Genomic DNA, 71065 nt, shown 5'->3' with positions numbered 1-71065 from the left:
CCCATAGCTAAAATTATTTGAGAAAACCTGAATCTAAGCAAGATTGCTGGTAAAATCAGATTAAAATTGAAAACCCTGAAACAAAATTGTACATGAAAAATCAATACACAAATGTATACCAAATTTCTTCTTGTGTTTTACAGTCATACCATTCAGATTGCAACTAAAAAAAAAAACTTGGGTTTGGCTGAAATAATAGCATGTGTTATCTACCACAATCTGTACATCAACAGTGAAACGACCTCCAATTAATGCTCGGTATTAATCCCTTCAATTACAAAACTGTCAAATTTTGTCTTCCCTGATATCGCTGGCAAAATGATGCACCACCTCAGTAACTCAATCCTTTGAAATAATTAGATTAATAGATATATGTGATCTCAAAAAAAAAAAAAAAATGGTCGAAAGCTCTCAAAAGTGAATTGTACGCCCTTTTGCAACAATAAGAATGAACAAATTAGACACAAAATCGAGGTGAATATCAAGATGTGTTTGATATATCACAGAGAAAAGAGATAACAATCTAGATTTTTTTTCGAGCATATTGTTGAATCAATTTGCGTTTTCCAATTCAAATCCCTTAAATTACTATGAGGTAACATATTCATATGGTTTCAAATTTTTGTTTAATGAATTATTTAGAATTAAGATTAAATTAATAAAAATATGTAATTATTGAGTATTAAATATGTAATTATACTAATAAAAAGAACATGTAATTAGGAGAGAGTGACCGAAACAAAAATTATTTGTGAGTAATTATATAGCTTACGGGAGTAAATTTGCAAAAAATACATAAAGAGGCAAATTTGATTACGAGTGAGTTTGGATGGGCGGTACATTTAACTACGATTAGTATTAACGATTACTATAACCTGACACAAAAATAAACTAAACACACTGGATCGCAACCAATCACGAAAAACCCACGAAAAAAACATGTGGCGGGATTCATAGAAGTGCAATGAGCCATATAGCAAAGCAAAACGATGTGATGCGCTAAACGGGAACTTCTTGCTGTAGGCAATTTGAAGTTTCCCATATTCAAAAACCAAAATCCATGGGCATGGTTGCAGAGCTCGAGCGCAGGCAGTCGGCAATGGAGCTGCACGTTATAAACTCAATCCAACAGTCCCTCGACAATAACCAACCCCTCTCTTTCCAAGCTCTAGCTTCCCTCAGATCCCTCATTATCAACCCTGCCACCCCCGATTCCACACTCTCCTCTGTCCTCGACGCCCTAACTCGCTCTCTCCAACTCAATCGCGACCCCGTCTTCCTACATCACGCTCTTAAGCTCCTCAGCGACCTCGCCTCTCACCGCCCCCACCTATCCCCTTTCGCACTCGACTTGCTTCGTTCCGACTCACTCTTCTCCTCCGCTTCGCCTCGTCTTGTTGGTGAGTCACTCTCTGTACTTCTTTCTCTCGCTTCCATCGGAAACGACATGGACGCCGCTCGTTTCGTCTCTCTCTGCCTTGGCCCTTCGGTTTCTGTGCGACAATGCTTATTGAGAAATGCTGAGAAGCTTGTCTTTAGGGAATCGGTGTTGTTAGCCGTTTTTTTAGGGTTTACAAGGGATCCGTATCCTTATGTGAGGAAAGAAGCTTTGGATGGATTGGTGAAACTGTGTAAGAATGGTGATTTTGATGATCGTGATGTTATCGAGGGATGCTACTGCCGTGCTGTTGAGCTGCTCCGTGACGCAGAGAATTATGTTAGATCTGCAGCAGTTCGCGCCGTAAAATACTCTGTCTTGAAGTTTCTTTCTTAGATTGGTTTCCAGGGCAACTGTTAGTTACTTTTGAATTTGCTCTGATTACCTCTTCTCTATGGCTTTCTGAATTTAGGTATGTGAATGGGGTAGATTGCTTGTTATATGCAGTGAAGACATGAACAAGCAAGACTCATCAGATGCAGTGTTTATCCAGGTATTTTTGTTAAAAAAAAGAAGACATGCTGAGCGTATTTCTGCTTGCCTTTTTATTTTAAAGAAACATTAAATTTTGGAATTAATGTGGGTTGTACGATCATTTTGCATCGTGCATTTGTTAGCGTTTTAATTGAATTCATGTCAACCTTATATGCCACTAAGCATTTTTTCTTGTTATTTGTTTTTTTGTTACCATATGCTTGCAGCTTGGCTGTATGGTAAGAGATATGAGTGTAGATGTAAGGCTTGAAGCCTTTGAAGCTCTAGGGAAGATAGGACTTGTATCTGAAGATATCTTACTACAAACCTTGTCTAAGAAAGTCCTAGGAATCAACAAAGATAAAGCTTTCAAACCAGTAGAAGGGCTTGACATTTCAGCTTCTGCTGTTGCTGGAGCTTATATACATGGACTTGAGGATGAGTTCTCTGTGGTAAAGTTTTGCTGATTCTGTAGTTAGCTTCTGTTTATTACTTACACATTGCTTCGTCACATAGAGACTGGACTTTTAACTTTGGCCTTTCTGGATCAACTTAATCCTGTATTCCAATCCATATCAAGCACTTTGCTCACACTTTGAAGTTTCAAGGTTTTGGCTTGGCATTGTTCTTCTGGTTTTATGTACCACGGTTATATTGAATGAGAGAGGTTTCTTAGGGTATATCATTGAACTTGCTAGGACTCTAAGCTTGGTAGGGTAGACACTTAATACACATAACAGAAGAGTTATAGTGGTCATTGATAGAACACACTTTGACTTTATCTGAAGTTTAGTCATTTCTTGCAGTTCAAAGGCAATGCCCCCTTGCATTACTTTTATTTACGATGCATTGATGCTGTCTTTGCTTAATCTGAAGGTACGAATGTCTGCCTGTTACTCTTTGCGAACGCTTACTGTCTTCTCTTTGCGATTTGCTTGTGAAGCCTTAAACCTGATGATGGACATGCTGAATGATGATTCAACGGTTGTCAGGCTGCAAGCTCTTGATACAATACATCACATGGCAACCAGCAATCATCTAAAAGTTGAAAAAATACACATTCACAGGGTAATGTTTCTTATTTTCTTTTTTCCCTTAAAGAGTTGTATAAGTATAGAATGTCTGAACTTTTACGTAGTTTTAAATGATGATTGGTGAGCATGTGTCATAGGACAAGGTGCAGACAGACGTTGGAATATTTTCGTTTGATGTCTCTACCGTAATCTATCAAACCTCACCTCTTATTAGGGGCTGCAGGATGGGGTGGCAAATTTAACTTCTGTTCCTTTAAAATTTATAAATTTTTTAGTATATGGTAAAATTGCACTTTGTTCCCTCCCAAATGATAAATTTTGGTTTAGTCCTTTAAAAGATTATGATGATATAAGCCATTTTAAAATGATGAAATTGCAATTTTAGCTCTCATAAAAATATACAACTTAATTCCAGCCCCCTAAAAATTTTTTTTGGCTTCACCCCTGCCTTCTATAATGGTCCAGTCAAGATGTTAACTTAGTGAGCTAGTCAGTTTTGTCATTTGGAATTATTACTACAAACATTTTTTCTTCCTTTGTCTGAATTGTTTCTCTCTGTCTCTCTTGTGGTAAACCCATGACTTCAGAAAAGTTGTCTATGGTTGCAACTTAGTTGTTAAGTTGTGGTACTTAACTATAGAATTCTTTCTCTGCACGAACCCGGTATCTCTTGTTTAAAAGATAGACATTGTCACTTAACCATCGTTCTTGCTTGATTTGACAGTTTCTGAGCGCACTTGTTGACAGCAGTTCTGTCATAAGATCCATGACAAGGAAAATACTCAAATTAGCCAAGTTGCCACAATTCAAGTTGTTTAAATTGTGTATTGATGGCCTTCTTGGAAATTTGGAGATATATCCACAGGTTGTTCCCTTTTATCAGTTTGCATTCCAAGTGGCCTTCCAGGCTGCGTCTTTCATATTTTCAAATTGTGTGTTACTTGAGGCCCAGCAGCTATAAACATCTCAATCTGTTATTGCTTCTTGTCTCTACTTATTTGGTTAAGTTGCTTCCAGGATGAAGCTGATGTGTTTTCTGCTCTGTTTCATATTGGGAGAAATCATGGGAAGTTCACAGTTCACATTATTGAGGAAGTTTCTCCAGAGGTTAGCTGGGTTGTAATGCTATTTTATGTATTGCTTCAAATTTGATGATAGTATCTGCTCAACTATGAAAAGAACAATATCATTACAATAGCATGACCAAATTTTCTGTTTTTAGGTTTACGTATTGAGACTGCAAATGTCTTCTGAATGATGCATCAGTTGTTTTCATACATGAAGAAGATTATAGTACCATTGTGTTTTCCAGTAGTTGAGCAGAATTTACCAAGTTTTAAGTAATTTCTGACACCTAACAAACAAAACTTTTAGAGGTTAACAAATTAAGAAGTATTAAGTATATTTATGCTGATTAAACCAGTGAAGTCAACAAAGCATTGAAGCAATTTGAACAACCACTATATTGCTGTCTTATGTTGTGACTATTTGTGATGACATTGGTTATTCAAGATCTTTTCCTTTTTTTTTAACCCTAGATGGAGCCAGCTTCTGGAGGCAAATTGAGCTTTGATAGTACAAGGGTAGCGGCATTTCTTGTGCTAGCCATCTCAGCTCCACTGTCACATGAAAAGGATGTTAGTGCTATTCCACCTAGAATATTTTCTTATGCAGTTACATGGCTTGGGAGAATCTCTTATGGTTTAAGTGATCTTATGAACCAAGAAAAGCTTTTGGCTTATTTATCCGAGTGCAGTAGATCCTCAACAATTTCTCTTGCTGACTTCAAAATAAATGAGGCATTGCTGACAGTAGAAAGTGATGCCCCAATTCCTCTCTGTTCTAAGGTTGATAGTCCTGTCAGCATGCCCTTCTGGAAAGATAGTGGAGGGACCTCTGATTATCATCATCAGGAATTTTTGAGTTTAGGAAAGTCAGCTGCTCACGCAGAATATGAGTTGGGGGAGCATTCTGAATTAAGAAAGTATGTGAACCTTATCTTTAAAAAGGTCAAGGACTTTTGGTCATTGGTCGAGTTAGGCTGCACTACTGAAGCATTCAAGGGTATAAGGTAAGTAATGGAGTTTATTTTTTTTCCTTATGCATTTTATTTCCACTAGTTTATTGTACACGTGCATCTACATGAATGATATACGCCAATACTATCATTTGAAATAAAATTTTTAGTTCTTCGTTGGAAAACAATAATTAATAGTTTTTACCATAAAACATAGTGTAGGTCAATAATTATTTTATCAAATACTTAAATTTATTAATTTTAATAGAAATTGATGTTCAATTATCTCAAATGCGTCATGGTTTAATTTATTAAAGGTAACTTATACAGAATTTTCTTGTAAATTTTATAGACAATTCTGTAATAATTAAGTCAATTCTATCAGGGTTTAATAATTTAATATAAAAATTAAAATTTATTAAGAATAATTTTTATACTATAGGCTTTCAGGTTGATAAAGAAGTAAATAGATATAGTTAGTCAGTCTTCGATTTACTAAAAGAAATCAATTAATGAAAATTTAATAAAGATTTTAATGTTAATATCAATAAGGAAATAATTGAAAAGTAATCAATATTTTAATTTAACTGGACAATGTTTAATTTGATAAATTATCACGGGTATATAGGTTTACTTCTATTGACGGGAAGCTGTTCCTGGTGTTTCATAATCTTATTTTATCCAATGAAGTTTTGTTTTATTATATGAATTATTCTGAAGTGGCTCTACTTTGGTCAAGGTTAGTTTGAGCATGAATTAAGATATTGATGGGAAAGTTCTCCTGATTCTTCGTCATCTTGTTTTATGCATTGAAGTTGTTCTGTTTTGTTATATAACTTATTTTTCAGTGGTCTTTTCAAGATAATAACATTGAACCCTTGAAATTATCTATCTACTTCATGTGCATGGACAAATTACTGATTCATTTTTTTGAGAACCATGTCAGTAGCCATGTCGTCTTGGGCTATATGTACCATTAAGTTTGTTTTGCTATTTTTGCTTCTGACAGGGCCTGTAAGGAAGAAGTGGCATCATTTACCGCGGATTCCCCAGGATCTTCCGGTGCTGTAGCATTTACTCTGCAGTATCTCCAAGTTATAGGAATGCTTGCTAAAGTTTGGGGGCACCTTAGGCCAACAAAAATGCTTAATCCTTATGGAGTGGGAAAATTAGAGCTTCTATTTGCAAAATTGGACAGGAGGCTCAGGGAAATCAGTAATAGGTTCATTGGTTTGTCCAAAGGAGAAGAGTTGCAAATATTGGACCTGGTACTTGTGGCTTGTCTTTTGAGATTGTCCAAAATGGAGATTTGCTGTTGCAATGCGGCAATGAAATTATTGTTGTCTACAGTTGCCCATGTAGAATATCTCCACAAGGAGGGATCTATTGAACTGTCTAATTTTGTAACTGAAGTTAAGAAATCATTGCATGATGCTGACTCTTCAAGCAGCAGTAGTACCTGCAAGCCACTTCTCTTCAAGAGGTTACTTGACTCCTTTTCCCTTCAGCAGTTTGTGTTATATGGAACTCCCAGGTACATACATGCAGAACTGGCAGTCCCCAGTAATGATTCTGAAAACCCTCTTCCTTTTATTCCGGGAATCCCTGCTTCTATACCACTTGCAATCACTTTGCACAATGTTTTGACTGAAAGTAGGTTGTGGGTGAGGATAAGTATGAGTGAGGAGTCAACTCAGTTTGTATTTTTAGATTTGAACCTAATCAGAAATGAAAAGAGAAGCATTAATGTGGTGAGGGAATTCACATTTGTGGCTCCCTTCTACCGAACCCCAAAAGCTATTTCATTTACGGTGAGGGCTTCTTTAGGTTTAGAATGCTTTAGGGAGAATATTGATCGAGTCAAAGTCTTTGGGGGTCCAAAATGTGAACTAACATATCTTTGCCCAGAGAAAGAGATTTTTCTATGTAAGAGCACTGAATGTTAAAAGTAAATCTGCTTTTACTTAGTACGAAGATGTGAGAGCTGCTGGCTGGAATATTTCCTTAAGAAATGTCGAGAAAACTCGTGAAAAATGGTAGTAGTAGTCAAGAGACTCCATGAATCTTTTGAGCTTCTGTGCTTCTGGTTGTTCAGAATATCTGAAAATTCTTATCCTCATGCCCCAGAGGCCATAATGATGATAACTATATATGTAGACATTAAAAAATCACCTAGGCTTAAGCAAACAGTGCACTAGTGATATGATACGAACCCTCTATGAGTCAATGACTATGTTCTTCCAAAGAAACCAGTCAAAGGTCAGGTGCATGTGGGTCTAGCTAAGAACTTTTTCTTATTGTTGATTTGCACATTATGCATAATATTGTTTTCCACATCATCCAAGCTCCAATTTCTCTTTTTGTTGGACATTTGTATTGTATTAGTGGTAGTTGTATTGCTCGTTGTTTACTGTCTGCCTTCAGTTATCATAACTTCTAGTTTACATGTGACAGTTGATTAGTAGGTTGGAGAGCCAAGAACTTGTGAAAACTAGAAAAATAGACTACTAGAATAGAGATGGATTAACATATGAAGAAAGGAATGCTGCTGTATGGTATATGTGCAATCAGTCAAAAGTTTTGGGTCGAGAAGAGACTTTTGGAAAGATTGACTGAAAAATTATATGGTGTTTCTATTATAGCGTCGGCATGCCTGCCTTTTGATATTGATAATAATTTATATATATATATATATATATTATAGTAAGCTGTTTTGATAATTAGACAAGGAAAAGTGAGACATACATGATTAGAGGGTATTGAATCGAGTTCATTTTTGGCTCAGAAGTCAAAAGTTAGAAAGCTAAAATGAAAAGAACGGATTACTTGTGTTTTGAATTCAACATTGGCTTTTTCTCGATTTTCTCATGTTTAGCACGTTGGCCTAAACTATGACCGCACTTTAGGTATGGCGTTTTCTAGGGTTTAGTTAAAGCTTTTCAGGGGCCAAAAGAAAGGGGTGTATTGGATTAACATTAATCAAAACTGGATTCTTTATAAAGGTTTCATTAAAAAGGTTAGGGGAAATTCTTTTCTGAATTCCATCCAAACATTATACTTCTCGATGATCCTACATCTTCTCAATAAGGCAATCAAATTTTGTTTACTTAATAATAGACAGCATTCACTAGCTATATGTTATGAGGCCATTATGACTAATCTTTTTGATGTGAGATGTTTTTTCTTAGGACATTTTCATCCATTCTACCTATTTTATTTGTTTGTCATAGTTGATCCATCTTGCCCATCCTATATGTTTGGGTAAGAGTCGCTCTGATACTATTTATTATATAGGGTCATTTATATGTTCTCAAAAAACATATATGATAACATGTGCAACATTCTTATTTATCTGTTCAACGGCCTTCCTTTTTTGATGTGTGATTGACGCATATTGCCAACTTTATTTTAGAGTGCTTAATGTTACTCGTAATTTAATTTAAGAACAAGCTAATGATCAAGTAGAGATGGAGAAGAGTAAACCCAAATTTTGAATTTGACAAGTGCTGATAATGCATTCAACCGTGGAAAACTCATGTATGTATATTCCATGTCGCCAAGGGAAAGGCAAAATGGGATCCGATCAAAAAGGAAAACGAGTTTCTTGCCTCCGCAATAGCCTAGGCAAAAGCAGATGTTTCAACAATTCTAAGATACCAATTTCTTCTTTTTTTCCTGAAAAAAGAACATGAAATTATCATTTTTGGGGGGGGGGGGGGGTACAGCTAGTAGTTGGCCCCATTAAATTATTACTTGAATAGACTGTTGAAAATAATAAAATTAACACAAGTAGACAATAATAAGCCTGCCGTGCCCACAAAGAAGAAAAAATGAAGAAAAACCAGACAGACCGACAAGGCACTCACTTCAATTTACGTCCTCCGTCCATGTATAACGAAACAACTCATTTCATTGGTTCTTTCATGAACAAAACTTTAATTACCTTATTAACTTGGGATTTACTCTCACCCCATAATTAATATGTTACATAAAATATCTTCTTGAGTGAAACCCATGTCTCTCTCATATGCTTTTTGCAACAAAAGCATTATTACTACTCTAATTGGAGCTCCTCACTCTATCAAAACATTTCGAGGCCATTGGTTTGGATATTTTTGGAGAAAATTTTCGGTTACTTTATAATATATATATATATATATATATATATTGAAAACTTAGAACTGAAATTAAACTAACCCAAATTTTATCAATTCAGTTCATCAATTTTTGAAATTTAAAAAAATTATATTAGCAATTTTAAGTTATTTTTACTATTTAAATATATAAAATATTTATTTTTACATTATAAAATTATAATTATTATAAATTAAATAGAAAATAAGAATTCAACTCTATTTAAATAATTGCGATATGTTAACTTGTGAATTAAATTGAACTGAACTGAATTAATCAATATAAAATAATAAAAAATTACAAATCGATTTTCTTTCTTTTATGCATATATACAGATATAATAATGTAATAATATACTTGATTTATAAAAATATTATAATTTCATTATTAATAAAAGAAGATCATAAAATTCTCAATAATCAAAATTAAATTAAACTTTGAGTGCCAAATTCCGAAAATCATTGGAATAATAATTGAGATTTTTTTTTTACTATATTTTACATATTAACTTTGGGTTTGTCCACCAAAATCCGTAGTTATTTTGTCCCTACTCAAACTGCCAAGCCGAGAACGCTGCTTGATGGTGTTCCCATTTACTCTATTTACTTCTTCAAGCGCCTTTGGATCCACCACTATGTCACAATTAATCACAGTCTCCCCTTCTTCCGTTTTCTTGCCTTTCGGATCCACCTCATTGACGTGACTTGCGGTCTGCTGGCTTATATCTGACAACGTTCCCGATACCGGAGGTCGTTTCTTGAGGAACAAGCAAACAACCGCGCAGTCGTCGACCTTAGAACCCGGGTACTTGGTTCTCCATGCTTGAACTGCATAATAAACCAATACTTTTGCTGCTATAGATGGTCTCTTTACTGAGGCTACTATTTGTACCACCTCGTTGTTTGAAAGCACATCCCACACCTGCACCAATTTTAAAATGATTCTATTATGATGTGTCAAAATTGGTTCAATTATGATTTGGGTCCCTCTATGTTATAACTTACCCCATCAGTTGCCAACACTACAAATTCATCTTTGGGAGTAAGCCTTCTATAAGAAACTTGAGGTGTAGAGATAAGTCCATGATCCTTGAGGCAGAAATCCCCGAAAGCTCTCGACATAGCTAGACCGGGGCAATCTTGGTCGGGCATCCACACTCTCGGTACATTCGGTTCTTCTTCCATTGCGAATACTCTGCCACCGTTCTTCTGGATTCTTTCCGATTCACTCGGTAAACTAGGTTTCAAATCGACTGTGAGTTGGACCGGAATAATTTGGTTTCTGTTGTCCCTGGTGCCAAGAATCGCTCGAGAATCCCCCAAGTTCGAGATGATCAAGTGTTGGTCCTGAAATAACATTCATTATAATCATACACACATATATATACATATATGGTTGATGGTAAACAAATGAATATACCTGCTTAACAATGGTTACGGCCGTGGTGCCACTGCAGTAACTATCAAGGGAATCTTCCATGCTAAGATCTTCATCCAATTCTTGGAAAGTTCTAATCAAACTTGCCTCCCAATGCTTGTGACTACTATCCTTGTCGCCCTCCTTCTTAGCGCTGGGCCGAGGCTGATGCATTGTCGAAAGCTTCAACGGCAAGGCATCGCATACGTGGCGTGCAACCTTGTGACCCGATGGACCGTGACCGTCAAATACACCGCAGAAGAAGACATTCTTTTCCCCCGTAAAGTTCTGCATATTTTCACTTGTTTAGTTCCATTATTTTTGGAAGATTAAAACATCAATTCAAGCAGCGCCAAATAAATCAAACATACCTACTATCATGATATAAAGATGATTTGCATCTAAAGTTTTGGGTCCAATTACAGTTTTAGTCCCTCAACTATGTCAAAATTTGAGATTTAATCCCTCTATTTTTTGATTTGATATAAATTTGCCACTTTGCTTTTATAAATGGTATTAGTAGATCCAAATTATTAACACGGGTAGGTATTGCCGTTAAAGTAGTGATTTGAATTTTGTGCTATTATTCGAACACACATTCAAGGTCATGTGAAAATCCAATAATGAATTGGCTAACACACTCTACCATAATAAAAGGACTAAAACATAATTAGACTGCATCTTTGGATGATCAGTAGGTAAGGGCATAAATTAGACATTGAGGGATTGAAGAAACGATGATAAATGCAATTATTGCATAGAACATACGCAGCCATAGCAGATGATCACCAAATCCAACAATTAATCACATTCCATAAACAACACAATCCCATGTTGGATTAAAAATGATTCATTAAGCCATGAAGATCTGACCTCCCAAACGATCATAGCGTCCTGGTTGATCCCCTTCTTGCCCTTGCGAGTGTACATTGAGGTCAAGGAGGAGGAGCCTTGCAATCTAACAATAGCCCCGGCATGTCCAATCCTGGTCACATTGGCGCTATTGTCATCACTGTTGATGTTGTGGTCTCGATGGTGCCCCTCATCCTCTTTTTCATCCGATCCTTCTTTTTCATACCGTCTACCTTTGTACTTGAATTGCGTAGAACAGCAGGCACCCATCGTTTGGTGTGGGTGTAAATCCAAGGAAATATACCCCTTTTTCCTTAAAAAAAAAATTTCAAAAAAAAATGTGTGCAGCACCCACAAAAAACAAGGCTATGGAACCGGGGGTAAAAATCAAAGGCCCCAAATTGGAGAAGGAAAAATAGTTGGTGGTGGAGGGGACACAGAGAGATTAGAGATATTTGGTTATTTAGTAATCGTAACGATGTCCATCTATACATTGATTGATCATTGGACATCAATTTGGGAAAAAAAAAAGATTTACAATTATCATACATGATGACATCAATTAATTTGTAAAAAAAAATATTTTTACTAAATATATATCACAGTTGTTATTATTATTATTAATTTTAAGAAAAGGGTAAGCTATTTTTAATTTTATTGATTGTTATTTTCATTTTTGTGTTGCATATTTAGAGGGACGATGAGAGGAGAGTGGGTGATGCAGGTAGTAATGTCACAGTAGAGTACATGACATGCCTGTTTGTTGTTTGTTCAGGTGTTTTTTTTTTTTTTTAATTTCTATTTTTCAGGTTTAGAATGTTCCATTCAAGAGCTATTTTCGTTAAACCCTAACCACTTTTATCCTTAATTGCTTCTTTCATTTAATTACGGTTAGTAGGGAGTTCAAAAATAGTTAATCTTGATACGATTCGATTTGATACCAGATTTATATATACATATTTAAACGGGTTAACTAGTACAATAGTCACTTTTGTTTATTTTAAGTTACATTTTAGTCATTGAACCATTAATTGTCGTTAGCAGTGTAACAGTAAGTTGATGTGACACGTTAATATCATCATTTCAAACAAAAATTTTAAGTTAAATTATGCAATTGATCCCTATATTTCTTTATTTGAGCAATTTATTTTTTTCTTTTATATTCTTTTAATTTTTTTTTCCTTTATTTTTCATTCTCTTCTGCTTCTCCATCTATTTTCCTCCCTTCTCTATCTCTTTTATGCTCTTTTAACTTTCCGTTTTATCTTCCCTTCTCCCTTCTCCCTTCTCCATATTTCAATAGCAGTTTCAAGAGTTGTCTCAAATGATTTTCGTGCAACCAAACCCTTAAATCCATCATATGGTTAAATGCTACACATAACAAGTAACCTTTAGTTGATTGTTTGACATAATTTGTAGATGTCTTATGTTTGAAATCCCAATTCTTTAAATTAATTATTAGATCATTCAAGCGAAACAACTTTGCAGATGCCTCATTTTTGAAATCTCATTTCTTTGAATTAATTATGTGGAAAACGAAGAGGAAAAAGGAGAACTAGAAGAGAATGAAAAATAATGAAAAAATGTTAAAAAACATAAAAATTAAATTAAATTGCTCAAAACAAAAACAAAAAAAGGAGACCAATTATATAATTTAACATAAAATTTTTGTTTTGAAATGATAATTTAACGTGTCACGTTAGCTTATCGTTATACTATTGACAACAATTAACGGCTTAATGACTAAAATGTTACAACACGTTAACGTAAATAACTAAAATATAACATTTCCAATATAAGTGACTAAAATATAACCCGAGATAAACAAAATGACTATTTTAATGGTTTACCTTAATTCTATTCAATTTAGATTTATAAGATAAAAAACGTTATTATCTGAATAACTAATAACTTTTATGATATATACAATAAAATAAAAATATAAATGAGTAAACAAATTATAAATGAAAATAAAATACTTATATTTATTTTTAAAAAATTCAATGAATCAAAGAAATTCGATTTATTTTGGTTTCAATTCAAAATTTTAAAATAAAAATATTACGAGATGAATATATATATTTTAAAATCAATCTAAACCGTTATCACTCACATCCAAGATAAGCTTTCAACAATCGTTTATCCCAACTTTAAAAAAAATACTAAGATAATCATTTATAATTAAGAACCTGATCCACCACAGCCCGCGGCCACGGGCTGTAATAGAACCGGCAAAAATGCCAGCCAGGTACTTAATCCTATTTATTATGCCCCTGATTTTGATTATTGACACCCAATGAGACTTCAAGTTGAATGGATTGTCAAATGTCAGACCTTTGAATCGTGATATATCCGAAATTAAAATAGAAATATGCCCTCAACATTTAATGCGAGGAGCTAATCATGTGAAGCAGGTAAGATGTATGAACTCCATGATTAAATACTGTATCTGTACTTTTTGCACTTGCAGGCCTAAATGAATGCAAGGAAGAACAATGAAACAACCCGGTAAATGATAAATTTCGATTTGTACCTACATTCCCATTTAAATGAATGAACTGAACAACTGATGTAACAAGCTAAAACCCAGAATGAACGTAAGAACCTATATAGTTGACTCACAACATAGGAAGGCTAATGAAACTCACTCACCACCATTGATGGACAAGAACCCCGCTTTCACGGAGTGAAGTAAAGAGTTGCAAGCATTGGCCGTATGTCTTCTCATATTTAGCACTCCTTTGACCAGGACAACACCTCTGCCACCTATTGTAATGGCATTCGAGGAATATCTCATCGATCAAACAGATTGCCCCTGTTTTGAAAAGCCTCGGAATCAAATCGAATTCAGTTCCTTCCACATCCATCTTCATCACCACGAAATCGCTCTCTGTCACAGTGTTTTTCAACCACTCCGCGAAATCGATTCCTTGGATCTTGTCCACCTCCCCTCCGCTTGATTTCACCGGTTGGATTCTGCCCATCCCTCTGCCTTTATCTTTAAGCTCATCCACTTCTTCTTGGCCGGGATCGCGGTTAATCTCGAATCGCAGTGTCTCGTTCTTAACCCATGCTGCATACGGCAACAGCGTGACCGTCTTCTTCTTCGATTCATACTGCTGATGGAAAGTCTTGTCGGCCTCGATGGCATATACATGAAAGGTCTTGTTCTGTTTGGGGTATTGTTTCCTGAACCAGCTTCCAATACTAGAACCGTAACTCCTAGCCCCAACATCAACATACACGTATCGGTTCTTGAAACTTATATCAACCATTGATGGCAAATACTTCACGTTGTTTATATTCCTTTTCAAGGTAATCCATGGCTTCAATGGCTCTTCCTCAATAAGCGGCTCTGCTTTTTGGACCAATTCCCGTTTGTGCCCCGGAACCGAGCACTTATTACCTGAAATACCATCGGGAATCTTTCCACCCCCAAGGTTACGAATTACAGTATCTTTTCTCAACACAATCTCTCTAATATAAGGCATTAATGAATCGAAACCAGCCATGTCGATCGTTTTAACTAAATTGAAAGAACTGAACAAATCAAGTAATGAGTTGAAACTGTATGTATCATTAGCCTTGACGTGGACCACCACAAACCCTTCGGGTTTCAGGGTCCGAGCTATTTCCGACGCGAAATCCGCCGGGCGAGCAGATGCGTCGAGGCGAGCTCCGCCGGAGAATATGAAGTCAAAAGAATTATCATCGAACGGTATCTGATGCCCCTCACCTTTAACCACCAAAGGCTTGGCCGCTTTCTTGAAAATACCGATGGAGTTCTCCACGCCGATCTCTTTCAACGCGAACACTTCCTGTCCCAAGGGAGTCTCCACGCAGAGAGACTTGGAGTGAGGCGAGAGCAAACCCTCGGATATCAGATCTTGGAAAACGGAAGAGTAGAAATGGACGGCCCTGATCCACTCCTTACTGGTGTAGAGGTCACGGCGAGAATCGGTGCGAGAAACGGCGTCGTTCCCGACGATGGCGGAGACACCGGCACCGGGGACGATGAAGTTGAGATTCTGCGGCAAGGAGAAGAAGCAGAAGCTACTGAGAATGCAAGATTCGCCGGTGATGCTGACCACGTAAGCAAATCGGAAGACCATGATGAGAACACCGAAAATAAGAGCACGCGCCAGAATATTCCTGAAAAGACTCGACTTCCCTGTAGCAGGTTCCATGATAACACTAACTTCAAAACAAAATTAAAAAAAAAAAAGATGCCTTTCTTCCTCTGTTTGAGTTGTAACGGTTGCAGTGTGATTTTTGTTCAACAAAAAAAAAAGCTCGGAGAAATCGTTGAAAGATTAACGAGAGCAGAAGCGAGCGGAGGTATGGTTGGCGCCGACGAGAGATCTGGAAAAGAAAGGAGAGGAATGAACTGGGAAATAGAAATGGAAAAAAAGGTCAAAACGGGAATGCATTTTTTAGAGAAGCATGTAGGTTGTATTGGACGGATAGCCCTTGCTGTTTATGTAATGAGAGATCGGGATCAGGAGGCTATTTTAGAGTTTCTTGGTGGTGGCAGTGGTGGTGCAGCCGCCGTAGATGGTGGCAAGGAGAGAGTGGAAGAAAAGTGGGATAGTAAATGTTTGGACGAAAAGGAAAAGGAAAATACAAGGGGCGGATAAAAGGGGTTGGTTTAGGTGTCCCACCGGCCGCTAGTGGGGTAGGTTTTCAACGCGGAAAAAGCCAGCACATCAGAGAAGCCGCTTCGAAAGTCAGCAGTGAAGTTACCTGGGTTTAAATTGACAGCCCATTATATCCTTTACTCTCCATATTTGGTGCCGATAATTTTTCTCTTTCAAATTGAAATCTAAGGGGAAAATAAAGCAAAATTGATTCCTAAGGGTCTATTTCTGCTTTTAATCCCTGCAGTCTTCTACTCGTTGCATATTTAATATTTAGTCCCTCTACTTTTGATCTCAACAAGTACTTCTGTTAAATTGAATTATATTGTATTTTAAAATAAAAAAATATTGCAACGTCACTAATAAATATTACATGCGTGAAAAGTCAAATAAGCAAATAAAAATGTCGAATTTGAGTTGTAAATTTTCCATTCTAAATCTAGGGTTTAAGATTTTTTGTTTGGTATAATGATAGTGGTATTTAGGTAAAGTTCTCTGGATTAATGATAGTTTTTTTTTTTTGCGAAACTTCTTTCAAAAATTTTAGAAATGCCACATAATTCAATTGAAGTGAAGCCTTTTGGACTCTTATCAATTAGACTTCAAATATTCAATCAAAATAGTAAGAGAGACTAAATTCATGATATTAAAAATATAAATACTAAATTTTAATAATTAAAAAATAAAAATGAATAAAAGGATAAAATAAATTTTTAAAAAATTAGAGTGCCAAATAACAATGGAATCTGCATCTTTATGTAGGGGCACTAATTCTTTATCTCGAAATTTTATTTCATTAGTGGAATGTTAAAACAACCCCCTTTATGATTATTTGTGGTGTATAAATTAACTACAATTTACTTTTATATAAATTCCGCTTTGTCATCATTTTTTCTTCAATATTATATTAATAGAAAAAAGTGCTTTCGTAATGAATCACATTTTCCTTCACAAAATAATAATATCTTATTTCAATACAGATGCTTCGCTTTCCTACAGCACGGCAGTATGGATGCATTGCCGCCTGCGTAAGTAATTCATGAATAAATAAATAAATAAATTTTGATACAAAAACATTTTCTCTCAATAAAATGTTTACTTCTATGAATAAAATATGTCTGCATTTTATTATTGTGACTTGTGGGTCATCTTTGCTTCTCTTCTCTTCTCTTTTATCCATTTCTTTTTAATTTTATTTAAATTTGAGGTAAATTATATTTAAATTTAATAAATTATTCAGAATTTATATTTTGATCACTTAATTATTTAAAATTATTAAATGATTATTAAATTATTAATAAATTTTCATTTAGGTTAATGAGCATGAATTTTTTTATGTAAGTTATTGGATTCTTAATTTTATAAAATAAAAGTCCTATTAGCAAGTTTTAGCGACAATTCAAAATCAATATGATAGACTAGTACCTATCGATGAATAAAAAATACCTTAGATCCAAGTTGATATGATAGTTAGTGTCTAATATCGAGAAAAAACTGTTTGAATTTTGTTTTACTGATTTGTAATGTTTAAAGTTGTTTCATAAAAAATTAAACTCAAAAAATTAGATATAAAATAATTTTAACAACTCAATGAGTTAAATAAAACTTTCGGATAATTCAATGGTTATTTCGTAACTTTTAAAGTCGAATATAAAAATATAAACTTACTAATTTACTTTTAATTTTAAGTGCGACTCTAATTTTTCAAGAAGAAGAGGTGGAATAATAGAATATAAATCTATATTATTTAGGTGTCGAGCAGAATTACGACTTCAAATCGACAAAAGTATTTTACCATCGAAGCAAGATAACTATTGGTTCAAATTAGTTCATCTATTTAAAAATAACATAAATTTTATTAATTTTTATATATTTCATCTGCAGAACATTAAAAACATAAAAACTTCAATAATATTAACTTTTTCTTTTTATAATTGGAAAAGGGAATAGTATTGTTTAAAATCGAACTTAAGCTCTCATGCCTACAACACTATGCTCTTACCATTAAGGGTTAGTTCGGATAGACGATTGAGTGCGGTGCGGTGCGTTTAACTACTTTTTTGTTTCACGCTACAATATTTAATCTCACCACCACCGTTATTTTTACACTTATTGTAGGTAAATACACTGTCCATCTAAATCCATCTTAAATCAAAAGGTTGTTGGCCAAGGCCAATATTAACTTTGATAAACCATAAATAACATTTATTTTTAAAAAGTAAGTGTTATCTCATTATTTGAGTATTTTTATATTACACTTATTGTAGGTAAATACACTGTCCATCTAAATCCATCTTAAATCAAGAGGTTGTTGGCCAAGGCCAATATTAACTTTGATAAACCATATATAACATTTATTAAAAAAAGTAAGGGTTCCTCTATTAAAATTTTGCCTTATTTGAGTATTTTTAATAGTTGTATGATTAAATTGATTTATTTAATAGTAAAAAATAATTTATGAATTTACTAGGTACTTGCACCATGCAATAATTAACTTTTAATTAATTATTCATTATTTAAAATTATTATTTGGTATACTAATGATTATCACTTTTTATTTTATTTTTCAAGTTATAAATTAAAATACCTTTTTAGTACCAACAAATTGTGAAAAGAATTATGAGTATTCAAATATTTAGACCAAATTCAATCCTAAATCATTATTAATAAGTTTTTTATTTGATTACAACTCTTGACCTGATCATTAATTTTATTGATGGAAAACCGAATAAAGAGAGTTATGAGTAATAATAAGAGACATATAACCATGTCTTAATGTAACCATCTCTTAATACTCTAATTGATCAAGAGGTGAAGGATGTTGGTTTGTGAACAAGAAAATAGCGAGTAAGACATTTCATACAATTAATTCACACATCTTCATTATCCGTTGGGCTTGTCTTTTAGAATGAGTTGGTTGGTAAGGTAGTTACAACTCAGGCCAGCGTTAGGACAGATAGGATGGACCACATGCCGCTGGAAAGTGCCGAATGCTAACGCCAATGCCAACGCTAAGGCTAAGGCTAACCCCTTGCTTTTCTTTTATTCACGTCTATTCCCTTACACTCTCTCCCACACTTTTTCTTTTATTCTTTTTGTTATGCATTATACCCCATTTTACCTTTTAAAAAAAAATTAAACATAATTAAGGACATTTTACCAAAAAAATCCTTTTTTTAAAAAAATTTACCGAAATGAGTCAATTATTTAATTATTTACCAGAATGGTCCATTTTTCGGCAAATTGCGTCCACGTCAGCGCGATGTTAAGGGACGCGCCAGGAAATCACGTCCACGTCAGCGTGAGTTGCTAACGTGGACGCGATTTGACCCGCGCGTGAACAGTGCTCCAACGATAAAAAATTTGACCGTTGCCCCCCCCCCAACGGTAAAAAAAAAATACCCCCACCCCTTTTTTTTTCACAAACTAATCCTCTCTCAAATTTCCTCTCAATTTCTTTCAAAAATTCTCTTAAGTTACTCTTAAGTTCCTCTTAAGTTTCTCTTAACTCTCTTTTTAAAATAATTTTAAAATATTTTTAAAATTTTTAAACCGTAAAATTTGTACGATTTCAAAGAATGGCCGAGAATTGACTCGTCTTGATAAGCATCACATATCGGTGGAACAAATGAAAATGGTAAGTATTAAATTTAATTTTTAAATATTATTTAAGAATTTTTATTTATGCATTTTAGATAATTATTAATTTTTATTTGTTATAAAAGTCTCAGATCGGGTATAGGAATGCAATATCCTGAATATGCATGCTCCTCCATCACCGTTGGTAGAGAACTACCTACGGGAAGCGGGTTTTTGGCACGTGGCGACGGTAGGCCAGGGATACAAGGTGGACCCGAAACTAATCAGTGCGTTGATCGAGAGGTGGAGACTCGAGACGCACACATTCCATCTTCCATGTGGAGAGTGCACTATCACTCTAGAAGATGTCATCGCAATTGGGATTGCTTGGATGGGCAATGCCCAATCACGGTCCGCCCAATCTAGCAATTGGGGCGGTGTGCTCTGAGCTTTGGGCGCTATTCGGAGAAAATGGAGGAGGTAATATCGAGATGGGTCAAGTTACGTGACACATTCCCCGATCCGGATGAAGATTCAATTGAAATTGAAAGAATCCGATATGTCAGTATATATTCTTCAATTAATTGGAGGTTATCGATGCCGACACATCACGAGTCACAGACATCTAAGATGGTCATGAAACTTGTTGATTTTAGAGCAGCCGGTGAATTGAGTTGGGGGTCTGCCGTCTTGGCAACGTTATATCGGGAGATGTGCGGGGCAACACGACCGAGGAGAGCAAAAATCAGAGGTTGCCTGTCACTATTACAGTCGTGGGCACGGTTTCGCTTTCCATTTCTACGTCCTCGAGTGGACCACCCATATACATTCCCACTCATAACGAGGTAAATTTTATATTGGATTTTACAATTATTATGTAGATTTCTAAAAATAAAAGTATGCTAAAAATATATTTAATTCGGTGGAACCATCCGGCAAGTCATGCTCGATTACCGTCCTCTCTTGAAGATATACGGCTTCTATTGGACCAACAGTCGGAAGCACAAGTAAGTTTTAAATAAAATAGATATTTCCATACATTCGCTAGTCGATTGATATTTAGTATTTAGTATTTAGTATTATGTATATAACTAATATTTCTATCATATTCATATAGTTTCAATGGACACCATACGAGGATCCGACAATTCGGGCAGTAATCCCGGAAGAGTTCTTACAAAATCCACAAGCTTGGCACGTGAAAGTCGTGTTGATCAACTACGCAACCGTGGAGCCGCACCAGACAGACAGAATGCTACGACAGTTTGGATGTAGACAACCGATTCCCGTGGATCCTGAGGTATTTGACGATCAACACAAAGTCGACATTCGGCAATTGAATACGGGTTGGACAAGATACTGGTCTGAGTACATGGAAATGTGGGAAGATTGATATCAATATATACCTACTCGGGAACCAATCATCGTTCCGGAGTTAGTGTGCGTTCCAGAATACATGTCATGGTTTAGGATCCATGGCAAGCCGTATTTACTGACACCAGATGAGAGGCAGCGGCAAATACGTGTCGAAAGGGAAAGGCACGGGCCCTTAAATCCAAGACGACAAGACAACGAAGGTAGCCCCTCAACGAGGCCCAGACATTTACCCGGCTTATCATCAGCGGCCATGCAATCACCATGCCCAACGAGAGCACCGACACAGTCACCCGACGCAGTGGTTCAACCGATAATACCCATGCAACCGCCTTGTCAGATGATGCCAGGTGCGTTTTCTAGCCCTTATATGTATCCTAACCCTTATATCTACCATTTTCCGAGTCCTATGGCAGTTTGGAGCCAAATGCCCGGTTCAGATCCATTTCCTTTTATGTCGAGTGGACCGCTGATGTATCGGTCAGCGGCGCACGAGGGATCGCAAGATGGGCTGTCGGGGAGCTCTCCTTTTTACCAATCCCCACCAATGTATGTGTTTCAAACACCGTCGCCGTTCGTGATGCAAACACCTCCACATACACTATTCTTTGAAGGTGGATCATCGTCCCAAGTCCAACAACCAGATGCCGTATCGGAAGAACTAGAATCCCCGCCGGAGGAACAACAACTGCCACCGGAAGCTAGAGAAAGGAGGAATCCAATGCGTAACCGTCAACGGCCGCCATGTGGCACTGAATCCCCCGAGCATAGACATTGATTGCCGTATTTAAATTTATTTGTACAAATATTTTAAATATTTTAATATTATTTGATGTAATAAAATAGAAATTTATTTGATGTAATAAAATAGAAATTTTTGATATTATTTGAGAATTCTACTAACCATTAATACCCTTAAATTAAAAACCCTAACCTAATTTAATTAAAACCTTAAACCCTAAACTTAAAAACCCTAACCCCTTAACTTAAAAACCCTAACCTAATTAAATTAAAACCTAACCTAATTTAATTAAAACCCTAAACCCTAAACTTAAAAACCCTAACCTAATTTAATTAAAACTCTAAACCCTAAACTTAAAAACCCTAACCTAATTAAATTAAAAACCTAACCTAATTAAATTAAAACCATAAACTTAAAAACACTAACCCCTTAACTTAAAAACCGTAACCTAATTAACTTAAAAGCCCTAACCTAATTAAATTAAAAACCCTAACCTAATTTAATTAAAAACTCTAAACCCTAAACTTAAAAAGCCTAACCTAATTTAATTAAAAACTTAAACCCTAAACTTAAAAACTCTAACCCCTTAACTTAAAAACCCTAACCTAATTAACTTAAAACCCTAACCTAATTAAATTAAAAACCCTAACCTAATTTAATTAAAACCCTAAACCTTAAACTTAAAAACCCTAACCCAATTTAATTAAAACCCTAAACTAAATTAATAATTTTACTTTCACATAATGTTAGATTTGGAAAATGTTTTTTCCGGTACTAACAATTAATAATTTTATATAATTTGATAATTTTACTAATCATTAATACAATTTATCATTTACTAATTTTACATTCACATAATGTTAGATTTGAAAAATGTTTTGACCGGTACTAACAATTAATAATTTTATATAATTTGATAATTTTACTAACCATTAATACAATTTATCAATTAATAATTTTACATTCACATAATGTTAGATTTGGAAAATGTTTTGACCGGTACTAACAATTAATAATTTTATATAATTTGATAATTTTACTAACCATTAATACAATTTATCAATTAATAATTTCACAAACTTAATTTTTTTACAATTACATTCAACTATTGCAATTAGGGCATGATCAACTTGTATGGCCTGGATTCCTACACCATCCGCACAACTTCGTTTGACTGGCTATTTCTCGGATATCCATATTGTTACGTATTCTAGTCAAGTAAGGTCGACCATTTGGTTTGCGACGTAATTCTCTATCCGGTAACAGCTTAAAAGGAGCAAGAGATACGGGCGGCCACTTACGTTCATCTAGGACCGGTGGGAAAACGTGTCTCTAGACGTTGTACATGTTTTCTAATTTGTACACTTCGTCCACATAACTCATTGGATCCAGACGGAGATTCTGACAAGCTGCAATAACATGCACGCATGGATAACGAAGTGCATCAAACATCCCACAGTCACAAGTCCTATTTTGCAAGTGTACATGATATTGCCCGGCAATAACACATTGGTGCGGTCTGTCAAACTCCGGCACGCGAAACCATAAATTGTCTTGATCGTGACACACATGTGCATGGTATTTGCCCTCCCCTTGGCCTTGTTAATTTCTTGAACTACCTTACTGCACCATACATGTCCTCCCTGCATCTGGCCTGCATAACTTGCTGCTCGCTTTGAAAATAGCGTCGCCAAACGAAAATATGTCTCTCGCACAACCGATGTTATCGGTAGATGACGCGCTCTTTTAAGAACATAATTGATGCATTCAGCCAGGTTCGACGTCATATGGCCATATCGTAGGCCGCCGTCGTATGATTGTGCCCACTGTTCGAAATGTATGTTACAAAGGTAGTCCACCCCTTCTCTGTTAATTGAACGTAAAATTGCCAACATCTCGTGAAAACGATATTTATTTATTTCATACCCTGCCAATATAAGATCATAGCGAATAATTTATACCACTTCTACCAATAAAACTAATTCAAATTGAGAAACGAAATAACACAGATATAGACTAAATACCCATGTTGGTCACTTGTCGTTGTTCGCTCTTAGATGAATATTGCCTGTAGTAGTTCGAAGTAACGTGTCTTAGGCAATATCTATAGTGTATGCGCTGTCATAAGCTTCCCTGTCAATCAAATACAGCAGTATACCAGCGCCTCAATCTGAAATAACACAGATATCAGGTTGGGGGCACACATGCCTCCTTAACCTAGAGAGAAAGAAATCTCAGTCATCAGACAACTCCCCCAGTGTTATTGCAAATGCAATTGGAAGAATTCTCCCACGGCCATCCTGTGCCACTGTAAGCAATAGCCGATGAGTATACCTACCGAACATAAAGGTACCGTCAATTTGTACCAACGACTTGCAGTATGGAAATGCGTCTCAGCATTGCTTAAAGGTCCAAAACAGGTATTTAAACACTTAGCATCCACGTAGCAATCGGCCGTTGTAGTACGCATGTTCCGTTTTAAGGTCTGTGATGGCACTTGAAACATATCTCTCTAGCACCTGACACTACTGCCATATTTCATTATATGAGGCGTCCCACCCACTATGCATATTCTCCAACACCTTTTGCTTAGCTATCCAAGCCTTGCGGTAAGAGGGCGTGTACCCCATTTGGCTACGGATATTGGCAATTAACACCGGCACTGAAGTCCTAGGATCTGCTTTTACCGTGGGCAGTATCAAGCTAACTAACATAGCTGAATCCATCTTGGGATGATCTTGTAAAACACCTATAAACCGAGTGCATTAAATAATGCAACATTGCATAATAAAAGTATTATTCAGAAACCGTCAATACTATACCTGCAGCACATGTATGTGGACCTTTGTATTTTTTAATCTCCCACAACCCTGACATTTTCCTTAACGAGGCGTAGATTTTCCATGAACATGTGCCGTCTTGGACCGCACACTTCGCCTCAAACTTATCAGATTTAGATTTAATGACGTGGTAGTTAACGCTGTTTTTGATGCTGTGCTGTTTCAAAGCATCAATAAAACTATCCTTGTTGGTAAACTAATTACCAACTTCAAATTCACCGGAATTTACCCCTAAACTTTTATGATCACGCAACCGGTGTGGTAGATCTGGAAACTCTAACGCATCATCTGCGGACAGATCGACATTATGCATGTGGGCTGGAGGTGAGTATGCTCTGAAGCGTAGATTTTCTTCTTCATCTGAACTCTTTTCAGCATCTTCAGGTTCTGTTGGAATAGGCTCCGGTTCAGAAAATAAGCCAACTTCTGCACCATCCGGCCCGGGCTCTCGAGATGGATCCACATCGGAGTCATCTTCTAACCTACAATCATCTGCAGTGTATGAGGTACCCTCACCGGTTGACGTCATAGGGAGTACATCATCCCTTCTTCTGGGCATTTGATAACGTCCCCAATTGGATGTTGATTGCCACCCACTAGAACTTGATGCCTTTCCCCAGTACGTGTTTCCAGTATCAAACGTCGAGCTACCGACGTACATGTCCCATCCACCGATAGAGTGTCTTGCGGGGGATGTGAATTCGACACCGCTACCGAACATGGGCTGTTCCGTATTTTGTAACCCGCTAACCGAGTGTCGGCCAGGGGTCGTGTATACATCTCAAACACAGGTCGCAAGTACATCAGTTGGCGATGTAAATTGTACATATAACTCAATATAAGGTGCTCCACTAGCAAGATGAGTCTGTACCATTGCCTTCAAGCTACGAGCACCTTTTATGTCAAACGAGTCATATGTCACCGGATCAACAGAAAAATAAAATCGATACGTGATAGACAGAACTTTCATTGGTGTCGTTCTGAAAATTTTATGCCTAATTCATTTACGAAGTTCTGTCAAATCTATGTTCTGGTTAAAAACCAGTCGCACCGTATTCTCCGACAAAAAAATAACACCATTCTCGGTGTGGCAATCCTCACCATCGTAGTAAATAACAGCACTAATACGTTCACTCATATTTGAAACTCTAACCTTCTTAGCCTCTCTAAATTGTTTCTGCTGTGACTTATGCATTTTAAGAACATTTTCTGCCTAATTTATAACCTCAGCCCAAAATGCTACTGTAGCAAAAGCGCCCACACGAGGGCGCGATTTTACAAATTCTTCTCAAATAGCATCCTGCTAGAAGCGATTTTATACTATTTGCTCAGAAACGTCAAAAAAAATTATTTCTTCCATGACCGACAGTAGCAAAAGCACGTCCACGAGGGCGCGATTTTACAAATTCTTCTCAAATAGCATCCTGCTAGAAGCGATTTTATACTATTTGCTCAGAAACATCAAAAAAATTATTTCTTCCATGACCTACTGTAGCAAAAACGCGTCCATGAGGGCGCGATTTCAAAAATTCTTCTCAAATAGCATCCTGCTAGAAGCGATTTTATACTATTTGATCAGAAACGTCAACTCGAAATTATTTCTTCCAAGACCTAAAAACCCTAAAAAGCCTGAACCCTAACCCCTAAAAGCCAAAAAAACTTAACGTGGGAAAAACGGAAAAATCACGTCCCCTGGAGCGCGCTACGTGGCTCAGGAAATCGCGTCCACGTCAGCGCGAGTTGCTGACGTGGCATCAAATCGTGTCCTAAAGGGCGCAATTTGTTGCCACGTCAGCAACTCACGCTGACGTGGACGTGATTTCCTGGCGCGTCCCCTGACATCACGCTGACGTGGACGCGATTTGCCGAAAAATGGACCATTCTGGTAAATAATTAAATAATGGGCCCATTTCGGTAAAAATTTTTTTAAAAAGGGCTTTTTTGGTAAAATGCCCCATAATTAAAATATTTGTACAATTTTTTAAAAAAATTACCACTAAATTACAGGAAATAAATTGTAGATATATATAACATAATATGAATTTTGTATATACAAAAAAAATATATAATATAAAGTTTTAAAAATTTCAATTCATTGTCAAATAAATTTATTTAATAATTTTTTTAACAGTGATCAATTTTATTATTCTAGAACCTGACGAATTTTATAAACAGTAAGAAGAGCATGTAAAATGATAAAATTAATTAATAATAATAACAAAACAATTCCAATTAAAAGATTCTCTAAAGTTCTATTTAGGGATAAGTTTTGATTAGGGGTGTGCAAAATTCGAGTAAAACCGAAAAAATTCAGTTAACCGACTGAATTCGGTTAATCAGTCGGGGGACGGTTAATTATTTTTTAATTTTTCAGTTAACGGTTAATTCGGTTCGAAATCGGTCGGTTAACCGAAATTTTTCGATTTAACCAAAAAAATTAATAAATAAATTTATAATATATAAATAGGCCCACTATTCACCTAAACCCAATCCAAACCCAAGTGTTCAATCCAACCCAATTACCCAACCCAACCCAATCATAAAAATTACAAATAATTTAATAAATAAAAATAAAATTCTAAAACTAAAACTAAAACTAAAACTAAAGTCTAAAAGTCTAAAAATAATTTAATTATGTAGTGATTCAATTCGGTTAATTCGGGTAATTCGGTTAATTCGATTAATTTTTAACCAAAAATAAAAATATATAATTTTCGGTTAATTCGGTTAACCGATCGATTTAACCGAAAAAATTTCGGTTCGGTTAATTTTGAAAGGTCGGTTAATTCGGTTAATGTTATTTCGGGTTGGTTAACCGAATGAACACCCCTAGTTTTGATTCTGGAAGGTAGTAGGTAGACCTACAGTTTTTAGTTTATAATATTTTTATTGGGTGGGTAAGCTAAGGCTCAGGCCCCACCGGTTTCAAGAGTAAGCATGCATCGGGATAACGTGACAGCTGTTGGAATCGACGACACGTCATTTGTCATTTCTCTTTTTTATAATTGGTTCAATTATCATCAAGTTCAATAGAAATTAATATGTTTATAGTCACTAATAGTGATTAATTCTCTCATCGTATTCAAAAAGATAAAATATTGATTATAAAATATATTTTATTTCCACAATTAAAATTAAATTTCGATCTTATGATTAAGAGATGAGGTAAGAAATTACGAGAAAAGATTGTATAAAATATGATTTCATGTCATCTCTATCTCTTTTCATAAGAGAATGACAAATTAGATTTTTCTTCCGATTTTTAGTATATGATTTATATCATGAGGAAAAATCGATTGTCATTCTCTTGTTGAAAAGGGATAGAGATGACGTAGAATCATAATTTCATACAATCCCTTCTCGTAAATCATTATATATTCTCTTATAATTGAGAAATGATTGTATAAAACTATGACTCCATGTCATCTCTATCTCTTTCCAATAGGAGGATGACAAATAAGATTTTTTTCTCTTAATTTTAATATTTTAATTAAATTTTAAAATTTTCAAAAAATTAATTTATTAAAAGAGAAAATAACATGAAATTACAGTACAATCCCTTCACCTCAGTATCTTGAATTAACTATTTACTTGTAATTTTGAATTACAGATTTTGTCATTACAACTACTAATATCATTTCTTTTTCATATTAATAAATTTTCTTTTCCTTTAATATTTCCCGTTTTGTATTAGTAAGTATTTATTAGTCCAAAAAGAAAGCAGTTAGACAACTGCATCAATAAGAATATCAACATCAATCTCAGCCTCATTAATCTGTCTCACTTAGATGACAACTCCATCAAGTGTACCGGATTTTTATTCCCTCCAACCCACGATTTTAATTTTTATTTCATTGTAACCTATTTCATAGTTTCTTTGGTCGAATTTAATTCGATTGGAGGTCGGTTAATAATTTTTAAAATTTTAATTATTGACTAATTTAGTTTGAAATAAGATACTTAATTGAATTGATCGAATTAACCGAACTAAATCATATATATTATATATAATATATTTTTGAACTACTAAAAAAGTGAACATTAATCATGTATTTTTTTATATGTTTTATACTTATATCAACCAAAAACAAAAAGATATAAATTTCAGTTTGGTTAATGGTTAAAGATTTTTACATTTTGGGTAATTCAGTTTGGTTAATAACCGAACCGACCGCTTGAACACCCCTAATCTATACTATCTAAATTTCATCACACCCATAATATGGTTAAACGAAAATGTTTTATATTAAAATATATATTTATAAGAATATATCAATAAATGATTATAAGGGAAAAAAGAATTTTTATATGATTTGTTGGTCTTGTATTTAATTCCCAAATAATATTTTTAGTTATTTTATTTGAAAACTATATAAAAGTATGAAAAATGAAAATACTCTTATAGTAATATTAATTACCTTTTAAAGTAATGATATTTTAGTAATTTCATAACTAATTGGTATCAAGTCGATTCGTGACACTAACTCAATCAGTCACTTTATAGATAGTATAGATACATATATATATATATATATATAAATTATATATCAAATATATTTATTAAAATTTCATATAAAAACTTAAATTTGCTTTAGTTCAAATGGTAAATGAAAACGTTAACTCAACACCAATTCAATTGTGAAATTATTAAAATACCCTTATTTTAGAGAGTACTTAATATCATTAAAGGGTATTTTTATTTTTCCTTACTTTTATATAATCTTTAAATTAAAAATTGAAAAACAAATTATTTAAAAATCACACACAAAGCCAACAAATCCATATAAAAATATTTGGCATTCCACTAATAATTATTTGTTGATATATATATTTAATATAAAATATTTTTGTTCACCCAGATAAACTCTAATTTTATTTAAAATTTTAATACATAAATTTGATCATGAGAAAAAAACTTCTTTTCATCCAACCAGTTCCGTAGAATTAAATAATTTAATATATATATTTTTGAGAAACTTAATATATTACATTAAATTTTTTAAAGTGTTACAACAACAATATAAATATATGTTTGAGTGGTCACAAATATTAAACTATTACAACAAGGGCTAATAACTAGTACAATTCAAACTAAAGTCGAGAGAGTTAACTAGTTGGATTGAAATAAAATCTTCACCTGGCAACGACATACGATAGAACCTAGAGATCCACATATAAATATTATATTAATTTTTATAAAACTAAACAAAATAAATATTATTATATTATAAAATTAATAAAAAATAAAAAAGAAATACCCGCCTCTACATGGGAAGTTTATTGCCGTGTTTCACGGTTGGAGTTACAATTAAACCACAGCAAAGCGTTAAGTCGCCACATTTATTGCCGAAACTGAAATAAATCTTTCTTTATTCATTCTTTATGAAACTTTATTTTATGGGATAATATAATTTTTAGTCCCTAAATTTGATAATTAGGTCTATTTTGGTACTTATATTTTTTTGTTTGCTTTGGTTATTGAACTTGGCAACTATCTATTTTGGTCTCTGAACTTAGATTTTGTCAAGATTTGATTATGTGACCAGTGTTATTGGAACATGATTGGATTGGTTGGTTAGATCGACTAGACTGAGAACTGGTCGGTATATTGGTCAATGCAAAGGGGATAAATTGATTGAATTGAAAACTGCGCAAAACTGGTAAAATCAAAAGTTAAGACAAAAACCGGTAATTGAACATGTTGAACTAGTTTAATACTTTTTTTTTAAAAAAAATTAATGAGTTTTTAATTAATTAATTAATTATTATTGGTCTTGGAATTAAACTGATTAAATCGATTGACTTGAGAACCAATGGTTTGATCATTTCAACCATTGGTCTGATTATTAGAACATTGTACATGACACTCTAATATTGTACTACAACATCACTTGAAAACTTATATAAAATTTTCATTTTCAAGTGATGATGTGATACAATATTAGAGTGTCACATCATCAAACTTTTATATTTTTTAAGTTTAGGGACTAAAATGAGTTTAATTGCCAAATATAACTACCAAAGTAGATAAAAAAAGTATAGGTACCAAAATGGACATAATTACTAAATTCAGCGCCAAAATTATATTATACATATTTTTAAGACTTAAACATAAAAAATCTCATAAAATAATTAAAATTTCAATTAACTCATTAACAAATAATTGCAATAAATTGAGTGTTTAATTAAAAGATAGTAATTAGTCGAGCCACTAAAATGTAATTTTTTTTTGTTAAATCTCCTGAAAAGCTGTTAAGTGATGTAGGGGGAATAGGGCATTTGAAGTAGAAAGATATTGGTGTATGTCACTTAATTGATTTTTAAATTATTTTATGAGGGCTTAGTTGACTTAAAAATATAAAAAAATTATAAAAAATAAAAATGATTGAAATGATTAAAAAATTATGATAAGTTAATAAATTTATGAAAAGACTAGACCTATTCATGGGCTGGGCTATCTGACCCAATTCGAAGGTAAGTTCGAAAAATGGGAGGGTTTGTGCAAAAGTATAGAATCAAAAAATGGGTTTAAACAAAAAAAAAAGACCCGTTTAAAAAATAGACTGAGCCTCAGGTAAGACATTTTTGGCCTGAGTCTAGTTCGACCCAGCTCGAATTCACAAAAGGACAAAAAAATCTACTGTTTTTTTGTTGTTGCTATTTTAATATTATTTTCTTGTTATTTTCTCCCTATTTTGCTACCATTTCACTATTTTGTTGATATTATTTTGTTGTTATTGTTTGGATATTATATAATACTTGTTTTATTGTTAATTTTGTTATTATTTTAGAGTCATTTGCTTGTTAAGTTACATTTTTTTAGTGTTATTTAAGTATGCATATTTTTTAAAATTTATTTTTAATTTGTTGGGAAATATTTATTTTAATATTTTTAATATTTTTTATGTATCATATATATTTAAAAATTATATAAAAATAATATAAAAAAATTAATATGGGTGGTTTGGGCTGGGTCCAAATTTTAGCATTTTTATCCGGACCAAGCTTGGACAAAAACTTAAGGCCAATTTTTTGGGCCGGGCCCAGGCCTAAGATTTTAGTTGGGACTAAGATTTATTTTTAATTTTATAATATATTAATAATTTTTAATAATTTTAAAAAATAAAAAAATTACTACGATTTTTTTTCTCACAGTACTCATCCTTACATCATATATCAACCCATTTTTATTAACTTCCCTTGCACCACATTTTGTTAACAAAAATAATTACTCATCACTTGCATTAAGCCACCAAACTCTGAACTAATTGCCATTCAAACCCTCACTTATCACCCATATAAGTTTGATCGTCATCACAATTTAATCTTCCCATTTTCTTATTATCAAAACCAAAGACTCTAAACTTGCAAATATATATATATATATATAAATATTTATAACTTTTTAAATATATTTAATAAATATTTAATAAGTTTTCTAATTTGGGTAAACTACACCGCATGTCAATCTAAAATAATTATGTTCCTATTTTAGTCATTCTAATTTTTTTGTTAATTTAATCACTCTAATTAAGATGATTGTTCGAATCAATCACTGCTGTTAAAAATCTTGTTAATCCACTAAAGAATTATTGGCGTGATACATTAGCCAATTAAATGATGACATGTGGCACTTTTTATTTTTTATTTTTACTTTTAACTAAATCTTAGAGACATCTCTATAATTATTTCAAAATAATAATAAAATTAACTAAAAAAAACTTCTAAACCAATTTTTTAAGAAAACAATATTAGTACTGTATAAACCCAAATGTGCCCAGGCCCAATCTAATACCCATTTTACATTATAATACTCAGGCCCAAACCAACAAACAATACAGACCTTAGCCCAAAACTAAAAAGAAAAAAAGAAAACCCTAGCAGCACTATGCGCCCTAGCCACAGCTGCCTCCGTGCCTCCAGCAGATGTCCCAAGCGGCGCACGCCTCGGGGCCAATCCTCCCTACGTGCGCGCCGCTCCCACGCCCAACAATCCCCCTTGCACTCCGTAGATCGCGCCGCCCGCCACGAATCCCGCACACCCTCCAAGCACGCACCTGCAAACAACCCAAAAAAGCAACAAATAGAAACAAATAGCAACGGAAAAGAAGGAAAATAGCATATTTCGAATAGATAATAGTTTTTTTTCTTCTTCTTTCTATTATTTTTAGGCTATAAAAGCCCTATTCCATGTACTCAAAATGGGGGAATACTGAAAATGGAAAGAAAACACCGAATACAAAATTTTTAAAAGGTGAATCGCAAGTTTTTTTTTCTTTTTTTTTAATTTTGTTTTTCCATAATAATAAAAGGGGAAAAGGGGAACCAACCTGGCCTAGGCGTGTTCGGATCCCTTCTTCGTCTCGATCGGAGAATAAAACGTCGTCGGAGGCCGTGGATGGCTTGAGCGGCGGCATGGAGGGCTGGGGGGTTGAAAACCCTAGCAAAATTTTTTCCCCCTTCTGTTTATTGTTTTAAAACAAAAAAGAATGAAGCAGAGATATTATTTTGAAAGGAAATTTTGGGTTTTAATTCTATAAGTAAAACGGCGCCGTTTAGGTGGTATGACTCATAAAATCGGCCTAAAGGGAAATTATGCATTTGGTCCTTCCTTTTGCAACAAGACTCAATTAAACCCTTTTTTTACTTATTTTAAAATTGGACCGAATATTTGATGTCCGTTTCAATTTAGTCCCTTGCTACGCAGCGTTTTGGAAGGAGGGGATAATTTCCCATTTGGTCCTCCACTGTTATGCGCGCATTTAAGTTGGTCCTGATTTTATTTTTTTTATTTTTTTATTTTTTTTTCTAAATTTGTTTTTTTCGTTTTAATTCAGTTTGGCCCATTTTTTTTTCTCCCTTTATTATTTTTATCCTTATTTCTATATTTCAAAAGCACGCACGATTATATATACATGCATTTCAATGTAATATACGTACTTGTATATATACATTTCGTGCAGTTTTTTTACCTCTACATATATATTATTATATTTTAGTTTTTTTACTTTCATAAACATGCGTGTACCTATGATTTTCATATTATTCTTCCCATTTTGAAACACATATATATGTGTATACATACACATGTTCTTCGTATGTTACAATTCAAAACACATTTTTATAGTATACATATATACGTTTTTGAGTTATTATAAATATTTCTCTTATTCTAAATGTACACCGTTATTTGTACTCATATTATATAGGTTTTAATATACATGTGCGTATTTTCATAATTTACCAATACATACACATATACATTTTTATTCTCAGAAATATATACACATGTACATGCTTTTATGTTTATTTTATTTTCACGATTTCCAAATACATACATGCATTTTATTATATTTTGATTGATATATCCCATTTCATCTTTTATGTGTATCTTTGTACATATCGTTAAATATATGTGTACACATATTTGTAAATTTAATTATATAGTGTACTTGTACATATACTTGTGAATATTTATTCATATTTGTCTTAGACTAGAGTATTTGTTTCATGTTATGCCTTAACCCTTTTTAGCATCTCTTTTAAAACATCTATTTTGATTTTCTCAAAGTATTTAAATCGTCCTATTTTATAAATTCCAAAATATTTGGCATTCATGATTCTCGTGAAAGATCGTGTCCTAACTTACTGGATCGTGATTATTTTTCGATGAATTTAGAAAGCCGAGTATTTGTTTCGCAATAAATTCAAATTTTAAATAAAAGCTTATTCTCGAATTCAAAATGTTGGGTCCTAACTTCATCGGTCATGACATTTTCTTCTCGAAATAAGAATTTTCAAAAACAAAAGGCAATATTCGGGTATTTTGAAGATTTAAAAACATTGTGCCCTAACTCACTGGGTATGGTGTTTTATTTCTTTGAAATAGGAATTGTCTTATTATTTTAATTGCTCACGAAATAAAAGTTTCCTTTTAAAATCTTTTCAAATTTTCGACACCAAGGCATTAAAAAATCAATTTGGTACCAATTTTGGGCGTTATGAGGGTGCTAATCCTTCCTCGTATGTGAATCGACTCGAACTGTTTTCTCAAATTTCGCAGCTAAAATTATTTTTAAGGTGGGCGATCACACCTTAATAAAGGATCGGTGGCGACTCCAGTTTTGTTTTTTAAAGTCGACAACCAAAATTTTGTTTTCAAAAAAACGGTTTCGACAAGTACCATATCGAAAATTACGTAATTATACATTAACATATTAATAAAAAGCTAGTTAAATTCAATTTTATAAATTTTTATATTACAATTTAAGAAAATGAAATAGAGTATAAATTTTATTTTTTAATTTCTATAAATAAATAAATTTTATCTTTATATTTAAGATTAATGAAAATTAGAAACCTAAAAGTAAAATCATTTAGTACAAAATTCAACTTTTGCTTTGTTTATAGTTAAATAAATACATATATATATATACAAACTAAAAGACTTCTAATGAAATTATAAGCGCTTAATTATAAGTTGAACACTAAATCTTTTAAACTAGTTTCATCTCAATTAATTATAATTTATGACTTATTTAGAGTATTATTATCATACCTAAGTTGTTCCCTTATCTTTTTCATTGTGGTTTACCGTGTTTGGTTTTGGTTTTCTCGAGAGTTAGCCATAACAGATAAACCAGTCATATTTATTGTGGAAGGTAAAGTCTATCCAGATGTTGTGTTCAAGTGGTACAAGAATGGAGGTATAGGAGGACCAAGTAAGAAAAGTGGAATTACTTTGAAAGCTAAAAAAACTTCTTTCCCCCGTGGGATGGGTTTTCTGGTATGCTGAGAAGAATGGAGGATAGTAGCTCTGGTATTAGTCACTGCAATTTAGACACTGGTGGTCATTCAGAAAGAAAAAAATTGAAATAATTATAGAGAAGTTTTTAAGCTCTAGTCACTCTAAAAGTAAAAATCCATTAGTAGATTAATATAATTTTTAATGACAATGACCAATTTGAATAATTATCTTAATTAGAGTGATTAAATTGATAAAAATAATTTTAGAGTGAATAAAATAAGAACGACATTATTTTAAGATAACATGTGGTGCATTTTACCCTTATAATTTTTATCCTTTTAATAATATTTTTCATAATATTTATTAAATTTAATAAAATCAATATTTTTTTCTAAAATTTCCATATTTCTATAATATATTAATAATATTTTATAACTATTCTATCTAGCTCTTTTATTTTTATTATTCTTAGTAAAGGCCATCTTAGCAACTTGAATAATACCTTTAGCTTAGAACCATCAAGCATGCCACTATTGAATTTGCATAAGTTCCTTTAAATTTAACAATATTTCCTACCATGTCAAAATGCTCTATCCAAAACCAATCAATCTCTATATAAACCACATACTATTAACATCCTTTCGTTTTTAACACACTTTATCTAATCCAAACTTCTATATCATGTTGAAAACTTGAAAAGCCCAACACACTCATTACAAAGGACTAGGACCTACAACTAATGTTACACAAACTCTCAGAAGTCAATTAACCTTTTATTTTCTAACTTTTTAGTGCATTATAATACTTAGGCAACAGAGCTGACCATATACAAAAACCAACCTAAGTGCACTAAGTGCTTAGAAACCTAAGGCTTAACCGAGACTTACAATTACAAGAGAAGAGAACACATTTATTAATACACAATACAATTACAATATGACACACATTCACCTCACTACTATTTTCTTCTCCACCTCAATCTCTCACACTTATGGCTCTCTTTTTACATCATGGCAAGAATGAAAGCTTCTACCCTATTTATAAAGTTTAGTGGTTGTTTGATTATTGATACATGTCAACATACTTGCTAGTGGTTTAACAAATATCTAATAGCTAGAATGTTTATCTAGAATATCTAGTCTTCTAGATAATATCCTATTTCTTTATTTTATATTCTAGAATCTTTCCAAGGAAATATTTCTTAAATGATAAGTTTGGATTTGATCTAGAAGTTGCATTGGCTTTCAACACTCCCCTAAATGTAAACTTCTTTCCACAAATGATTTCCAGATCATACCAAGTTCTTCTCTAAACTTCTCAAACTTTGGTCTACTCAGACTCTTCGTGAATATATCTGTAACTCGTTCATCTGTCTTTGTTAGCACCTTCTTGATCTCTCCTTTAAGGACCTTTTTGTGAATATAATGATAGTGCACTTCTATATGTTGTCCTTGCATGAAAGATTGGATTCTCTGCTAGATGTCTACCTGATAAATTATCGTAGAAAAGCCTTACTTGATAGTCTCTCAACTGATGAAGATCTTTCATCAGTTGTTTCAGCCAAGTACTCTCTTGTGTCGCTGATGCCGCCAACCGTATTCCACTTTGGTACTTGATAATGGCATCGTTGGTTGTCTCTTGCTGCACCATGATATTGCTCCTGGTCCAAGGTTGAAGATGTACCCACTTGTCGATTGTCGCGTATCATAGTCCCCAGCATAGTCAATGTCACAATATCCAGCCACCAGACATTCTTTGTTTTCCTGTATAAAATACCAAAATTAATGGTGCCTTTAACATACCTCAAGATGCGTCGTACCGCATCAATGTGAGGCTTCTTAGGATTACTCATGTATTGACTAGCCACTCCAATTGCAGAAGTTATGTCTAGTCCGCTTAGAGTGAGATAGATAAGACTTTCGACCAGCTGTCGATACATGGTTACATCTTCTAATTTTTTTTCATCTGCTCGTAATTTTATATTAGGATCTATTGGAGTGGAGATAAGCTTGCAGTCAAGCATCCCATAGCTCTGTAGAAGATCCTTTGCATATTTTTGTTGGTCCAAAATTAATCCTTCTTTCGTGCGCTCTACTTCAAGTCCAATCAAGTGTTTGAGTTCTTGAAGTTCTTTCATATGAAACTTGATAGAAAGATTTTCCCTTGTTCACTGGATTTCTTCACAATAATCTCTCTTGATGATTAAGTCATCCATATACACTAGCATTATGGCTAGTTTTCCTTGATTTGCTTTCACAAATAAACTAGAATCTAAATGAGTAACTGTAAAACCACTTTGTATTAAGAACTCACAAATTTTCCCTTACCATGCTCTTGGAGTCTGCTTCAAGTCGTAGAGCGCCTTCTTCAATTTGTAGGCATACTCAGGATAGATATTATTCTCGAAGCCTCTTGGTTGCTCCATATAGATTTCCTTGTCAAGTTCTCCATGTAAGAAAGCATTCTTGACATTCATATGCTTTAATATCCTCAAAGCCCTTTGGTCAAAAATAATACGAGATAGATTTAGTACAATGAGATATAAAGAAAATGATAAGAGATGTTAGAGAAAATGAAATAAGCAATATGTTGTGAAATATTAATTTGAGTTAAGGACTAAATCATAAAAATATGAAAAGTTATGTAGTCTAAGTGTAAATATTTAACATGTGAGGGGTTAACATATAAATATAGAAAATTTGAAGGTCCAATAATACAAATATCTTAAGGGTGGAAGAGTTTGGAAAGTAAGGACTAAATTGAATAAATTGAGAATTATGAGGACTAAATTATAATTTTACTAAATTAAGTGATGATTCAAGGATGAAATTTTAAGGATTATAAAAGGCAAAACGATAAATTAGAATGAGAGAGAATTATAGAGTGCAATGATGACATGAAAGATATTTTAATGATATTTTAAATTAAATAATTAGATAAATGTTATAATATTAATATTTTAATTAGATTTTTATTAATATTTTATTATGAAAATGTTATTATAAAAAGGGAGAAAAGATGAAGAGAAATCACCATCCTTCCATGTTCCAACGTGAGTGAGAGAGCTAGAGAAGAAAGTTGTTTTGTGTTTCTTACAATTTGGTTATTCACCATAAAATTTCATTTTTTTTTCTCTCAAATTTCTTGAAAATTTCTATATCCACGCAAAATGAGAAGTGAAGTAAAGACATTAAAGAGTTAGAATATCATCTTGGATGAAATAAATTCGAAGTGGAAGTGGAGAAATTTGTGAAAAAAGTGAGGAGATTAAAGAGATAATGTAAGTATTTCAAGAATTTTACTTCACTTGAATATGATGTTTGCTCTTTACCTTCTTTTTTTTTCTTTTTTCTTTTGGAACCTTTTCTAAGCCATGAGAATCAGGAAGCTCAATCTTTTGAGGTGACCATCATGAAGAAACTTCATCAAACAACACATTTCTTGAAGTGTGGCATTTGTTAGTGGTTGGATCACAACATCTCAAATCTTTTCGTGCATCATCATAGCCGACGAAGACGCACTAAATTACCTTCTTGTCAAATTTTCTCATTAGGTGATCTGGCATGAAAGCATAGCTTATACGGCCAAATACCTTGTGGTAGCTAACAGTTGGCTTGATTTTTTATGGTATTTCATACGGTGAGATGAATCCTAACTTTGCTTATGGTAGCCTATTAATCACATAGACTGCCGTTCTTATACACTTGACCCAGAATCTTCCTGGTACATTATTGCCATGAAGCATGCTTCGACAAGTTTCAGTAAGGTGACGGTTCTTGCGTTCCGTCACTTTATTTTGTCGTGGAGTATTGGGGAAAGCTAATTGTCGTCTGATCTTGTACTTCTCAAGATAGATAGTGAACTTAGTAGATAAATATTCTCTCTCATTATCAGTGCGTAAGCAATGAATTCTTTTATTGAGTTTACTCTCTATCTTTTTCTTAAAATCCTTGAACTTCATAAAAGCCTTTGACTTTTCTTTCATAAGGTAAACCCACACGTACCTTGAGAAGTCGTTGATAAATGTCACCATATACTTCATACCTGTAAGTGATGATTGCTTCACTCGGCTAAAAAAATTTTAGTGTATGAGCTTCAGTGGTGTCTTGGACTGATGCTCTGACTCATTGAATGGCAATTGGTGAGCCTTACCAAATTGACATCTAGCATAGACTATATCTGTTTGGATGTCTACTGGAGGAAGTCTTATTAATATATCGTTCTTCGTCATTTCCTTTAGCTTGTTGTAGCTTACATGTCTAAGATGCTCATGCCAAAAATCAATCGTCTCATTCTTTCGGGTCTTGTCCACATATGCTGACTCTGCAGATAACACAGAAACTAACTTTGTTTCTTTTCCTTTCATAATAGGAGTTCTGATCACCTTTACTTTTCGAAATAAAGCTACATCTTCAGGCCTAAAGAGCACATAATTCTTTGTTTCTGTCAGTTGAGGTGCTGACAACAAATTCTTCTTCAAGTCAGGGACAAGATAGACTTTATCGAGTTGGAGTTGTCGAGAGCCATACCTTGGAAATGTTGTCTACCCAATATGAGAAATAGACAACTTTGAATTGTTGGTTGTCAGCACCACTCTATTTTCTCGGTACTCAACCATGTCTTGTGGCTTCTTCTTGTCACTGGTTATATGATTAGAGCACCCAGAATCAACGATCCAATCCTCATTGTAGTCTATCTTTGACTCCATGGTTATTGTAAGAGCTGGTTTCATCATGTCTTCCTCCAAATCTTTTTTATCCTTGTAGTCTATCTTTGAATTTGTGGTTGCTACAAGAGTTGATTCCTCCATGTCTTCCTTCAACTTTTCTTGATCCCTTCCAACAGAACATTCGACTTCTGCATCCCATTCTTTCTTGCTGATGGATGCCTCCAGTGCGGCCTCTTTCTTCTCCTCTCTTGTGGTGGCCATATTTCCTTGGAAAGTTTGCCTCTTGGGGAATTTGCACTATTGAGTAATATGGCCATTCTTGCTACAATTGAAACATTCACCACATTTTTTTCCTATCATTCTTCTCATGTTGTTGGCGATAGTCCTTTCTTCCACGTCAAGCTCCCCTTGAAGTGTTAATTTTCTCTTTTGAAGGAAACTTTCCTCCTTATGTACCTTTTTCTTGTTGGTGAAGAGTGCCTCTTCGGCTTTTATGGTTACTCCACACACTTGTTTGGCTAATGCCTCTTAATTAGCCAACATGTTTTCTAACTCTACTAAGGATGGTTGAGTAGGTCATCCCCTTACAATGACCATAAACCCATAGCACTCAAGTCTTAAACAATGGATGGCAATTATCTTCATCCTTGCCCTGCTCACCTTTTCATCCAGTGCAAGTTGAGATATCTCAAGAAAAATAGGTTTTACATTAGTGAAATACTGAGAAATGAATAAGTTCCCATGTGAAATACCCGCGAGCTCGTTTTTCAAGAATTAGAAGCGTGCTTCATTCTTCTTCGAAAATAATTTCACCAGTCTCTGAGGTTGCCTTTGGTGTCTTATCGTCACAAATATACTCCAAGAGGTCCTCCACGATTGTGGTCTTCAATAAAAATAAAGCCTTTCCAGCCTTGATGTTCCATTTTTCTCAAGGCTTCAACATTTTCCTTCGGTGGAAGAGTTATGTTAGTGAGAACAACTATTTCCCACAAATCCTGACCTTGTAGGTAGGAATCTATGCAAGTCTTTCAATAGCCATAGTTGTAGTTATTGAGATTCTTGATTCTGTTGCTCACGCAAGCCAAAGCCGCTATGGTGACTGGCGCCGTCGTTAAGTGATGTCCACGGAACTAATTAAAAATTTGGCTAAGGCAAGTACACTTATCAATTAATAGTATAGCTATGGTGAGCAAAGATATTGTTTCCATGAAGACTAAAAGTACTAGTAATTACTGTCTTTCTTTTATTTAATCGAATAATTTGAGTGATTGATTAAAACTAAAATTAACTAACGAACACGAAAAAGAACAAAACACGAAAATAATCGATTAACAACCAAAAAGTAAAATAATAATAAGGAAAGAATTAGCCTAGATTTCATTTGTCACTATCAATATAAATTACGCAATTTCTTTACTTAGTAACTTGATCCATAAAAATCCCTAAATTATGCAAATATCTCTTTCGAGCATAAGAGTAACTGGCTTTAGGATGATTAATTAAAATTTCTTTCTAATTAAAACCCTTATTATCGCATTAACTCATACTATGGATTCCCCTATTAGATTTGACTCTAATCTAGTATATTTATGTCGTCTTAGTTATAGGATTGCACGCAACTCCACTAAACTATATAAGATCTACTCTTAAATTGGGTCTATTCAACCACCGATTTAAGCAAATCAAACATGGATCAATAATTTAGAAATATTAAACTTAGAATTAAGCACGCATAATTTAGAATAAGAAACTAAGTATTTATTGCGTAAAATAAAAATCAAACGATATAATCCATCAAAGAGTTTATCTCTCTAGGTATTTAGAAAATTAATTCATGCTTGAAAATAAAAATATCCAAGACACATTATAACCGAAATAAATAAAGAAACTCATGATAACTTCTTAAGAAATCAACTGAGAATCTTCAATCTTAACAGAAATTTGTTTCAAAGTCAGCTTCAATGGTATTTTTCGAGTTTTTTGCTTGAATATTCTCTAACGACTCCATCCTATCTTCTTATTTTTGTCATATATATGTCTTAGAATGCCCGAAAAACCTAAAAATCATGCTTTTTCATTATTCAGTGCACAATCTCGTGAAATCGACACGATCTACCACACATCTGTATGGGTTACACGGCCGTGTGGTTTGGCCATGTAGAATGGTTTAACCCGTGTTGCTCCTGCAACTTGTTCCTACGATCCGATTTTTATTCATTTTCACTCATTTTTCCCATAAGTGCTCTATTAAATATTAAATCATGAATTTTAAGAATTATGAGTATAAAATTCACAATTAACATCGAATAATCACCTAAAATGCATTAAGAATGAGGTTAAAATATGTTAATTTTAACACTTATCATTAGGTAAACTTGGTCCCGGACCAATAAACTTCACAGCCCCTGACTGTGCACCGACAATGTCTCCCCTTAGTGCCTTTATGCGACACCAGCCAATGTAAGCGCCTAACGCTTACCGAAGCTTCCTCCACTAGTGACGACCCTAGACCGCTTGCTCTGGTACCAATTATGGCAACTTGAAAAGCCCAACACACCCACTATAGAAGACCTAGGACCTACAACTAATGTTACACCAACTCTCTAAAATCAGTTAACCTTTTATTTTCTAACTCCTTTGTGCACTATAATAATCAGGCGGTAGAGCCGACTATTTATAAAGGCCAAGCCAAGTGCACTAAGTACTTTAAAACCTAAGGCTTAACCAAAACTTACAAATACAATAGAACACTTTTATTAGTACACAATATAATTACAATATGACACACACTTACCTCACTACTCTTTTCTTCTCTACCTCTACCTCTTACACTTTCTTGCTTATGGCTCTCTTTTCACATTGTGGTAAGAATGAAAGCTCTCACCCCTATTTATAAATTTTAGTGGCTGTTGGATTGTTGACACATGTTGTCACACTCAGATATTTAAATAAACTCTAATGTAGAGAAATTTTGGGGACTTAATTGAACTTATGGAAAGTTGGTAGATTTTATTTGAAATTCTGGAAAAATTTGTAACTAACGAGTAAATAATTTAATTTGAATTTTGGTTTAGTTGAGTTGGAACTAATTGGTTTCATAGTGGGAGACAAAATAATTAAGGATGAATGATTGTATTGGTTAGTAAAAATCGCGCCAAAGGAGAATATATATAAGCGTGCATAGAGATAGAATATATATAAGCGTGCATAGAGATAGAATTTTCAATTCAATTTACCATTTTTTCTCTGTGAAACATCGTTTTCTTTGTCGTTCTAAATAAGGAGAGGATTTAGTTGAAGGAAACTCTACATGTTGCAACTAGTGTATGGATTAAAGTTTGAAAGTAGAAAAATTGGGGAAAATTTGGTAAGGTTCCTATCTCTTTGTACTCGTAGATTAAAGGAAGAAGTAGAGCAAGGACTCTTAAAGCTTTTATAGAATTAAAGATTCTAGATTTCTAAGGACTTACCACCTTTAGATTAACCGATAAATGGTTGTCATGCTTAGTTGCCAGGACGAATGAGGTTTTGGCATTTAGACACGCTAAGTTGATGAGGATAAAGGAATCTATGTGAGTTTCTGTACACTACTTTTTGGGTGATAGAATGATGTTATGTTGCTTGCATGAACAATGTTGGATATGTACTGAGTTGGCTTGAGTTCATGATGTGTGAATGCTAAATGAAAGTGTAGGTTGTGTTTATGCAGCAACTGTGTGATCTCTTACTAGTTGTGTGTTGCTTGTTTTATGGCTGTTAATTGATGATTAATTAATCAACGTAATGTATATGAAATAATAAGTTGGGTGATTGTGCTTGCATATTTATGAAATTTAGAGTATGGAGGGAGAAGTATTAATGGGTTAAATAAAGATAGGATTGGACGGATGGTAGAGTTTTCTTTACCACTATCTGAGATTATTGGGTGCAAACCATGATGTGCGAAGCTCTGAGCCTTGCAGAAAAGACTATGGTGTTCGAGCATTAAGGTTAGAAATGACAAAATGAAGGAATAGGTGTGTAATATCCCGATTTTCAATGATACTAAAAACGATAGTTTCAGAACTTTATTTTTTGATGGTTGATTCTGTAAATATTGTTTATTAATATTTACGAGATTACTGCAATATTATACTGAATTCTGGTCTAATAATTTTGGTTATGTGAAAGTTAGTCAGGGTACAAGTGGTTTGATCTTAAAGTCAGTGGTTTTAGAAATTGAGGCTTTGGGACCTCATTTTTGTAAACTCAGCCCGTAAATGTTTTTATTAAATATTTACAGATTTTTTATATATGTGAATTGAATTTTGGTCTAAATTTTTTAGTGATTTGATAGTTAATTAAGGTACAAGGACTAAATCGTAAAAATCGTAAAAGTTATTTCCTATTGATTTTTAATTATTTAAAGGGCATGAATGATAATTAACCGAGGTTTATATTGGCAATCAACCCATTTTAGCATGTGAGTGCATGGTTTGGAGGGATTTAATTGATAATGTTAACATTTTTCAAATATTAATATATGTATAAGTTATAATTAATAAAACAAATAAGTATAAGGTGGAAGGTGAGAGAAAATATTATCTCATCTTCACCCTTTCCACTGAAACCTCCATTGAAGAAAAATCTTTTAGGGCTCAAGTATTCGGCTTTGCATGGTAAGCCCACTTTTCATGAATTTTATGGTTTTAAGATCGTTGTAACTCGATTTAGCTAACTCGGGTGTTAGTTTTTGAAATTGTTAAAGATATTAAATGTTACCATTAATGAATTTTGGAGTTTTTGATGTTATTATGTTAGTGGTTAAACCTGGAGATAAAATATGAACTAAACTGTGGAGTGAAATTTGTTAATTTTGAGTTTAGGGACTAAAATATAAACATTTCAAAATTGACGTGAAATTTATGCAATCATTGAATTTAGTGGGCTATACAAGGATGAAATTGAAATTGGAATGAAAAATAGGTCTTAAATATGAAATTATGATAGTTTTGATTTTAGAGACTAAATTGAATAAAATGTAAAAATTTAGGGACATCCAAAAATAAAATTAAGTTGGTATATGCTTAATGTAGTTTGTTATAAGATATTTAGAATGGATAATTTTAATGAATTATTATAGATCGGGATTTAGATCAATCAGATAATAATTGAGAAATAGGAGATATTATATATATTTGAAGGCCTAAGTTGTTTATGGATGTACTCAGATTAGAATAGATATGTGTTAAGTTATTTAGATTGTTGTTGCATCCGATACCTAGACTTGGCAATTGGTTAGAGTAAAGGGTGTTACACATGTAAACATCCTTACCATTAATTTTACAAATATCTAATAGCTAGAATGTTCATCTAGAATATCTAGTATTCTGGAGAATATCCTATTTCTTTATTTTATATTCTAGAATCTTCCCAAAGAAATGTCTCCTAAAGGATAAGTTTGGATTTTATCTAGAAGTTTCATTGGCTTTCAAGATATCATTGTCTTGAAATCAATCTATTCTTAATCCCAAACCAAGTTGCATGTGCAAAGTCACACTGAACAAATAGATTATTAAAAACTCCACTGCTTCTTCTACATGATACACAAGTATCCTCAATCTCATTAAGTTTTTTTTCTTAATCTCAACCATGGTAGGCAAAGGAATTGGACCATATTTTCCATTAAAACATGGTAAGTTTCCAAGATAGAGACACTAGATAGATCATATCTCCTTGGATTATCGATGATTACAAAGTCATTCCTATTAATTGGATTCGTTCTAACATGTATTGAACCAGGTTACAACTTGACTATTTGGATTGAGTAGTACGCCCACGACTGGAATGAATAAATCCTTCGGAAGAACCTCTCGTTGAGATCCTTTGGGCCAACAACCAAATAGGTCGTATTTGTTAATCGTCATAGATGTCTATCACCACCCTTCTTAAACCTATACCATTAAACCACTTGACCACTTCAATCTAACCTAACAATGATAGCTCAACAGTGACATTTAGGGATAAAGGGAATAATGGTATAAAAGGCTTAGAACAATCGGACGGCAAATGATCCATCCATAGCTCTTTCTTCTCACCCCCTTCTTCTCTCTTCTATCTACCATCTCTAGTCACTTTGTCTGAAGACTTTCTACCTTGTACTAAACAAGGTGAACCACACATCTCCACCACCTTCTCCACTTTACCCAAATTGCCATCAACAAACCATTTTCAACCTTACCATTGTTTCCTCCCCACAATTGCCAATCAAGTCCTTTAAGAATCATTTAATTTCTTTTGAACTTGTAAAAAACCTATTTTAGCACAATATTTTCATCCAACTTTTTTAATTGTAGCAAGCTTTCATTTTTTAATAATGTGTCAAGCATTTTTTCCACCCCACAATTGCTCATCATAGATAATTCTTACACATTATATCTAGGGATTTTAATCTAATGAAATTACTTGTTGAGGGGTCGACTCTTTCAGGGGAGAAGTTTTCAAAATGTTGTCTATTAAGCAGATGATTGGTCCTTCAAAAATAGAAGGTATTGTCCCAAAATCGAAGGGGGTTGTCTCTCGTGCTCTGTCGAGAGCTAGCATGTTGTGAACGGCTACCTGATGGGTTTGGTTCATAGAGAAGAGAGCATCTTGATTGGTGGACTTGCAAAGATAAATAGAGGAGCTCACTTGGGCATTTAGGGTACCTGAGTGGTACCATTGTTGCAAGTAAGTAGCCTATTGGCATATAAGCCTTAGGTTGGTGGTTTGATTCCTTGCACACCTAAGTAAGCTCTATTATTATAACACACCTTAGATTGACACCTCTCGCTTGAGTTTTGCAAATACACCAATCGAGGGAGCCAACATGAGGGACTCCCAATTCTGTTGACTCCCTTAACAAAACTCTAGTCTGAATTCTTTAATAACGAAATCAATAATAAATTTTATAGCTCACTAATTTTGACAAACTCATGTTGACAATGTGTTATGCAATAATTAAATGAAAAAAAATAATGAGAAAATATAAAAACAATATAATAGAAAATCAAAATAGAGAACTTCTCATTTAATTTTTTGAATTATTTAAAAGCCTTATACTTGCTAATAGAGCTGATCATGGGCCGGGTCAAGCTAAGTTAAAATTTTAGGCCCATTTTCTAGGCTCGAGCCCGGCTCGATCGAAAAATGGGCTTAAAATTTTGCCCAAGCCCGACCTGGATAAAAATGCTACAACTCGAGTCCGACTCAACTCATCCATATTAAATTTTTTATATAAAAATAAATTTAAAAAATATAATACATCAAATACACTAAAAACATTAAAATAAATATTTCTCAACAAATGCAAAAAAAAACTTAAATAACACTAAGATAAGTGCAACTTAACACGCAAATATCTCCAAAATAGTAACAAAATTAATAAGAAAATAAGAGATACAATATCCAAACAATAATAATAATAAAATAGTAGCAATATAATAGTGAAATGATAGCAAAACAATAAAAAAAAGTACAAAAACAACAACTGTTTTTTTTTTTTTGTTTTGCAAATTCAAGCCAAGCTCGAGCCAAAAAAACTTATCTGAGGCCCAACCTGTTTAGAAAACGAGTCTTACCTTTTTTCTAAGCTCTTTTTTCGAGTCTATATTTTTACTCAAACCCTCTCACTTTTCGAACGGGTCACCCAACCCGCCCATGATCAAACCTCCCTACTATCTTCTCTTAAACTACAAAGAATAAACAAAAATCTAATTGCATATAGAAAACCTTTGAATTTATTTATTCTCATAAATCCTTTATTTTTGGGTTAAATACAAATTTGTGAATATTGAAATCTATCACTATTCTTTGTGCTAAACTCTTATCACTTTTGTGATTTGAATTTTACTATTAAGATTTAAATTTTATTAAAATTTCCGCTAACTTTAAATTTTTAATTAAAATTTATCTCTCAATATTAATTTTAATTAAAAAACCCTTTCAAATAGTTAACATTAATTTAAATTATAAGTATTAAAAATTAATAAATTAAATTAGAATTTCTATTTAATGAAATGAAAATTTGAAAACAAAGATACTTATTTTATAAAAGAAAAATAAGTGTTTTAGAAGGAAATATTATTTAATATTAAATATTAATTAACTTGTTATTTTAAAATTTTAAAGTAAAATATAAAATAAATTTATTGAAAAATATTTTAAATTAAAATTGAATAATAAAATTCAATAAAATTTTAATTTTAGTAACAAAATTCAATCAAATAAAAGTAAAGCAACAAATTTTAATATAAAATTAAAATATAATGGTATCTTTAGTTCTTAAGAATAATAATAAATATCAATTAAAAAATATAATGGTAAGTTCAGTTTTCACTTAAATTATAGTGATAAATTTGCATATTAACCCTATAGATCAATGCATGGGAAACGAATTTTTAAGAATTATAAGAAAAAGGTTTATTGAGTCTTGACTCAATTGGTATGGGCATTATTGTCGATGCAAAAGGACGTGAATTCGAGTGTGTTAAAGCGCATTATCCTTCTATTTATGGATTGGAGAGGTTATAGGTAGTTTTAAGTATAATATAGAAAAACATATATGATCAGAACCTATAATAAGATTATTAAAAAAAATTATAAGACAGAAAAAAACAAAAAAAGAAGAGGTTCTTGTTGAGGCCGAGGGACTTATCCAATGCAACGTTCCATTGATTTCTCCACCAACAACGTCATTGTATTCATATTCATCTATGCAAAATAAATGATTAATTTCACTTCACATCCCCAAACTATAGCTCATATTATGAATTTGTCTCATATTTTAAAATGTTTTAATTAAGTTTTTAAAATATCAATATTGTATTAATAAGTTTTTTCTATCAACTTAATCATTCGTTTGTGCATTAAATATCAACTCAAATTTTATGTAAAACATATTTAAATAATATAAATAAAATTATAAATACATATGTACTTATGTACAAACAACTTAAATATGACAGTTAAAAAAATAGGATTCATGAGTTTTTATTAACATTTTTTTGTTTTTAAACTGAATAGATCCAATATTTAGGTCATAAATATACATTTGTTTACAATTCAATTTATGAATTTTAAATACCTAATATTATATTTAAATTAATCTTTAATATCTAAATAATAACGAAATTAATTGAAAGATTTGATTGATACGATATTGATAATTTAAGATGATTATCTGAAAATGTTGAATGAAATTAAGAAAATGCTACCTCCAGACAATATTGGGAGGAGTAGCTATAAACCTCGAACATAAACCGTAAAATGAACATTAAAAATTTATAATACATCATGTTTAAATTGGAAATCAAATCGAATCGTGAAAACAAAATTATTTGAAAACTATTTTTTTATTTACAAAATTTTAATTTAAGTCATTATTTAAAGGATGGTAAATTTTTACTACTTAGATCCTACAAGTTTTGTAGTGGATTAATATTAGGATAAACTGTTAAAATAGTCATTTTATTTATCTCAAGTTACATTTTAATCACTTATGTTTGAAATGTTAAGTTTTAATTATTTACGTTATTGTGTTGTAATATATTAATCAATGAACTATTAATTATCATTAACGATGTAACGATAAAATATTATTTTAATAAAAAAATTAGGTTAAACTAAAAAGCAGCGTGGATTGAAGTTAAGAAATAAAATTAAAGGACAGGAGGAGAAGAAGGCTGAGTTGTCAGTTAAGGAACCAACTACCGTTTCTCATTCCCACACTTTTCTTTCTTTTCCGCGAAAATTCTCCGCTTTTCCCACTTCTTCTATTCTTTCTTTTTGTAACTGTAATTCAAAATCTCAGTACATCATATTTTTTTCCTCAAAGCAAAATCTCAGTATATCAGGATTTCTAAATTGGGTTATCCCATATGTCCAACCCCGATGAAGCAGCAACCCACAACGGTGACGCGGGACCGTCCGCAACGGCGTTTACACCCCCCGCTTACGTGGAGAACCCCACTCCGGCACTTGGGTTCGGCGTCTCCTCCATTACCAGGCGTTGGAAGAGAGAGGATTTATTCAATAAAGGGTCTTTAATCGCCAGAGGATTCGCTTTCTTGCTCTCTTTGCTCTCTTTCATAATCACGGCTAGCAACAAGCATGGTGACTGGAGAAACTTCGACAATTACGAGGAATACAGGTCATACCAAAACTCCATTCATATCAAATTCGTTCCAACAAAAAAAAAAGTTCAAAATTTGATTACGAGATTGTTATATTTACAGGTATTTGTTAGCAATCGCAATTCTATCGACTTTGTACACGGGAATACAAGCGTTGATACACGTGAATGCACTTTGGAACGTGAAGCAGATATTGAATCAACGTATCTCTGCCATGGTGGACTTTGTTGGTGATCAGGTTGCTTTTCCCATAACTATTCATCACCTTATTATTATTATTATTATTAAATAAGAGATTTATGGGACATCTTTAAATTAAAAAAATTATATACAACAGGTGATGTCGTACTTGTTGATATCGTCAGTATCTGCAGCAATTCCATTGACAAACAGGATGAGAGAAGGACAAGACAACGCTTTCACTGATTCCTCAGCTTCGGCTATTAGCATGTCTTTCTTTGCCTTCCTAACACTGGCAATATCTGCTGTTGTTTCTGGCTATAAAATTTCTACTCAATCGTACATCTAATTTTTCTTTCACTTTTCTTTTTACGTATTTTTATCAATTCATTTGCCCTGGCTGGCTCTATGTGATAATGATTAGCCGAGCAAGCATCGCAATATAATGCATTTTCACAGTACAGAGCAGTTGTATGTTCTAATGGATTGTTATGGTGACTTGACCCTCACACAAGTTTTGTCACTAAACCAGCTGCGTGATTTAAAAAAAAATTCACTTAGTCAAATCCCGAACTGTGTTAATGTTGAAGTTCTTTATTGACCACCCAAATTCATTTTTTTACTTGTTTTCTACTCTTACAATCTGCTACAAAGTTGAATAAATAAAACAAATGAATAAATGCACTAATTCTGTGTATTGAGTATTGAGTCACAGAACCTACAGAATCAAGCAACTAAAGGAAAACTAACTGAAAAACATCCACTTTGTTGATTGGTTTACTCCTAAAAGTTATGTTATTTTGCTTTTTTCAAGACAGTAATCCGTCCAAAAATGAATCATCCCTAGGTTCATCCTTAGCAAAAGCCCCATCTGAGAAATGGGGTTGGCTCATGTATGATGAGCCAATGGACTTCCCCAGTCTAGAGAATCCGAAACTACCTGTGTTGTTGTTGTTGTTGTTGTTCTGCAGCATCCCCAAGCTAACTCCCGAGTTGGGGTACATTGTATTGTTAGGCTGACTGGGGACAGCTGAAGGCCTTATAGGCATGTTTGCAGTTACAGCCGAAGGTCTGTTCATCGCGTAGCCGCTCCCGCGTGCAGCAGGAACATTGTGGTTGTGTTTCCCTTCGTAAGTAGTTATCACAGCCCTCAAATCATGGGATGCTCGCTCCACATGTTTTCTAACAGGACAACCTATTGTCGTACATTTGTAGTAGCTCCTGTATAAAAGATTTTGACGAAGTCAACAATTTTAGTTGAATAAACTGCACATCCAGGCTTCCTATTAGTAGACAATTAGGTGGAGAATAATGACTAACCTTGGATTGGGGTTTCCCTTGACTACTTTCTGTCCATATTTCCTCCATCTATACCCATCATCAAGAATATCAATATCACTTGTTGTTTGCACCACTATTCTAGGCTCTTTCACAGTTTTGCTACCACAACCTACCATACCCTCATTCTCATTTTCACCTTTCCTGCAAAAAAAAAAAAAATCACAAAAGCGTAAGCTAAAACAAGAACCCATTAATGGGAGAATCTGTTTTTCATTTTTGGCTATGATCCAAGCTTACCATCTTTTAGCATCTGGTTCATTTTCGTTGATATCATCACAACCATTAGTGTTACTTATTGCTGAAGAAGCTTGGTCAAAGTCATCATCATCAATGGAACCCGAAGTCTCATCTTGCATTATAAAGGAGTCTCCTAGTTGGTTCCCTAATGTACCAACTGATTGATCTGATATCTCAGCAGAATGAGACGATGAGGACCTATTACCTCTTGTAGATTGAGGCTTGGGATGGTTATGGCTACCTTTATAAACTATTTCAGTAATTTGTCCATCCAAAGATCTCTCCACTTTTTTCTTTGTGGGACAATTGGGATACGTGCACTTGTAATAACTGCGTGGGTTTTCACTCCCTTTCACTTGTTTTTGCCCATATTTTCTCCAGTTATACCCGTCTTCAACCTTCCTGTTGTTCATATACTGTGATGTTTGATGGTATTGGGAAGTGTAATTACCAGCTGGTTGAGAACCTGTATTGCTCTGCATATTTGGTTTGAATTGGACCATTTCACCGCCGGTTTTCTCTAAACTCCATGCCGGTTGTTCCTGAGGAAAACCAATTCTTTTGTTTAGCCTAAACGCCCGCATGCAAATAGAATCAGAGAAATGAAATAGCTATAAGCCAGCGTTGTGTACCATAGAAACCGTGTTGGAACAAGACTGAAAGGCAGTGGTAGCGGTCGTAGATGGCAGCGTTAACTGCGTTTGAGGCACTTGGAAAGAAAAATCAAACCCCTTGGGCTTGATTCCTTGTTGATGGTCATTAGAATCGTTCTTCCAGTTTACCGTTTGAGCACCGCCAAAAGCACCGGTGGTAGTCGGAGAAGAAAAAAGCTATAAAAGAAAACACAGATGAATTTAGCATATATATAAAATTCATATGTAAAACACAGTGATTAAGTTTAAAAAAGTACTCACAGCAGAAGTGGAGAAAAGAACAGGTGAGTCCAAGAAATCAGTCGGGCTAAAAGCTGAAGAAGGGGAGATAAGGGTAGGGGAAGGAGCAAATGACTTGAAATTTGGAACTTGAGTGCTAAATTTATTATGGTCAGAAAATGAAGGCCAAGTGGTGTTGGTGGAGGTGGATTGATTAACGTTGTTGTCCATGTTGATAAAAGCAGATGATGATGAAGCAGCCATGGGAGGAGGATATGGGGTTTGAGGTTGCTACACAATTTATATATACAAAGTATTATGGAGTATGGGGGGGTATTTCATGGTGAAATAAGGTCTTACCTTTCTCTCTGCTACTGCTCCATGATTCTTCTGAGAAGCTAAAACCAAGTTTGACCGTGGAAAAAAAGGGATTCTCGGTCAAAGTATGTGGGTTTGACTGGACTATAGCCATTGTTGATAATTATTTTTTTTGTGATACATAAATGATCAATGGCGGCTGATCTAAGCAGAGGGGAGGGAGCCCTTTTTTTTGGTTAAAATGCATCATAAGTCCATATACTCTTTATAAATTAAAATTTTAGTCTCTTTACTTTTTATATTTCAAAATTCAGGTCTAATTGTTAATACTGTTATTTTTATTTCTTAACTTAAGGTTCATTACGATGTCATTTTTTAATTATATTGCTATCAGGTAAATATTATTTTTATTTTAAAATGTTACACCAACAAATTTAATAAAAAAAATTAACAATATTAACAATTGAATAAGGGGTGTAGATAAGGTGGCAGGCAGTGGCCTTAGCCTCCAAATGGTAAATATGTCTTTTAATTTCTTTGAATTTTATAAAATTATAAATTAGTACAATGGTAAAATTGCATCCCCACTAAATTTATGAGTCATCTTTGGCCCCCCAAAGCTAGTATTTATGGCTTTGCCTATTTGTTTTCCCTTGTTATCAACTATCAAGGCAAATCCAAGTCGCTTCTTTTTGTTCCACGTTGTAGGTCTTTTGCAGTACCCGCTTGGCTGTTAATCACCATCCACGTTGTCTTGTTATGTCCAGCCACACTCAAGATTGCTTAGCTCATCTCAATATCATTTTCTACTTCTATTTACTTATAATTAATAATAAAACAAAGTAATATTTAAATTACTTTTTGTTGTAAGAATTTATTCTCTTTTTTTTTTTTTTAATGTTTTATAGTCACTATTAATGATTTCAGTTAAAGTGGATTATGTTTTGATTTAATATTTCAAGTTCAATTGATAACCATATTAAAGCGATTAAAAAAAATAAAAAAACACGACAAGCAAATAAAAATGTTAAATTTAGAGATGTAAGGTCTTCTGTCTTTGTAAGATTTTTTAGCAAAGTGAAATTGGGGTTTTATGCAACTTTAAATCGATGTGTGAGCATAAAAAATACCACATATTTCAATTTCACCAGTTATTCAAATGCTAAATCAAAAGACTGGAGAGTAAAAAGCTCTTTGTACCCAAAAATTGTGAAAGGAGTTAGGGCCTTAGAATAGAATTAAACCTGGCGAAAGGGAAATCATCTCAGTTTTGATAAATGAAATTATTAATCCTATTTTAACTCAATTTTCAAATCAAATTTTACTCCTCTATAATAAGCATGACTCAAGTGAGTGAAAATAAATAAATTTATCTTTTCTACTTTTTTGGTTTTTCCATTTGACCATTTCAATTGAACCCCATACATGTACATGTATATATATTCTTATTTTTATTTTTTTCTTGTATTATATATTATTGACTCTCTCAACTCTATTTATTTATACTTAATTTTTGTCTAACAAATAGATTAAGCTCTATTATTGAATAATATCATAACTTATAAAACTTCCAAGAAAGTAATGTTCTGTTTTTTCCTTATTTAGTTCACATTTGACTCATTCCTTGTGTAGGAGAGAATCATAATCCTTGACCATGTCAATTACTGTACCAGATAAATATGCAACTGTACATGCATTCTGGTTAATATGCATTCTTTTATAAACTGCTAATGAGATCAAAGTGCTAATAAGTACGATAATATACATCTTGTTCTTCATATGATAACATAAATATTTGGATCAAACGGATTTTTTCTCCAGAAAAATCATAATTCAACAGTGTTCCTGCGTCTAAAGGCAACATTAACAAGTTATATTATGATAATAAACAGATGACTTGTGTATTTTTTTTATTTTTATTTATAAAAAAGAAGCACTTTATAAAACCCAAAACCAAATTACAAAAAAGAAACAGAAAAAAAAAAGAAAAAAAAAAAGAGTTACAACACAGGAACAAGGAACTTTCAAGGAGACAAAACAGGCATGACAACCATGCGGACCCTGCAAATAAGTAGAAAAGACATTACTTCCTGTAAGAGAGGATTAAACCCTGTTCATTCATGTTGCTGTCAAATAGAGATGTTATACAACAACAACCGGAAGTAAGGATGGTCACAATTGTCTAATAATCCACGTGATATTCAAGCCACCTGAACCATGAAGCATTTGAAATAAAGCTTGTTCAGAAACCCAAGAATATCCGCCATTGGCACTGCAGCAGCAGTCACTTTTGACTCCTGCATGTATTATGGTATATAGGACCATATGCTCATTCTCAGTAAGAGTTTTACGTGTTGTCTTTTGAATGGCCAAAGGTGTCACAAGTAAATAGTTATAAACGATTCTAAGCGCACATAGATAAATGGGTCCCTCTTTTTAATGAGCTTTCCATCTAGTTTATCAGAAGCTTTACACGTGAACCAAGGCCACTTAAACAAGGGTGGAATTAGGAGGACAAACCCATAAAGGAGGCTTACACCTTAGCTGAGCAGCTCATAAGCCACTTTTGAGCTTGGATAAATTAGGGTTCTGCAATGCTTTAGCTCAAATATGTTTGAGATCACTAATGCATGAAGTCAAGCTATTTAGTATAGTAAGCCTACTTGATCTAGCTTGTAAATGAGCAAAATACAAGTATATGAAAGAGCTCAGCTTGACTTATCACAATTAAAACCCATCATTCCCCTTTCCCTACATTCCTCAAAAGGAATTAGAATGAGGATACATGTTTGCTCATTAAACAAGTCAAGTAATGGAGGCTCTTGCCATTCATCTTTAGTCAAGTAAATCCCATTAAACAAGTGCTATTCATATCAGGCCTAGTAAAGTGTCCTATGAGTGGGATAAGGGGAAAAATAACAGTTAATCCATGGCTGGCTCAAGCACAAGAACCAACGTCCCCGAATGACATAAAACAAACATCATCTAACAGAAGAATATGAATTTAGGTACGAAAATAGTCTAGACTGACCATAGTCCAAACCTACAATATAAATAGTTTCATCACAGAACATGTGCAGATTTGGGTGAATTTGTAGCAAATAATATGAAATAACTAGATTACAAATTATCCATGCTCAATGATTACATAACAGGACCGAGTCCTAAACCTAAGAATATAAAATGTGCAACTTCAGCACTCTCTGGTCAAATACACACCCAAAAGTCAGGGATAGAGACTTAATTGTGTGACCAAACTAGCAGCAACAGAACTTATGACTATTCTTTATACAATCTTCAGCGCAGTGAAAAATGCGAGCTACACAAATGAAGACCAAAGTCGAGCAATGAGGCACTCACAGCTCTAAATCTTATAGGATTATTCTTATACAACATTCACAGCAGTGAAGAACACAAATTAATGAAACGAAGCAGAGCAATAAGGCACTCACGATTCTAAATGTTCGAAATGCAGAGACCAAGTATGTTAAACTCAAGAATCACCCTTGATTTCATCCGAATCTGAATCACTCGCATTATAACCTGATAAAAGACCCACCACAGCAAACAGCAAATTTCAAACAATTAGGAAATTATCACTTACAAGGTGATGAAGATACTAACATTTATAGAGGTGAACCTGGATGCTTATGGCTGACTTTCCAAACTGAAGACCGCAGCCTCGACGCCCTTGTCATCCAAATTCTTCCCTATAATACCAATACACCGAAGCTAAACTTAGAAACAAAGACAAGCTTAGTTGGAAGAAACAAAATGAGAAATAAGATAAACTAATCCAAAAACCCTGTTGCTGCTTCTAGTAAATCTTGGAACCTAAGAATATAGAACAAAAGCTCCAAACTTTTCTTCATCTTGTAATGAATTTTATACAGCAAAACGGCAAATTCTTAAAATTCATTAGTAAATATGTATTGCATTTTCCTAAGCAACCATAAACTCACAATAGCAACGCATAAACCCTAAACCCAGACAAAAATGAAACTAAAAAGGAAACCTTTAGGAACCAAATAATGGGGAAAAGAAAAAGGAGAAACCTTTTGGGCATCTCGGGGAACCCCATAGCCGCTATAATACATTTGACCGACAAGAACCTGCATGTTAACGTCCCCGGCTTTGGCTTCCTTGAGACTATCTTTGAACCAACGCTTAACGCAATCGGAGACGACTTCGGAAAGTGGGAGGCGTTGACTGGCACTGGAGCTCTCCATCTTCTTCTTGGAATTGGGTTTGTTGTCTTCACCTATAATCCGCCGGTTCAGAGTAGTGGGTTTTGGGTTTTTCCCAGTTGTGTTCAGATGGTGGGCGGCGCCGGTGACCTTTGCGAGATGTTGAAGCTTGGTTGCGCCGGGCAGCGATTTTCCCATAAAATGAATTGAAAACCTAAAGACAGAAAAAGCTTGTGAATGAGATGTGTGCGCTTTTAAAGAAAGGGAAATCAGTTAACTTTTTTCCCCCCTAATTATATATTTTAATTATTTTTATTAATTATTTGATTAGGTTTTGCTCATAAGAAATTAACTAAAATCGTTTAGAAAACTTTTCATTTTATTTTATTTTTTAACTTTCTTATCATATTTGTCTTTTAGACTATGCTTAAAAAGTATTCATAGTTCCTCTCCAATAGACTTGTATATAGCCCGGGTTTGAGTCGGGTCTTAACAAAATTTTAAACTTGTTTGATAGGTCTGGCTCGAAAATGGGCTTAAAATTTTACCTAAACTTGACTAGGATAAAATTGCTAAAAGCCGGGTTTGACTTGACCCGTCCATATTAGATTTTTATATAATTTTTTAAAAGAAATATAATACATTAAAAACACTAAAAATATTAAAATAAATATTTCCAACCAATTGAAATAAATGAAAAAAAAATCTTTGTACACACTAACATAGGTGCAACTTAACAAGTAAATACATCTAAAATAATAGTAAAATTAACAATAAAATAAAAGTTATATAACATTCAAACAAAAACATCAAAATAGTATCAACATAAAGTGAAATGATAACAAAACAACAGAAAACAATAAGAAAACAACATATTTTTTCTTTTTGCAAATTTGGGTTGAGCCCGGGCTAAAGACCTATATTTTTGCCCAAACCCTCTTACTTTTTAGGTCAGACCACAAGTCTACTCTGCAATACTTAAATAAAAAGATAATGCGTTTCAATACATTCGAACTCAGGTTCTTCTAAACTGACAACAATATTTCACTATGTTTTTAACATGATATTACATTTAACTTTTACTCTTCAAATTTGAATATTTATTATTTTTATTAAATATTTCACTTGAGTTTGGATTCGATAATTAATAGATCAATTAAATATTTCATTTTACAATTGTAAAGATTAATTAAATATTTTATTCGAGCTGCGATTCAAGTTTTTGTAGGTCACCTATGATATTATTTCTGATGAAGTTAAAAAATAACAGTGACAATAATTTAATTATTTTAACGATGAAATTAAATATTATAATAGTGGTATTAAAATCAATAATGAAATAAACAAACACAATTTTAACAATGAGAGGGGATGTGAAAATTTTGATCATTACACCCTGGTGGAGTATATGTTTTGATAAGATGATGAGCAAGAGTGGGGCAGGTAGGGAGGTAAAAAGGGTCATCGCTAGTTCAAATTTATTAACTTAGTGTTCATGTTCATCCATAGAAATAACAGATGAACACACTTAAAGCCAAACAACCTGTAAGCTTCACGGTAGACAGTCAGCTTCAGCCCACCAGAAGTAATAAAGGTGAAATTTTTATTGCAACAGTGGGGGTGCAGACTACAGAGACACACTACAAGCAGGACACTTTTAAATAATGCCAAAGATGTAGTTTAATAATCTACAATAGGATAGTCTAATTTTTGGTCTCTCAATTTAGCAAGTAGGTTTATATTGATTTTTAAACTTGAAAATTATTATTTATTTAAGTCCATTCTATTAAAGATTGTGACAAAAAAAGGGTAACGTAACTTTTAGTTTTTGAACTCAACTTGTAGGTCTACGTTGGCTCCTAAATTTGACAATTAAGTTCACTTTAGTACCTGTATTTTTTGTTCACTTTGGTACTTGAACTTGGCAATTAGATTTATTTTGATCCCTCAACTTAAAAAATCTAAAAGTTTGATGATGTGACATTCTGAGTTTAAAAAATATTTTTTTTTAGATAATGATGTGATACAATCTTAAAGTGTAATATTCAATATTTTAATAACTGAACCAATGGTTGAACATGTTAGACCACTAGTTCTCAATTCAACCAATTAGATTTAATTCGACTGTTGGACCAATAATAATTAAATAAATAATTAAAATATCTAAAAAAAGTAATATATATATATATATATGAACTTTAACTATTTATTTAATTATTGTTGATTTGATGGTTGAATCGATCGAACTGGTTGAATGTGACACAATCTCAGAGTGTTACATCATCAAACTTTTAAAATTTTCAAGTTTAAGGATAAAAATAGACCTAGTTGTCAAGTTTAAGTGCCAAAGTGAACCAAACAAAAAGTATAAGTATCAAAGTGAATCTAGTTATCAAGTTAGGGGCCAAAAGTTACATTATCTTCTTTTTTTTCACCGTCATTAACATAACGGGCTTAAATGAATAACATTTTTTAAGTTCAAGGGTAAAAATAAATAAATAAAATTAAGAATAATATATTCCTATTTGTAAAGATGAGGAGCCAAAAGCCTCTGCAAAATGCAATTGAAAAAAATGTCTTTTCACCGGCCCTTCACTCTCAATGTGTTAGAAAAGCAATTTGGAATGGAATGATTACAGAGTTGATCTCTCAAATGCATACCGGTTCGATTTTTTTATACTAATAATCAAATAAATCAAATTATCAATGTCAACTGAATAAATCGAACTGATCTTAGAAAGCTAAACCAAATAAAAAAAAAGTTCGCTTTTCTTTTAGTTGGAATTTTTTTTAAATTAAGGTACTTAAATTTTTTTTTACATAACTGTCTTCTTTCTTTAATTCAATATATTGTATTACATTTATTTTTATTTTATTTTTATTTCAATTTCATTATAGAAAATATTAAAATTAAATCAAATAATTTTAATGAACTCAAAATTATTTATTTTCTTACATGACTAGCATACAATTTCCATGTCTTCTTCTGTTCTTGATAAATATATATCAATTTGGTTTTTTATATATTGAATAATAAAAATTAAAAGAAACATCATAACAAATTTAAATTATCAATTTGAGTTTTAAATATTAAAGGGCATTGGGTTTTAAATTTTAATGGATTTAGGCTTTTAAAATTATTAAGTTTTAATAGGTATTTGGATTTAATGTTTAAATTTAGATTTCGGTATGTAAATGAGTTATGGGCTTTTAAAATGTCAAAATCAAAAATCAATTGAATAAACCAATTAAATCAGATATAAAATTAGAAAATTGAATAAACCGAAAATTTAATGCTTTTTGGTTTGAGCCAGTTTACTTTAGTGCTTTCAATTTAGAATTTTTTTTTATACACCCCTACAGGTACAAATTCTTCAAGGGTTGCTTGGTTTTGCCTTTATAACTCACTCAGCCATCTCCAAAGCTTAATCCATAAACTTCTCGTTCTAATTATCATTTTTAGTTATGTCAAGTGCAAAATGCTTGATGTTTGATCACATAGTCCAATCTCGCTTAAATTATAATTGTTAATCGTCCAAAATAATTTGACTCAAAATAATTTTTTTTTAAATAATATCAATTTTCTTTATTTTTTAAATTCTTTTATAAAATTTTAATAAATTATTTAATTAAAACCGAACCAATCGAATAAAAAATCGATATTAAAAAAAAAAAAGGAAAAGAAAACATAGGCAAATGAGAAAAGAAAAGAAAATTCATTATTGTATTTGAGTTTTCATTTGAGCCTCATCTACTTGCTGCTACATAAGTAACTTGGCCATTCAACTTTTCACAATTGCATTTCACTCCTCATTCTTCAGTAGCACTAGGAAGATTCATCTACCAAGCGAAGTTAAACACCACTTTCACACTACTCTCTCTGTGGCCAAATCAAGTAGTGTACGGAAGAACCGGTGAGGATATACAGGAGGCTGCTCTGCCAGTGCCTGAAAAATTATATAGTGCCACCACAACATAGATATGTCATATTTATATATATTAATATTGAAGCTATATGTACCAATTCTCTTGTTCCCAACATATTGGAATCATATACAGGATGGTTTTACTTTTACCTGATGTATTAACACAGTAGAAGGAGTCATTCCAGGCACCGTATTGACCTCTATGATCAACACCTGCAAATTTCATAACCAGGAAGATGCTTGATTCTAAGACATCGAGAGAGAGAAAAAAAAGAAAAGAAAAGAAGGGACTTCAAAGAGACCGGCATAGCATCGGCAGGCCCGAATTAGTTTTAACAGAAAGCTAGTAAGGCGCACAATATAACATCATAGAAGGAACTTACCTCTCCGCTATCAACATTAACAAATGCATCAATTCTTGAAAATCCTTCCAGTTGCAGGGTGTTGGCAATTAGCTCAATACGTTGTTTACATCGCCCCAATGCCTCATTGCTGATCGAAGAAGAAAACTAACTAAATTGAAAGATCAATCCATGGAAAAAAAAGAAAGTGCATGCCTTTGCCTTATAATAGTATCAGATATGCAATTAAGCATTACTGTAAGCGGGAACTGGGAACTAATATATCAATAATGAAGTGAGATGGATATCGTATTGTACTGTCTGCAAGGCACGTTTAGTTACCACTTAACAGGCACTTAACCTCATAAGTGCCTATCAGCTTCCAAAGTACTAAGAGGAATACTTAGAGCCATATTTGCTAATCTATGGGTGGCAATATAAATAGCAATGTGAAGGAAGAGTGTTGCAGGCAATGCTACAACAGTTATAGAAGCAAAGCAAAATTTTCCATAAGAGTAAAGAATCTTGACAAACCTAATAATTGACACCGGGGGAGGAGTCAGATTGATGCCGGTTCCACCTGTTAAGCAAAAGCATATCATTATTGCAGATAATGTACGCCATAGACAACATTAATTAGCTGTTCCATGTTACAATCAGGACGGAAGCAGTTTCAATTAAAGGAAAAGAGGCATAATAATGAAAATGGACAAACCTTGGAATTTCTCCTCAAGTGACAGAATATCACCAGTTTCCTTGACAGTTATGCTAGGACTCAATGAGTGCATTGATCCCCGTTTTCCAATAACACCAACCGTTACTTCTACCCATCGACTGTGTTCTTTCCACAGAAGGCGTTGTGTATCGTAGGAAACAGTTTTAGATGAAAGAACAATTTCATCTGTTTCCACAAAAGGTTCAAAGATCAAGAGCTCTGGAGGAGGGTTTGGCATCTCAATCATTCCATGTTCCTACACATTTTTTTGAAAAGAAGTCAAGTGTTTATAATAAATAAAAAAGTCATATATAATATTTTGACATGCAATATGCAAGTGAAAAAAATGTTTTACTCAAATTAACATGTTGCTTGAAGAGTTTTCACTTACTGCATATGGTAATCAATTAAGAAAGTCCTTTTTATACCTTTGAAAAACTATTAGGTGGAATCCGTAGAAGGCAATCATCCAAGGCTTTTGCATACACTGCAAGGTCCTCGGCACAGCTGCATGTAGGAGATGATTAGAATCATAACCATAATAGTGAATAAGACCACACAGAACATTGTATTGAATGACATAGCTGAAAGCTCTAGCAGATAAAAAATTATGAAAATATCAAAGTCAAATGGCAAAGGTAAGTCAGTGCTCAGCATTGAACAAGGAAGATAAAAACCTACCACAATCTTGCAACACCAGTAGAGCATCCATCCCTTGCTGGCTTAATGCATAACGTTTCACACTGAAGCTTAGAGATTAGGTCATTCCAAGTCAGACGAACGGGCATTTTCAACAAATCTTCTTTTTTCTTCACAACTTTGTTTATGGTAAGAACTCCCTTGTCTTTTAGCTGTTGATTTCCATAGAGTAGGTTGCTTAATAAATAAAAATCTACTCAAACAAAATGAGGAAAAGAAAATCTTTTTTAATTTCAAGTATCATATATCTATTTGCTAACATACATGTTCAAGAGCCAGAGATGTTGCAACTTTATCCATGCAAGTTTTTGAAGCCATTGCACCAGGACCTTCACGGGAAAAGAGAACCAGAAAGAAATTAAAATTGATTAACCATAAAAAGAACAGATGAATCTTGATATATAAAGAAGCAATGAGGATGAACCTGTATACGGAATTCCTTCAGTGTCCAGCAAAAACTGAAGTGTGCCATCTTCACCTATGCCTCCATGCACTGCAATTAATATTAAGTTGGTCATTGAAAAAAAATTGAAAATATATCGGTGTAATTTAAGAATTTTGCCAAATACACAATTATTAGGCTATCATTTCAACAAGAAATGGAATACATAATGAGCCATTCACCATTACTAAGTTAATAGCCAAGAAACTGAACCTGCAATAAAAACTGTTGCTTCGACTTCCTTGGCAAACTTGATCCACTCCTTCAGTGAATATCTCACAGGTAACTCATCAGCTATATCAAATCCAGTAAACCAACCATGTTTCGTCAAACCTTCAGCGAGTTCATTCATCACTTGGTTTCTTAAGTGAGACGTCAAGGCAGCTCGAGCTGGCTCAATTGCCTCCATGCATGCATCAAGGACTTCCTCTGTTGTATGTCTCAACACAAGAGAGTACCTGCATGTAATAATAAAAAAAAAGAAACATAATTTCACTTGTCAAATTAGATTAACAAGATATGGAATTCCAAGATTAGCTGCTTCCATGATAGACCAATGGGTAATGAGAAAAGGAAAATGGAAAGACCATAAGAAGGAAAAGTTATCCTAGAAAACTATGCTTTTAAAGAAAAAAGATGTGTGGCTAGATATATAAAAGCTATACTTACGGTAATGACCAAACTTCAATGGAGTTCAAACCGGGGTCCTTTTTATCTGAATCTGTAGTAGATGAATGGTCACTCGAGGGAGCAAGCAAACAGGGAGTTACATCAAGCTGTAGACACCAGTATCACATATATTAGAAAGTACCATACCTATAAAACACTTGATCATGCTATAAATTAAAGGGTTTTGCTTCTTTTCTTATAAATCACAGAGTATAATCTCTAAGCTGGATAAGTAGAAGCCAAAAAGTACAAGAACAATTCACAAATATATGAGAAAAGATTGGTAATATATGTTAAGAGTTACCATAACCTCCATCAACTAGTGCTAATTTCTTGTGTTAGATGCCAATATTTTATAGCCAGAGATGATGTGAAGTTGTGAACAAATCTATTACCTATCTGAAATATAAGTATTATATACAAAGCAATAATAATAGCTTACATCATCAAATCCTTGCAAATTGAGCCAAACATTAGTTCCACTCATAAGGGATACTTGCCGCTCTGAAGTGTCTCCTCCAAAAAGTACAAAGACTTTACGAAAGCCTTCACGCCCTTTGGATGTCCCATTAAGCTTAGAGGATTTTAAATTTTTCTGAAACTGACTTGATTTACTACTATATGTTGCCAGCTCAGGAAACCTCAAGCAAGCTCGACTAATAATGCTTCGCAGAATGTTCGAATGAGAAAATCCAACCTGGAAAAAGAATTGCATGTTTGGGGGTTTAGGTGCTGTCTGATTCAGTAAAACTAGAGAGAAAGGACAAAAGCTTCCATACTTAAAAATACCATAATCATATAAAGGAGTCATAAATGGATTTTTTCCATGCCAGTTAGAAGCTAAAGTTAAACTTCTATATCAGTTCATAAGTACCTTTGAAGCTTGCTGAAACAAGAAACTTGTCTGTTCCATCCCACTAATCTGACCGATAATAAGGAATATGTTGTATGAGATATAAGGAAACACCAAAGCAGACAGTAAAATAAAAAATCAGAGATTTGATCTTACCAAGTTGATGTCAGTAAATAGAACCGTACCAAATTCTGTGATTCCAAATTTATCTTCAGAAGACGATAATGCTTTTGTGGAAGAAGGCAAAAACCAGCCATCAATTCGAGCAAAATCACGCAAACCAAGCCTTTGAAATAACAAAGATGCACCTTCTCGGATACTTTTGATTACTTCAATAGGAAAACGAGGAGGGGTGTGATATGCAACCTTGAATTACAGAAATATTTTCGAATTAGGAAGACAATTATATTATTTAATCATCAAATGAGAAACTCAAAACCATAAAGGGATGCATTAAGAGACCTGTTGTGTGGGAAGATACTTCCTTCTATAATTGAAAATTGCATCTTTCTCCCTTACATCACCACTACCTTGAAATTGAAGCTCCACCTGTGCCACAGATTCCATTGTGTTAAATACCATGTCATCCATGTCAGCCTCTAAAGTGATAAAATTACTCATATCAAACTTCAAGGGAAATTTTTTTTCCTAAAATGTGGATAAAAAGACATAAAATTGCTGATAGAAAACTTATATCTGTAGGATATAATCCATCTTATGTAGGTTTAATATGTTACCTCAGTTGGCAGTAGCACAACAGGTTGGCAATCAAAACCTTGGCCCACATCAAGAACAATGGCTGTGAATTCACTCCCTCCTTCGAGAAATAATTCAACGAGGACTCCATCATCGATTCCCTTTCCAAGAAAAAAAAGGACAGAATTCGTTAGTTACACTGATGGCTGCTTCAAAACAACATTTCTTAGTCAGAAATTATAGCCAGTTTCTCCTCCAGCACAGTCCAAGGTTTGAGATAATAACAGTGGATTAATATTGTGTATGAAAACTTGATATACCTGTGAAATAATTTCATTAGCCTTTGTAAGTGAATCACTAACACCATATGCAACTGTGACACCAATGCTTGAACCTGCTCTTGTTGGTTTTACCTAGAAAAATTTGTTATGATTTCAATACATAAGGTCTGTCAAATTTAACTCATTATGGATATATGTACCAAACTTCGTAGAGTATAAAGTATGACTTACCACAACTTTCCCGGAGTTAACGTCCAAATGGTTGCTTACAAACCATTCAGATAATTCATCTTGGTTCACTTCACTTCCCTAAAATACCATCAATATTTCAATAGCACACTGTATAAAAAGATGCATTTAATTCCAAAGTGCCTATACAAGTTCTATTATTCAACAGATATGCATCAGTTCTAAAACAAGTAAAGAGATTGCTTTTAGAATTTCCAACACTAAAATACAGGGTAATCAGGGATTTAAATAGCGGTCCGTTACCGAAATAGCGGCCATTATATAATGGTAGCGGCACCGTCCGAAACCGCTACTGCCGAAACCACTATTATATTTTACAATAAGTTGTGTGAATTTTTTTTAAAATTCACGACCACGATACCCGCAATAACCGCAATAACATCCGTTATGTCCGCAACCGCGATAAATGCAATACGACCGAAAACGTGGCCGCGACCGCAATTTAAATCCCTGCAGGGTATACCCTGGATCAAAATTTTCCACCTAAGAAAAAGATGGCAACTATAGAGGTTTACGATCCAGGGTTCAAGGAATTATCTTAGCATGTAAGTAAAAGCGATCCAGGTGAGGCACTTCAGTGCTTTTTCTTTTTGGAGGAGTTTACAAGTACAATATGGATCATACACGGCTAAAATCAACTCAATACAAAGCACAACAGACAGACTGAAAATCGGAATATGTCTAGACCTAGAACAAAATAAATAGTCTAGGAGAGAACCCACACATGCATTTGTGCATGGTCAAACTTGAATATGGACGCACTTTAGCACTTACATAACCTCCCAAAATCATCTTGAGGAACAATAAGATTGAAGTCAAAATAACAGGAAATCACTATAGCAGGAACCAAATGTAAGCCAATAAAGATTCTATCATCCAAGATAAAAGTCAAACATTTGAATATGTGCATGTGTGTTCAGCAGGTACTATAAACATGAGAGACTGAATATTTACATATAATAAATAATTGATCCCAATAAAAAATGATCAAGAAAACTTAAGAAAGATACCTGCACTAAGAAACTAGGTACTGTTACAAATCCATATTTGCTAAGGCCCAGGGAGGCATTGTACTGCAATAAAATTAAAGAAAATGAGAATTACCATTACAACCAATTAACACTAATCTGTAAGAGTTCTTCAGAATGAAATAAGCTTTGTTAATATATAAACACAGGATACGTTATTAACGATCAAAAGCACGCTTGCATGTTCTTTTTACCACATTCAGCTATGGCGACAATACAATAACTTGTCTAGGACTGATTATAGGTTATTTAAATTGCAGATGACTACTTAACAAATGCGAATGTTACAAGAAGTACAAAACAGGCTCCAGTTCTAGATTTACATAAGAAGTACATAACGGATTAATCATGGTGATATGAGAAATAAAGTTTCCTCACCTTGTTAAATGCTTGTTGACACTCCTTGGATCCCGTCCCGACAAATGGAACGTTGTATTTTTCCAACAGCTCCTGTATAGTCCACAACATAAAAAATAAGTATACTATATAAAACATCCGAAGAAGTAATGCAAACGTTTGTATAATGAAGAACCATAGTAATGCACCTGAATGCCACCATCTTCACCAAACTGACCATGTATTACAGGGAAAACTATGTCCACGGAGTTAGCTAGATGCTCGGCAAATTCAGACAGAGACTGGAAACCTTGGGCAAGACTGCAAAACATGGAGAAATTCAACAACCTTTCAAGACAATTTCGACATTAGTGCAACTAGGGAGGAAGAGACATGAACTTGCTCACCTTTCGAGCTTAAAGTCAAAATCTGAAGGAGTATTGGAGTATACCTGAAGAGAGTGAGAATAAAAGTGGGTATTGGATCAAATGTTTTGCTAGACAAGAGGTCAAAGTTGATATGCATTTATGATCATTATTAGAAAGTACAAACCTGAGCAGAGGATATTGCAAAGGCATTGAGATGAGAGTCAATGTAGTAGCAGCTCACATGCAGGTCCTCTCCCTGGAGTGAATAAAACGATAATAAGCACTATTGTATTGTACACGTATGTTGTGTATGTATGTATGTATGTATGTATGTATGTATGTAAGTATAGCGTATACTGTATTGAAGTGAGGTGACCCGACCTGTATGTGATCAAGTACTGAGCGAGCAGAGTTTAAGGAAATCCCACGTTCAGCTGATGGGCCTCCACATATAACCCCAACTCTCAACACCCGACTTTTGTCTTCTTTATCCCCCAGCACAGCGTCCGCCACTTGAGCAGCGGCGCGTGTGACTCTAACTCCCACTGTTTTTGACGACGACGACGACGAAGAAGCAGTCAGTAATTTGTGGGTGAAACCGGGAAGCAAGTTTGAGGAGAGATGAAGAGAGCGAGCAGTGTTATTGGGATTGGCAGCACGGAGAAGGGAGAGGGTGGAGCCACAAGCGAGGGACGTCATAACCGGTGGTGAAGAAGATTCCGAAGATACTGATCGTTTAGGTGATGACTAAAGTAGATGAAGAGAAAGAATCCTGAAACATACATATAAGAAGTAAGGAAGGAAGTGGAGTTGGTGGCAATTCGTTTTCTTCCATTAATTTATTGAAATATTCGACGGCAGTGTACCAAAGTTCTGACTCGTCTGCTTCTTCCTGGATTCTCCTCTTTGTGCTTTTATGATTCTACTTTTTCAATTTCTCAATCAATAGCTTATTATATCATCTATTTAGATATCTATATCTACTAGTCGGGTTTAATAACAGAAAAGGTCAATTTTTAAAAATAATAATAGAAATGGTTTTTTTTTTTACAAAATTAACGGAAATGGGATAATTTTATCAAAACACGTTCAGCTGGTGTCAGTAAAACGTTTCTAGCTCAGCGCTTTTTTTCCCTAACTAGTAAAACATGTCCAGCTCAACGCGCTGAGGAAAAACGCGTCCAGTTCAGCGAGTTAGGGAAAAACGCGTCCAGATTAGTGCATTTCCCCTCGTGTATTTTAGGGTTTTAATTGTTTAATTAGGGTTTATTAAATTAGAGTTTTATTCTTTTAATTAGGATTTAAGGTTTATTAAATAGGGTTTTAGTGTTTTATTTAATTTTTATTATTTATTAATTAGTGTTTTAGGAAAAATGATTTTATTGTTAGGGTTTTGGGTGTATGTTAATTAGGGTTTTAGGTTTGTTTTAGAGTTTTTGGTTTTATTGTTAGGGTTTAAGGAATTCATGGGTTCTAAAAAAAATAATTTTGATGAGATAGGTTTTGAGAAAATATCCAGGAAATCTCGTGATATTTGAAACGTTTCTAAAGAACGCTCCAAGCAGGATGCACTGTCAGTAAAAGTACTAAAAGTGCTTCTAGCTGGATACCCTTTTCTGTACTGCTGTTGATCATGCGTCTTGCTTGAAGCGTTTTTTTCTCTACAAATTTCAACCCCCCACTATCCGAGGCATTTTTATAGAAACGAGTGGGATGTTATCCCTTAGGTTATAAATGACCTATATTTCAGCCTCTGGTGGTATAAGTTGGAGCAATAGAATTTAAAGAAGATCAGAAGATTAGAAGTTCGTAGGGAAGGTATAAGTTGGAGCAACGATACTATTTTTAAAAAAAAAGTAAGCATAAGAATTGATTTTTCGTGTTAATATTTATTTAAAGTATTATATTTTTTGCATAATGTTTTTGTTTCGAACTTCTATTAATAGATCATTTGGTCAAAAATGAGTGGATGAATTAGTGCTATTATTTATTACAACGGTGAGGTCCGGTTGGGGTGTTCAATTGGTTAACCGACCTGAACTACCATTAACCGAATTAACCGTGTAACAACCCGAATTTGGGGCTAGTCGGAATAGTGGTTTTGGGACCACAAATTCGACGAGAAAAAAATTATTTTCATTATATTTTTATGGTCTACAATCTCACAAAATGATTTCGTAAAAATTTCGTTCGAAAATTTTGACGTTTGTGCACTCAATTTAGTCAAAAGAACTAAATTGTAAAAAGTGCAAAAGTTGAGTTCTATATGTTAGAGGTGTCCAATTGTTATGAAATTTTAAATTGGAGGTCTTTATATGGTAATTAGACCATTGGTTAAGTTGGTAGACAAAAATGGGTATGGTTAGGCATGTTTCCAAAGTTTTTCATTAAGGGCATTTTGGTCATTTAGTTATTAAAATGAATTAAAAACAAAATAAAAGCCAATTTTTGTCCATCTTCAACCCCTAGGCCAAAAATTGCATGGAGAAACCATGGTTAGGTTTTTTCAAGCTTCCAAGCTCGATTGTAAGTCCGTTCTATCCTGTTTTTAATGATTTTTATGTTTTTGAAATCCTCGTAACAAGATTTACCCATTTTTACCATTGTTTTGAACTAGGGTTTGTGTTTAAAAATTTACCCATGAATGATATGCATGTATTTTGATGTTTTATGGAAGAATATGAATGTTTGGAGTGTGATAAACGATTTGTACTAAGTAATTTTTGATGAAAACGCCTAAAAGGATTAATTTATAAAAGTTATAAAATATGTCACAAGTGTGTGAATAAGTGAGTATTGTGGGCTGTTATAGTTATGAAAATGGTTCATCTAGGCCTAAAATGCAAGGAAATTGAATAAAAATTATTTTACGAGTCGGAAAATTCGTAATTTTGTGAAACTTTAGGGGCAAAAACGTAAATTTTCCAAAGTATGATTTTTGGACTGGAATGAATAGTGTGAAGGTTATATAAGTTAAATGTATTGTTATAAATCAAGAAAGACGAGAAATTGAAATTGATCGATAAAAAGAAAAGTGAGAAAAAGTGAAAAATTCCCAAATGAACCTTTGGAATTAAAATGGATACGAATGAAGTGACAGAAATGATCACATGTGTGGAACGGATTGTGTGTAGGCCACTATGTAAAAGTGAAAGTGATGGTCACGTGTGTAGTACTATGTGGAGGCTACTACGTGTACCGGAATGATAGGTCGCATGTGTAG

The 71065-nt window shown here is 33.6% G+C and overlaps 7 protein-coding genes across 10 annotated transcripts; 2 read left to right on the top strand and 5 right to left on the bottom strand.

The window, feature by feature from the left end:
* The first annotated feature begins 981 nt into the window (after window positions 1-981).
* LOC105780359 (protein SIEL) lies at window positions 982-7373 on the top strand. The gene is made up of 8 exons (XM_012604641.2): window positions 982-1741; window positions 1851-1931; window positions 2140-2364; window positions 2789-2980; window positions 3671-3811; window positions 3964-4053; window positions 4485-5017; window positions 5973-7373. Exons 1-8 carry the CDS (start codon window positions 1061-1063, stop codon window positions 6907-6909), a joined length of 2880 nt encoding a protein of 959 aa, XP_012460095.1. The 5' UTR covers window positions 982-1060; the 3' UTR covers window positions 6910-7373.
* Window positions 7374-9539: 2166 nt separating this feature from the next.
* LOC105781057 (probable protein phosphatase 2C 65) lies at window positions 9540-11678 on the bottom strand. Its single transcript, XM_012605629.2, has 4 exons — window positions 11387-11678; window positions 10517-10801; window positions 10102-10443; window positions 9540-10018 (listed from the first exon to the last, which is right to left on the bottom strand). The coding sequence occupies exons 1-4, from the start codon at window positions 11633-11635 to the stop codon at window positions 9602-9604; spliced, it is 1293 nt and encodes a 430-aa protein (XP_012461083.1). The 5' UTR covers window positions 11636-11678; the 3' UTR covers window positions 9540-9601.
* A 2196-nt stretch (window positions 11679-13874) lies between these two features.
* Window positions 13875-16013, bottom strand: LOC105779871 (uncharacterized). The gene has a single exon (XM_012603830.2). It carries the CDS (start codon window positions 15550-15552, stop codon window positions 14014-14016), a length of 1539 nt encoding a protein of 512 aa, XP_012459284.1. The 5' UTR covers window positions 15553-16013; the 3' UTR covers window positions 13875-14013.
* Window positions 16014-49648: 33635 nt separating this feature from the next.
* LOC105780394 (CASP-like protein 4B1) lies at window positions 49649-50644 on the top strand. Its single transcript, XM_012604687.2, has 3 exons — window positions 49649-50121; window positions 50207-50342; window positions 50442-50644. Exons 1-3 carry the CDS (start codon window positions 49850-49852, stop codon window positions 50631-50633), a joined length of 600 nt encoding a protein of 199 aa, XP_012460141.1. The 5' UTR covers window positions 49649-49849; the 3' UTR covers window positions 50634-50644.
* A 312-nt stretch (window positions 50645-50956) lies between these two features.
* Window positions 50957-53050, bottom strand: LOC105780392 (probable WRKY transcription factor 33). The gene is made up of 5 exons (XM_012604686.2): window positions 52777-53050; window positions 52495-52692; window positions 51863-52404; window positions 51605-51766; window positions 50957-51505 (listed from the first exon to the last, which is right to left on the bottom strand). Exons 1-5 carry the CDS (start codon window positions 52996-52998, stop codon window positions 51094-51096), a joined length of 1536 nt encoding a protein of 511 aa, XP_012460140.1. The 5' UTR covers window positions 52999-53050; the 3' UTR covers window positions 50957-51093.
* Window positions 53051-54846: 1796 nt separating this feature from the next.
* LOC105780576 (uncharacterized) lies at window positions 54847-57483 on the bottom strand. Of its 4 annotated transcripts, none has more exons than XM_012604978.2 (4): window positions 57108-57482; window positions 56693-56762; window positions 56505-56595; window positions 54847-55113 (listed from the first exon to the last, which is right to left on the bottom strand). In XM_012604978.2, the coding sequence occupies exons 1-3, from the start codon at window positions 57435-57437 to the stop codon at window positions 56546-56548; spliced, it is 450 nt and encodes a 149-aa protein (XP_012460432.1). In that variant the 5' UTR covers window positions 57438-57482; the 3' UTR covers window positions 54847-55113; window positions 56505-56545. The 4 variants fall into 4 exon arrangements, with proteins under 4 accessions (XP_012460432.1, XP_052485296.1, XP_052485295.1 ...); XM_052629336.1 differs by lacking the exon at window positions 54847-55113 and adding an exon at window positions 55114-55262 and having other exon boundaries at window positions 57108-57483; XM_052629335.1 differs by lacking the exon at window positions 54847-55113 and adding an exon at window positions 55120-55349 and having other exon boundaries at window positions 57108-57483.
* Window positions 57484-60936: 3453 nt separating this feature from the next.
* On the bottom strand, window positions 60937-68782 carry LOC105780604 (uncharacterized). Its single transcript, XM_052629333.1, has 25 exons — window positions 68709-68782; window positions 68224-68614; window positions 68027-68098; window positions 67882-67925; window positions 67684-67795; window positions 67517-67588; window positions 67121-67183; window positions 66093-66170; window positions 65901-65993; window positions 65622-65741; window positions 65347-65433; window positions 65041-65250; window positions 64906-64953; window positions 64474-64728; window positions 64032-64138; window positions 63576-63820; window positions 63345-63413; window positions 63185-63249; window positions 62903-63072; window positions 62650-62728; window positions 62222-62477; window positions 62041-62086; window positions 61549-61657; window positions 61316-61378; window positions 60937-61186 (listed from the first exon to the last, which is right to left on the bottom strand). Exons 2-25 carry the CDS (start codon window positions 68539-68541, stop codon window positions 61106-61108), a joined length of 2862 nt encoding a protein of 953 aa, XP_052485293.1. The 5' UTR covers window positions 68542-68614; window positions 68709-68782; the 3' UTR covers window positions 60937-61105.
* Window positions 68783-71065: the final 2283 nt, after the last annotated feature.

The sequence above is a fragment of the Gossypium raimondii genome, chromosome 4, assembly GCF_025698545.1.
Source record: "Gossypium raimondii isolate GPD5lz chromosome 4, ASM2569854v1, whole genome shotgun sequence".
Classification (NCBI taxonomy): domain Eukaryota; kingdom Viridiplantae; phylum Streptophyta; class Magnoliopsida; order Malvales; family Malvaceae; genus Gossypium; species Gossypium raimondii.
Note: the sequence above shows the minus strand (reverse complement) of the source record. Positions and strands in the feature narration are given on the sequence as shown.

What these genes read in the sequence shown, in the direction of transcription:
- LOC105779871 (XM_012603830.2), bottom strand. Translation starts at nt 15,552, where the DNA reads ATGGAACCTGCTACAGGGAAGTCGAGTCTTTTCAGGAATATTCTGGCG.
- LOC105780392 (XM_012604686.2), bottom strand. Translation starts at nt 52,998, where the DNA reads ATGGCTGCTTCATCATCATCTGCTTTTATCAACATGGACAACAACGTT. An exon ending in GAACCAGATGCTAAAAGATG is followed by an intron (nt 51,767 to 51,862) that starts GTAAGCTTGGAT and finishes TTTTTTTTGCAG; the next exon opens with GAAAGGTGAAAATGAGAATG. An exon ending in AAGGGAAACCCCAATCCAAG is followed by an intron (nt 51,506 to 51,604) that starts GTTAGTCATTAT and finishes TCTTTTATACAG; the next exon opens with GAGCTACTACAAATGTACGA.
- LOC105780394 (XM_012604687.2), top strand. Translation starts at nt 49,850, where the DNA reads ATGTCCAACCCCGATGAAGCAGCAACCCACAACGGTGACGCGGGACCG. An exon ending in GACAATTACGAGGAATACAG is followed by an intron (nt 50,122 to 50,206) that starts GTCATACCAAAA and finishes TTATATTTACAG; the next exon opens with GTATTTGTTAGCAATCGCAA. An exon ending in TGGACTTTGTTGGTGATCAG is followed by an intron (nt 50,343 to 50,441) that starts GTTGCTTTTCCC and finishes TATATACAACAG; the next exon opens with GTGATGTCGTACTTGTTGAT.
- LOC105781057 (XM_012605629.2), bottom strand. Translation starts at nt 11,635, where the DNA reads ATGGGTGCCTGCTGTTCTACGCAATTCAAGTACAAAGGTAGACGGTAT. An exon ending in ACGCTATGATCGTTTGGGAG is followed by an intron (nt 10,802 to 11,386) that starts GTCAGATCTTCA and finishes GAAAATATGCAG; the next exon opens with AACTTTACGGGGGAAAAGAA. An exon ending in CCGTAACCATTGTTAAGCAG is followed by an intron (nt 10,444 to 10,516) that starts GTATATTCATTT and finishes ATGTTATTTCAG; the next exon opens with GACCAACACTTGATCATCTC.
- LOC105780604 (XM_052629333.1), bottom strand. Translation starts at nt 68,541, where the DNA reads ATGACGTCCCTCGCTTGTGGCTCCACCCTCTCCCTTCTCCGTGCTGCC. An exon ending in TTGCAATATCCTCTGCTCAG is followed by an intron (nt 67,926 to 68,026) that starts GTTTGTACTTTC and finishes CACTCTCTTCAG; the next exon opens with GTATACTCCAATACTCCTTC. An exon ending in TGTTTCAGCAAGCTTCAAAG is followed by an intron (nt 64,729 to 64,905) that starts GTACTTATGAAC and finishes TTCTTTTTCCAG; the next exon opens with GTTGGATTTTCTCATTCGAA.
- LOC105780359 (XM_012604641.2), top strand. Translation starts at nt 1,061, where the DNA reads ATGGGCATGGTTGCAGAGCTCGAGCGCAGGCAGTCGGCAATGGAGCTG. An exon ending in GATCTGCAGCAGTTCGCGCC is followed by an intron (nt 1,742 to 1,850) that starts GTAAAATACTCT and finishes TTCTGAATTTAG; the next exon opens with GTATGTGAATGGGGTAGATT. An exon ending in CAGATGCAGTGTTTATCCAG is followed by an intron (nt 1,932 to 2,139) that starts GTATTTTTGTTA and finishes ATATGCTTGCAG; the next exon opens with CTTGGCTGTATGGTAAGAGA.
- LOC105780576 (XM_052629336.1), bottom strand. Translation starts at nt 57,437, where the DNA reads ATGGGAAAATCGCTGCCCGGCGCAACCAAGCTTCAACATCTCGCAAAG. An exon ending in TTCCCCGAGATGCCCAAAAG is followed by an intron (nt 56,763 to 57,107) that starts GTTTCTCCTTTT and finishes TTGGTATTATAG; the next exon opens with GGAAGAATTTGGATGACAAG. An exon ending in AGTCAGCCATAAGCATCCAG is followed by an intron (nt 56,596 to 56,692) that starts GTTCACCTCTAT and finishes GTCTTTTATCAG; the next exon opens with GTTATAATGCGAGTGATTCA.